Below are 72,089 nucleotides of genomic sequence, written 5' to 3'. Positions count from 1 at the left end.
TTGCGCCAAGGAGACAGTCCTGCTCCACTCTCACCACCATCAGAACATATCTTCGAAGCTATCAGCCCAAAGAAAAAATAGCAACACACTACTCCCGGGAGGGCTCGAACATCCAACCTTTCAGTTAACAGCCGATAGAATAGCCAATTGCGCCACGGAGACAGTCGTGCTCCACTCTCACCACCATCAGGACATATCTTCAAAGCTATCAGCCCAAAGAAAAAAAAGCGCCGCGCCACCACTGCGTGGGCTCGTACCTCCAACCTTTTGGTTAACAGCCGATCGCGCTAGCCGATTGCGCCACGGAGACAGTCGTGTTCCACTCTCACCACCGTCAGAACATTTCTTCAGAGCTATCAGCCCAAAGAAAAAAAGCGCCGCACCACCACCGGGTGGGCTCGTACCTCCAACCTTTCGGTTAACAGCCGATCGCGCTAGCCAATTGCGCCACGGAGACAGTCCTGCTCCACTCTCACCAGCATCAGAACATATCTTCATAGCTTTCAGCCCGAAATAAAAAAAGCAACACACCACTCCCGGGAGGGCTCGTACCTCCAACCTTTCGGTTAACAGCCGATCGCGCTGGCCAAACGCGCCACGGAGACAGTCGTGCTCCACTCTCACCACCGTCAGAACATTTCTTCAGAGCTATCAGCCCAAAGAAAAAAAGCGCCGCACCACCACCGGGTGGGCTCGTACCTCCAACCTTTCGGTTAACAGCCGATCGCGCTGGCCAAATGCGCCACGGAGACAGTCGTGCTCCACTCTCACCACCGTCAGAACATTTCTTCAGAGCTATCAGTCCAAATAAAAAAAAGTGCCGGACCACCACCGTGTGAGCTCGTACCTCCAACCTTTCGATTAACAGCTGATCGCGCTAGCAAATTGCGCCATGGAGACAGTCGTGCTCCACTCTCACCACCAAAAGAACATATCTTCTAAGCTATCAGCACAAAAAAAAGCAACAAACGACTCCCGGGAGGGCCGGAACCTCCAACTTTTCAGTTAACAGCCGATCGCATAGCCACTTGCGCCATGAAGACAGCCGTGCTCCACTCTCACCACAGTCTGAACATTTTTTCAGAGCTATCAGCCCAAAGAAAAAAAATCGCCGCACCACCACCGGGTGGGCTCGAACCTCCAAACTTTCGGTTAACAGCCGATCGCGCTAGCCAATTGCACCACGGAGACCGACGTGCTCCACTCTCAACACCATCAGAACATATCTTCAAAGCTACCAGCCCAAAGAAAAAAAAGCACCTCACCACCACCGGGTGGGCTCGTACCTCCAACCTTTCGGTTAACAGCCGATCGCGCTAGTCAATTGCGCCACGGAGACAGTCGTGCTCCACTCTCACCACCGTTATTACATATCTTCAAAGCTATCAGCCCAAAATAAAAAAAGCAACACACAACTCCCGGAAGAGCTCGAACGTCAAACCTTTCAGTTAACAGCCTATCGAATAGCCAATTGCGCCATGGAGACAGTCGTGCTCCACTCTCACCACCATCAGAACATACCTTCAAAACTATCAGCCCAAAGAAAAAAAAGCGCCGCACCACCATCAGGTGGGCTCGTACCTTCAACCTTTCGGTTAACAGCCGATTGCGCTAGCCAATTGCGCCACGGAGACAGTCGTGCTCCACTCTCACCACCATCAGAACATATCTTCAAAGCTATCAGCCCAAAATAAAAAAAGCAACACACCACTCCCGGGAGGGCTCGTACCTCCAACCTTTCGGTTAACAGCCGATCGCGTTAGCCGATTGCGCCACGGAGACAGTCCTGCTCCACTCTCACCACCATCAGAACATATCTTCAAAGCTATCAGCCCAAAGAAAAAAAAGCGCCGCACCACCACCGGGTGGGCTCGTACCTCCAACCTTTCGGTTAACAGCCGATCGCGCTAGCCAATTGCGCCACGGAGACAGTCGTGCTCCACTCTCACCACCATCAGGACATATCTTCAAAGCTATCAGCCCAAAGAAAAAAAAGCGCCGCACCACCACCAGGTGGGCCCGAACCTCCAACCTTTCGGTTAACAGCCGATAGCGCTAGCCAATTGCGCCACGGAGACAGTCGTGCTCCACTCTTACCACCATCAGAACACATCTTCAAAGCTATCAGCCCAAAGAAAAGAAAGCGCCGCACCAGCACCGGGTGGGCCCGAACCTCAAACCTTTCGGTTAACAGCCGATTGCGCTAGCCAATTGCGCCACGGAGACAGTCCTGCTCCACTCTCACCAGCATCAGAACATATCTTCATAGCTTTCAGCCCGAAATAAAAAAGCAACACACCACTCCCGGGAGGGCTCATACCTCCAACCTTTCGGTTAACAGCCGATCGCGCTGGCCAAATGCGCCACGGAGACAGTCGTGCTCCACTCTCACCACCGTCAGAACATTTCTTCAGAGCTATCAGCCCAAAGAAAAAAAGCGCCGCACCACCACCGGGTGGGCTCGTACCTCCAACCTTTCGGTTAACAGCCGATCGCGCTGGCCAAATGCGCCACGGAGACAGTCGTGCTCCACTCTCACCACCGTCAGAACATTTCTTCAGAGCTATCAGTCCAAATAAAAAAAAGTGCCGGACCACCACCGTGTGAGCTCGTACCTCCAACCTTTCGATTAACAGCTGATCGCGCTAGCAAATTGCGCCATGGAGACAGTCGTGCTCCACTCTCACCACCATAAGAACATATCTTCTAAGCTATCAGCACAAAAAAAAGCAACAAACGACTCCCAGGAGGGCTGGAACCTCCAACTTTTCAGTTAACAGCCGATCGCATAGCCACTTGCGCCATGAAGACAGCCGTGCTCCACTCTCACCACAGTCTGAACATTTTTTCAGAGCTATCAGCCCAAAGAAAAAAAAATCGCCGCACCACCACCGGGTGGGCTCGAACCTCCAAACTTTCGGTTAACAGCCGACCGCGCTAGCCAATTGCACCACGGAGACCGACGTGCTCAACTCTCACCACCATCAGAACATTTCTTCAAAGCTATCAGCCCAAAGAAAAAAAAGCGCCGCACCACTCCCGGAAGGGCTCGTACCTCCAACCTTTCGGTTAACAGCCGATCGCGCTAGCCACTTGCGCCATGAATACAGCCGTGCTCCACTCTCACCACCATCAGAACATATCTTCAAAGCTATCAGCCCAAAGAAAAACAAGCGCCGCACCACCACCGGGTGGGCTCGTACCTCCAACCTTTCGGTTAACAGCTGATCGCGCTAACCCATTGCGCCACGGAGACAGTCCTGCTCCACTCTCAACACCATCAGAACATATCTTCAAAGCTATCAGCCGAAAGAAAAAAAAGCGCCGCACCACCACCGGGTGGGCTCGTACCTCCAACCTTTTGGTTAACACCCGATCGCGCTAGCCAATTGCGCCATGGAGACAGTCGTGCTCCACTCTCACCACCATCAGAACGTATCTTCAAAGCTAACAGCCCAAAATATAAAAAGCAACACACCACTCCCGGGAGGGCTCGTACCTCCAGCCTTTCGGTTAACAGCCGATCGCGTTAGCCGATTGCGCCTCGGAGACAGTCCTGCTCCACTCTCACCACCATCAGAACATACCTTCAAAGCTATCAGCCCAAAGAAAAAAAAGCGCCGCACCACCACCGGGTGGGCTCGTACCTCCAACCTTTCGGTTAACAGCCGATCGCGCTAGCCAATTGCGCCACGGAGACAGCCGTGCTCCACTCTCACCACTGTCTGAACATTTTTTCAGAGCTATCAGCCCAAAGAAAAAAAATCGCCGCACCACCACCGGGTGGGCTCGAACCTCCAAACTCTCGGTTAACAGACGATCGAATAACCAATTGCGCCATGGAGACAGTCGTGCTCCACTCTCACCACCATCAGAACACATCTTCAAAGCTATCAGCCCAAAGAAAAAAAGCGCCGCACCACCACCGGGTGGGCTCGTACCTCCAACCTTTCGGTTAACAGCCGATCGCGCTAGCCAATTGCGCCACGGAGACAGTCGTGCTCCACTCGCACCACCATCAGAACATATCTTCAAAGCTATCAGCCCAAAATAAAAAAAGCAACACACCACTCCCGGAAGGGCTCGTACCTCCAACCTTTCGGTTAACAGCCGATCGCGTTAGCCAATTGCGCCACGGAGACAGTCGTGCTCCACTCTCACCACCATCAGAACATATCTTCAAAGCTATCAGCCCAAAGAAAAACAAGTGCCGCACCACCACCGGCTGGGCTCGTACCTCCAACCTTTCGGTTAACAGCCGATCGCGCTAGCCCATTGCGCCACGGAGACAGTCCTGCTCCACTCTCAACACCATCAGAACATATCTTCAAAGCTACCAGCCCAAAGAAAAAAAAGCACCACACCACCACCGGGTGGGCTCGTACCTCCAACCTTTCGGTTAACAGCCGATGGCGCTAGCCAATTGCGCCCCGGAGACAGTCGTGCTCCACTCTCACCACCGTTATTACATATCTTCAAAGCTATCAGCCCAAAATAAAAAAAGCAACACACCACTCCCGGAAGACCTCGAACGTCAAACCTTTCAGTTAACAGCCTATCGAATAGCCAATTGCGCCATGGAGACAGTCGTGCTCCACTCTCACCACCATCAGAACATATCTTCAAAGCTATCAGCCAAAAGAAAAAAAAGCGCCGCACCACCATCAGGTGGGCTCGTACCTTCAACCTTTCGGTTAACAGCCGATTGCGCTAGCCAATTGCGCCACGGAGACAGTCGTGCTCCACTCTCACCACCATCAGAACATATCTTCAAAGCTATCAGCCCAAAATAAAAAAAGCAACACACCACTCCCGGGAGGGCTCGTACCTCCAACCCTTCGGTTAACAGCCGATCGCGTTAGCCGATTGCGCCAGGGAGACATTCCTGCTCCACTCTCACCACCATCAGAACATATCTTCAAAGCTATCAGCCCAAAGAAAAAAAAGCGCCGCACCACCACCGGGTGGGCTCGTACCTCCAACCTTTCGGTTAACAGCCGATCGCGCTAGCCCATTGCGCCACGGAGACAGTCCTGCTACACTCTCAACACCATCAGAACATATCTTCAAAGCTATCAGCCCAAAGAAAAAAAGCGCCGCACCACCACCGGATGGGCTCCTACCTCCAACCTTTCGGTTAACAGCCGATCGCGCTAGCCAATTGCGCCACGGAGACAGTCGTGCTCCACTCTCACCACCATCAGAACATATCTTCAAAGCTATCAGCCCAAAGAAAAAAAAGCGCCGCACCACCACCAGGTGGGCCCGAACCTCCAACCTTTCGGTTAACAGCCGATAGCGCTAGCCAATTGCGCCACGGAGACAGTCCTGCTCCACACTCACCACCATCAGAAAATATTTTGAAAGCTATCAGCCCAAAGAAAAAAAAGCAACACACCACTCCCGGGAAGGCTCGAACCTCCAACCTTTCAGTTAAGAGCCGATCGCATAGCCAATTGCGCCACGAAGACAGTCGTGCTCCACTCTCACCACCGTCAGAAGATTTCTTCATAGCTATCAGCCCAAAGGAAAAAAAGCGCCGCACCACCACCAGGTGGGCCCGAACCTCCAACCTTTCGGTTAACAGCCGATAGCGCTAGCCAATTGCGCCACGGAGACAGTCGCGCTCCACTCTTACCACCATCAGAACACATCTTCAAAGCTATCAGCCCAAAGAAAAGAAAGCGCCGCACCAGCACCGGGTGGGCCCGAACCTCAAACCTTTCGGTTAACAGCCGATTGCGATAGCCAATTGCGCCAAGGAGACAGTCCTGCTCCACTCTCACCACCATCAGAACATATCTTCAAAGCTATCAGCCCCCAAAAAAAGCAACACACCACTCCCGGGAGGGCTCGAACCTCCAACCTTTCAGTTAAGAGCCGATCGCATAGCCAATTGCGCCACGAAGACAGTCGTGCTCCACTCTCACCACCGTCAGAAGATTTCTTCATAGCTATCAGCCCAAAGGAAAAAAAGCGCCGCACCACCACCGGTTAGGATCGAACCTCCAACCTTTCGGTTAACAGCCGATCGCGCTAGCCAATTGCGCCACGGAGACAGTCGTGCTCCACTCTCACCACCATCAGAACATATCTTCAAAGCTATCAGCCCAAAATAAAAAAACAACACACCACTCCCGGGAGGGCTCGTACCTCCAACCTTTCGGTTAACAGCTGATCGCGTTAGCCGATTGCGCCACGGAAACAGTACTGCTCCACTCTCACCACCATCAGAACATATCTTCAAAGCTCTATGCCCAAAGAAAAAAAAAGCGCCGCACCACCACCAGGTGGGCCCGAACCTCCAACCTTTCGGTTAACAGCCGATAGCGCTAGCCAATTGCGCCACGGAGACAGTCGTGCTCCACTCTTACCACCATCAGAACACATCTTCAAAGATATCAGCCCAAAGAAAAAAAAGCGATACACCACTCCCGCGGGACTCGAACCTCCAACTTTTCAGTTGACAGCCGATCGCATAGCCAATTGCGCCATGGAGACAGTCGTGCTCCACTCTCACCACCGTCAGAACATTTCTTCAGAGCTATCAGCCAAAAGGAAAAAAATCGCCGCACCACCACCGGGTGGGCTCCAACTTCCAACCTCTCGGTTAACAGCCGATCGCGCTAGCCGATTGCGCCACGGAGACAGTCGTGCTCCACTCTCACCATCATCAGAACATATCTTCAAAGCTATCAGCCCAAAGAAAAAAAAGCGCTGCACCTCCACCGGGTAGGCTCGTACCTCCAACCTTTCGGTTAACAGCCGATCGCGCTAGCCAATTGCGCCACGGAGACAGTCCTGCTCCACTCTCACCACCATCATTACATATCTTCAAAGCTATCAGCCCAAAATAAAAAAAGCAACACACCACTCCCGGTAGGGCTCGAACCTCAAAGCTTTCAGTGAACAGCCGATCGAATAACCAATTGCGCCATGGAGACAGTCGTGCTCCACTCTCACCACCATCAGAACATATCTTCAAAGCTATCAGCCCAAAGAAAAAAAAGCGCCGCACCACCACCGGGTGGGCTTGTACCTCCAACCTTTCGGTTAACAGCCGATCGCGCTAGCCAATTGCGCCACGGAGACAGTCGTGCTCCACTCTCACCACCATCAGAACATATCTTCAAAGCTATCAGCCCAAAGAAAAAAAAGCGCCGCATCTCCACCGGGTGGGCTCGTACCTCCAACCTTTCGGTTAACAGCCGATCGCGGCAGCCAATTGCGCCACGGAGACAGTCCTGCTCCACTCTCACCACCATCAGAACATATCTTCGAAGCTATCAGCCCAAAGAAAAAAAAGCAACACACTACTCCCGGGAGGGCTCGAACATCCAACCTTTCAGTTAACAGCCGATCGAATAGCCAATTGCGCCACGGAGACAGTCGTGCTCCACTCTCACCACCATCAGAACATATCTTCAAAGCTATCAGCCCAAAGAAAAAAAAGCGCCGCACCACCACTGCGTGAGCTCGTACCTCCAACCTTTCGGTTAACAGCCGATCGCGCTAGCCGATTGCGCCACGGAGACAGTCGTGCTCCACTCTCGCCACCATCAGAACATATCTTCAAAGCTATCAGCCCGAAATAAAAAAAGCAACACACCACTCCCGGGAGGGCTCGTATCTCCAACCTTTCGGTTAACAGCCGATCGCGTTAGCCGATTGCGCCACGGAGACAGTCCTGCTCCACTCTCACCACCATCAGAACATATCTTCAAAGCTATCAGCCCAAAGAAAAAAAAGCGCCGCACCACCACCGGGTGGGCTCGTACCTCCAACCTTTCGGTTAACAGCCGATCGCGGCAGCCAATTGCGCCAAGGAGACAGTCCTGCTCCACTCTCACCACCATCAGAACATATCTTCGAAGCTATCAGCCCAAAGAAAAAATAGCAACACACTACTCCCGGGAGGGCTCGAACATCCAACCTTTCAGTTAACAGCCGATAGAATAGCCAATTGCGCCACGGAGACAGTCGTGCTCCACTCTCACCACCATCAGGACATATCTTCAAAGCTATCAGCCCAAAGAAAAAAAAGCGCCGCGCCACCACTGCGTGGGCTCGTACCTCCAACCTTTTGGTTAACAGCCGATCGCGCTAGCCGATTGCGCCACGGAGACAGTCGTGTTCCACTCTCACCACCGTCAGAACATTTCTTCAGAGCTATCAGCCCAAAGAAAAAAAGCGCCGCACCACCACCGGGTGGGCTCGTACCTCCAACCTTTCGGTTAACAGCCGATCGCGCTAGCCAATTGCGCCACGGAGACAGTCCTGCTCCACTCTCACCAGCATCAGAACATATCTTCATAGCTTTCAGCCCGAAATAAAAAAAGCAACACACCACTCCCGGGAGGGCTCGTACCTCCAACCTTTCGGTTAACAGCCGATCGCGCTGGCCAAACGCGCCACGGAGACAGTCGTGCTCCACTCTCACCACCGTCAGAACATTTCTTCAGAGCTATCAGCCCAAAGAAAAAAAGCGCCGCACCACCACCGGGTGGGCTCGTACCTCCAACCTTTCGGTTAACAGCCGATCGCGCTGGCCAAATGCGCCACGGAGACAGTCGTGCTCCACTCTCACCACCGTCAGAACATTTCTTCAGAGCTATCAGTCCAAATAAAAAAAAGTGCCGGACCACCACCGTGTGAGCTCGTACCTCCAACCTTTCGATTAACAGCTGATCGCGCTAGCAAATTGCGCCATGGAGACAGTCGTGCTTCACTCTCACCACCAAAAGAACATATCTTCTAAGCTATCAGCACAAAAAAAAGCAACAAACGACTCCCGGGAGGGCCGGAACCTCCAACTTTTCAGTTAACAGCCGATCGCATAGCCACTTGCGCCATGAAGACAGCCGTGCTCCACTCTCACCACAGTCTGAACATTTTTTCAGAGCTATCAGCCCAAAGAAAAAAAATCGCCGCACCACCACCGGGTGGGCTCGAACCTCCAAACTTTCGGTTAACAGCCGATCGCGCTAGCCAATTGCACCACGGAGACCGACGTGCTCCACTCTCAACACCATCAGAACATATCTTCAAAGCTACCAGCCCAAAGAAAAAAAAGCACCGCACCACCACCGGGTGGGCTCGTACCTCCAACCTTTCGGTTAACAGCCGATCGCGCTAGCCAATTGCGCCACGGAGACAGTCGTGCTCCACTCTCACCACCGTTATTACATATCTTCAAAGCTATCAGCCCAAAATAAAAAAAGCAACACACAACTCCCGGAAGAGCTCGAACGTCAAACCTTTCAGTTAACAGCCTATCGAATAGCCAATTGCGCCATGGAGACAGTCGTGCTCCACTCTCACCACCATCAGAACATACCTTCAAAACTATCAGCCCAAAGAAAAAAAAGCGCCGCACCACCATCAGGTGGGCTCGTACCTTCAACCTTTCGGTTAACAGCCGATTGCGCTAGCCAATTGCGCCACGGAGACAGTCGTGCTCCACTCTCACCACCATCAGAACATATCTTCAAAGCTATCAGCCCAAAATAAAAAAAGCAACACACCACTCCCGGGAGGGCTCGTACCTCCAACCTTTCGGTTAACAGCCGATCGCGTTAGCCGATTGCGCCACAGAGACAGTCCTGCTCCACTCTCACCACCATCAGAACATATCTTCAAAGCTATCAGCCCAAAGAAAAAAAAGCGCCGCACCACCACCGGGTGGGCTCGTACCTCCAACCTTTCGGTTAACAGCCGATCGCGCTAGCCAATTGCGCCACGGAGACAGTCGTGCTCCACTCTCACCACCATCAGGACATATCTTCAAAGCTATCAGCCCAAAGAAAAAAAAGCGCCGCACCACCACCAGGTGGGCCCGAACCTCCAACCTTTCGGTTAACAGCCGATAGCGCTAGCCAATTGCGCCACGGAGACAGTCGTGCTCCACTCTTACCACCATCAGAACACATCTTCAAAGCTATCAGCCCAAAGAAAAGAAAGCGCCGCACCAGCACCGGGTGGGCCCGAACCTCAAACCTTTCGGTTAACAGCCGATTGCGCTAGCCAATTGCGCCACGGAGACAGTCCTGCTCCACTCTCACCAGCATCAGAACATATCTTCATAGCTTTCAGCCCGAAATAAAAAAGCAACACACCACTCCCGGGAGGGCTCATACCTCCAACCTTTCGGTTAACAGCCGATCGCGCTGGCCAAATGCACCACGGAGACAGTCGTGCTCCACTCTCACCACCGTCAGAACATTTCTTCAGAGCTATCAGCCCAAAGAAAAAAAGCGCCGCACCACCACCGGGTGGGCTCGTACCTCCAACCTTTCGGTTAACAGCCGATCGCGCTGGCCAAATGCGCCACGGAGACAGTCGTGCTCCACTCTCACCACCGTCAGAACATTTCTTCAGAGCTATCAGTCCAAATAAAAAAAAGTGCCGGACCACCACCGTGTGAGCTCGTACCTCCAACCTTTCGGTTAACAGCCGATTGCGCTAGCCAATTGCGCCACGGAGACAGTCCTGCTCCACTCTCACCAGCATCAGAACATATCTTCATAGCTTTCAGCCCGAAATAAAAAAGCAACACACCACTCCCAGGAGGGCTGGAACCTCCAACTTTTCAGTTAACAGCCGATCGCATAGCCACTTGCGCCATGAAGACAGCCGTGCTCCACTCTCACCACAGTCTGAACATTTTTTCAGAGCTATCAGCCCAAAGAAAAAAAAATCGCCGCACCACCACCGGGTGGGCTCGAACCTCCAAACTTTCGGTTAACAGCCGACCGCGCTAGCCAATTGCACCACGGAGACCGACGTGCTCAACTCTCACCACCATCAGAACATTTCTTCAAAGCTATCAGCCCAAAGAAAAAAAAGCGCCGCACCACTCCCGGAAGGGCTCGTACCTCCAACCTTTCGGTTAACAGCCGATCGCGCTAGCCACTTGCGCCATGAATACAGCCGTGCTCCACTCTCACCACCATCAGAACATATCTTCAAAGCTATCAGCCCAAAGAAAAACAAGCGCCGCACCACCACCGGGTGGGCTCGTACCTCCAACCTTTCGGTTAACAGCTGATCGCGCTAACCCATTGCGCCACGGAGACAGTCCTGCTCCACTCTCAACACCATCAGAACATATCTTCAAAGCTATCAGCCGAAAGAAAAAAAAGCGCCGCACCACCACCGGGTGGGCTCGTACCTCCAACCTTTTGGTTAACACCCGATCGCGCTAGCCAATTGCGCCATGGAGACAGTCGTGCTCCACTCTCACCACCATCAGAACGTATCTTCAAAGCTAACAGCCCAAAATATAAAAAGCAACACACCACTCCCGGGAGGGCTCGTACCTCCAGCCTTTCGGTTAACAGCCGATCGCGTTAGCCGATTGCGCCTCGGAGACAGTCCTGCTCCACTCTCACCACCATCAGAACATACCTTCAAAGCTATCAGCCCAAAGAAAAAAAAGCGCCGCACCACCACCGGGTGGGCTCGTACCTCCAACCTTTCGGTTAACAGCCGATCGCGCTAGCCAATTGCGCCACGGAGACAGCCGTGCTCCACTCTCACCACTGTCTGAACATTTTTTCAGAGCTATCAGCCCAAAGAAAAAAAATCGCCGCACCACCACCGGGTGGGCTCGAACCTCCAAACTCTCGGTTAACAGACGATCGAATAACCAATTGCGCCATGGAGACAGTCGTGCTCCACTCTCACCACCATCAGAACACATCTTCAAAGCTATCAGCCCAAAGAAAAAAAGCGCCGCACCACCACCGGGTGGGCTCGTACCTCCAACCTTTCGGTTAACAGCCGATCGCGCTAGCCAATTGCGCCACGGAGACAGTCGTGCTCCACTCGCACCACCATCAGAACATATCTTCAAAGCTATCAGCCCAAAATAAAAAAAGCAACACACCACTCCCGGAAGGGCTCGTACCTCCAACCTTTCGGTTAACAGCCGATCGCGTTAGCCAATTGCACCACGGAGACAGTCGTGCTCCACTCTCACCACCATCAGAACATATCTTCAAAGCTATCAGCCCAAAGAAAAACAAGCGCCGCACCACCACCGGGTGGGCTCGTACCTCCAACCTTTCGGTTAACAGCCGATCGCGCTAGCCCATTGCGCCACGGAGACAGTCCTGCTCCACTCTCAACACCATCAGAACATATCTTCAAAGCTACCAGCCCAAAGAAAAAAAAGCACCACACCACCACCGGGTGGGCTCGTACCTCCAACCTTTCGGTTAACAGCCGATGGCGCTAGCCAATTGCGCCCCGGAGACAGTCGTGCTCCACTCTCACCACCGTTATTACATATCTTCAAAGCTATCAGCCCAAAATAAAAAAAGCAACACACCACTCCCGGAAGAGCTCGAACGTCAAACCTTTCAGTTAACAGCCTATCGAATAGCCAATTGCGCCATGGAGACAGTCGTGCTCCACTCTCACCACCATCAGAACATATCTTCAAAGCTATCAGCCAAAAGAAAAAAAAGCGCCGCACCACCATCAGGTGGGCTCGTACCTTCAACCTTTCGGTTAACAGCCGATTGCGCTAGCCAATTGCGCCACGGAGACAGTCGTGCTCCACTCTCACCACCATCAGAACATATCTTCAAAGCTATCAGCCCAAAATAAAAAAAGCAACACACCACTCCCGGGAGGGCTCGTACCTCCAACCCTTCGGTTAACAGCCGATCGCGTTAGCCGATTGCGCCACGGAGACAGTCCTGCTCCACTCTCACCACCATCAGAACATATCTTCAAAGCTATCAGCCCAAAGAAAAAAAAGCGCCGCACCACCACCGGGTGGGCTCGTACCTCCAACCTTTCGGTTAACAGCCGATCGCGCTAGCCAATTGCGCCACGGAGACAGTCGTGCTCCACTCTCACCACCATCAGGACATATCTTCAAAGCTATCAGCCCAAAGAAAAAAAAGCGCCGCACCACCACCAGGTGGGCCCGAACCTCCAACCTTTCGGTTAACAGCCGATAGCGCTAGCCAATTGCGCCACGGAGACAGTCGTGCTCCACTCTTACCACCATCAGAGTACATCTTCAAAGCTATCAGCCCAAAGAAAAGAAAGCGCCGCACCAGCACCGGGTGGGCCCGAACCTCAAACCTTTCGGTTAACAGCCGATTGCGCTAGCCAATTGCGCCAAGGAGACAGTCCTGCTGCACTCTCACCACCAATGAGAACATATCTTCAAAGCTATCAGCCCCCAAAAAAAGCAACACACCACTCCCGGGAGGGCTCGAACCTCCAACCTTTCAGTTAAGAGCCGATCGCATAGCCAATTGCGCCACGAAGACAGTCGTGCTCCACTCTCACCACCGTCAGAAGATTTCTTCATAGCTATCAGTCCAAAGGAAAAAAAGCGCCGCACCACCACCGGTTGGGCTCGAACCTCCAACCTTTCGGTTAACAGCCGATCGCGCTAGCCAATTGCGCCACGGAGACAGTCGTGCTCCACTCTCACCACCATCAGAACATATCTTCAAAGCTATCAGCCCAAAGAAAAAAAGCGCCGCACCTCCACCGGGTGGGCTCGTACCTCCAACCTTTCGGGTAACAGCCGATCGCGGCAGCCAATTGCGCAACGGAGACAGTCCTGCTCCACTCTCACCACCATCAGAACGTATCTTCGAAGCTATCAGCCCAAAGAAAAAAAAGCAACACACTACTCCCGGGAGGGCTCGAACATCCAACCTTTCAGTTAACAGCCGATCGAATAGCCAATCGCGCCACGGAGATAGTCGTGCTCCACTCTCACCACCATCAGAACATATCTTCAAAGCTATCAGCCCAAAGAAAAAAAAAGCGCCGCACCACCACTGCGTGGGCTCGTACCTCCAACCTTTCGGTTAACAGCCGATCGCGCTAGCCGATTGCGCCACGGAGACAGTCGTGCTCCACTCTCGCCACCATCAGAACATATCTTCAAAGCTATCAGCCCAAAGAAAAACAAGCGCCGCACCACCACCGGTCGGGCTCGTACCTCCAACCTTTCGGTTAACAGCCGATCGCGCTAGCCCATTGCGCCACGGAGACAGTCCTGCTCCACTCTCAACACCATCAGAACATATCTTCAAAGCTATCAGCCCAAAGAAAAAAAAGCGCCGCACCACCACCGGGTGGGCTCGTACCTCCAACCTTTCGGTTAACAGCCGATCGCGCTAGCCAGTTGCGCCACGGAGACAGTCGTGCTCCACTCTCACCACCGTTATTACATATCTTCAAAGCTATCAGCCCAAAGAAAAAAAAGCGACGCACCACCACCGGGTGGGCTCGGTCCAACCTTTCGGTTAACAGCCGATCGCGCTAGCGAATTGCGCCACGGAGACAGTCGTGCTCCACTCTCACCACCATCAGAACATATCTTCAAAGCTATCAGCCCAAAATAAAAAAAGCAACACACCACTCCCGGGAGGGCTCGTACCTCCAACCTTTCGGTTAACAGCCGATCGCGTTAGCCAATTGCGCCACGGAGACAATCGTGCTCCAGTCTCACCACCATCAGAACATATCTTCAAAGCTATCAGCCCAAAGAAAAACAAGCGCCCACCACCACCGGGTGGGCTCGTACCTCCAACCTTTCGGTTAACAGCCGATCGCGCTAGCCCATTGCGCCACGGAGACAGTCCTGCTCCACTCTCAACACCATCAGAACATATCTTCAAAGCTATCAGCCCAAAGAAAAAAAAGCGCCGCACCACCACCGGGTGGGCTCGTACCTCCAATCTTTCGGTTAACAGCCGATCGCGCTAGCGAATTGCGCCACGGAGACAGTCGTGCTCCACTCTCACCACTGTTATTACATATCTTCAAAGCTATCAGCCCAAAATAAAAAAAGCAACACACCACTCCCGGAAGAGCTCGAACCTCAAACCTTTCAGTTAACAGCCTATCGAATAGCCAATTGCGCCATGGAGACAGTCGTGCTCCACTCTCACCAACATCAGAACATATCTTCAAAGCTATCAGCCCAAAGAAAAAAAAGCGCCGCACCACCACCAGGAGGGCTCGTACCTCCAACCTTTTGGTTAACAGCCGATTGCGCTAGCCAGTTGCACCACGGAGACAGTCGTGCTCCACTCTCACCACCATCAAAACATATCTTCAAAGCTATCAACCCAAAATAAAAAAAGCGCCGCACCACCACCAGGTGGGCCCGAACCTCCAACCTTTCGGTTAACAGCCGATAGCGCTAGCCAATTGCGCCACGGAGACAGTCGTGCTCCACTCTTACCACCATCAGAACACATCTTCAAAGCTATCAGCCTAAAGAAACGAAAGCGCCGCACCAGCACCGGGTGGGCCCGAACCTCAAACCTTTCGGTTAACAGCCGATCGCGCTAGCCTATTGCGCCAAGGAGACAGTCCTGCTCCACTCTCACCACCATCAGAACATATCTTCGAATCTATCAGCCCAAAGAAAAAAAAGCAACACACCACTCCCGGTAGGGCTCGAACATCCAACCTTACAGTTAACAGCCGATCGAATAGCCAATTGCGCCATGGAGACAGTCGTGCTCCACTCTCACCACCATCAGAACATATCTTCAAAGCTATCAGCTCAAAGAAAAAAAAGCGCCGCACCACCACCGGGTGGGCTCGTACCTCCAACCTTTCGGTTAACAGCCGATCGCGCTAGCCAATTGCGCCACGGAGACAGTCGTGCTCCACTCTCACCACCATCAGAACATATCTTGAAAGCTATCAGCCCAAAATAAAAAAAGCAACACACCACTCCCGGGAGGGCTCGTACCTCCAACCTTTCGGTTAACAGCCGATCGCGTTAGCCAATGGCGCCACGGAGACAATCGTGCTCCACTCTCACCACCATCAGAACATATCTTCAAAGCTATCAGCCCAAAGAAAAACAAGCGCCGCACCACCACCGGGTGGGCTCGTACCTCCAACCTTTCGGTTAACAGCCGATCGCGCTAGCCCATTGCGCCACGGAGACAGTCCTGCTACACTCTCAACACCATCGGAACATATCTTCAAAGCTATCAGCCCAAAGAAAAAAAGCGCCGCACCACCACCGGATGGGCTCGTACCTCCAACCTTTCGGTTAACAGCCGATCGAATAGCCAATTGCGCCATGGAGACAGTCGTGCTCCACTCTCACCACCATCAGAACATATCTTCAAAGCTATCAGCTCAAAGAAAAAAAAGCGCCGCACCACCACCGGGTGGGCTCGTACCTCCAACCTTTCGGTTAACAGCCGATCGCGCTAGCCAATTGCGCCACGGAGACAGTCCTGCTCCACTCTCACCACCATCAGAACATATCTTCAAAGCTATCAGCCCCCAAAAAAAGCAACACACCACTCCCGCGAGGGCTCGAACCTCTAACGTTTCAGTTAACAGCCGATCGCATAGCCAATTGCACCATGGAGACAGTCATGCTCCACTCTCACCACCGTCAGAACATTTCTTCAGAGCTATCAGCCCTAAGGAAAAAAATCGCCGCACTACCACCGGGTGGGCTCGAACCTCCAACCTCTCGGTTAACAGTTGATCGCGCTAGCCAATTGCGCCACGGAGACAGTCGTGCTCCACTCTCACCACCATCACAACATATCTTCAAAGCTATCAGTCCAAAGAAAAAAAAGCGCCGCACCTCCACCGGGTGGGCTCGTACCTCCAACCTTTCGGTTAACAGCCGATCGCGCTAGCCAATTGCTTCACGAAGACAGTCCTGCTCCACACTCACCACCATCAGAACATATTTTGAAAGCTATCAGCCCGAAGAAAAAAAAGCAACACACCAATCCTGGGAGGGCTCGAACCTCCAACCTTTCAGTTAAGAGCCGATCGCATAGCCAATTGCGCCACGAAGACAGTCGTGCTCCTCTCTCACCACCGTCAGAAGATTTCTTCATAGCTATCAGCCCAAAGGAAAAAAAAGCGCCGCACCACCACCGGTTGGGCTCGAACCTCGAACCTTTCGGTTAACAGCTGATCGCGCTAGCCAATTGCGCCACGGAGACAGTCGTGCTCCACTCTCACCACCATCAGAACATATCTTCAAAGCTATCAGCCCAAAATAAAAAAAGCAACACACCACTCCCGGGAGGGCTCGAACATCCAACCTTTCAGTTAACAGCCGATCGAATAGCCAATTGCGCCATGGAGACAGTCGTGCTCCACTCTCACCACCATCAGAACATATCTTCAAAGCTATCAGCTCAAAGAAAAAAAAGCGCCGCACCACCACCGGGTGGGCTCGTACCTCCAACCTTTCGGTTAACAGCCGATCGCGCTAGCCAATTGCGCCACGGAGACAGTCGTGCTCCACTCTCACCACCATCAGAACATATCTTGAAAGCTATCAGCCCAAAGAAAAACAAGCGCCGCACCACCACCGGGTGGGCTCGTACCTCCAACCTTTCGGTTAACAGCCGATCGCGCTAGCCCATTGCGCCACGGAGACAGTCCTGCTACACTCTCAACACCATCAGAACATATCTTCAAAGCTATCAGCCCAAAGAAAAAAAGCGCCGCACCACCACCGGATGGGCTCGTACCTCCAACCTTTCGGTTAACAGCCGATCGCGCTAGCCAATTGCGCCACGGAGACAGTCGTGCTCCACTCTCACCACCATCAGAACATATCTTCAAAGCTATCAGCCCAAAGAAAAAAAAGCGCCGCACCACCACCAGGTGGGCCCGAACCTCCAACCTTTCGGTTAACAGCCGATCGCGCTAGCCAATTGCGCCAAGGAGACAGTCCTGCTCCACTCTCACCACCATCAGAACATATCTTCAAAGCTATCAGCCCCCAAAAAAAGCAACACACCACTCCCGCGAGGGCTCGAACCTCTAACGTTTCAGTTAACAGCCGATCGCATAGCCAATTGCACCATGGAGACAGTCATGCTCCACTCTCACCACCGTCAGAACATTTCTTCAGAGCTATCAGCCCTAAGGAAAAAAATCGCCGCACTACCACCGGGTGGGCTCGTACCTCCAACCTCTCGGTTAACAGTTGATCGCGCTAGCCAATTGCGCCACGGAGACAGTCGTGCTCCACTCTCACCACCATCACAACATATCTTCAAAGCTATCAGTCCAAAGAAAAAAAAGCGCCGCACCTCCACCGGGTGGGCTCGTACCTCCAACCTTTCGGTTAACAGCCGATCGCGCTAGCCAATTGCTTCACGAAGACAGTCCTGCTCCACACTCACCACCATCAGAACATATTTTGAAAGCTATCAGCCCGAAGAAAAAAAAGCAACACACCAATCCCGGGAGGGCTCGAACCTCCAACCTTTCAGTTAAGAGCCGATCGCATAGCCAATTGCGCCACGAAGACAGTCGTGCTCCTCTCTCACCACCGTCAGAAGATTTCTTCATAGCTATCAGCCCAAAGGAAAAAAAAGCGCCGCACCACCACCGGTTGGGCTCGAACCTCGAACCTTTCGGTTAACAGCTGATCGCGCTAGCCAATTGCGCCACGGAGACAGTCGTGCTCCACTCTCACCACCATCAGAACATATCTTCAAAGCTATCAGCCCAAAATAAAAAAAGCAACACACCACTCCCGGGAGGGCTCGTACCTCCAACCTTTCGGTGAACAGCCGATCGCGTTAGCCAATTGCGCCACGGAGACAGTCGTGCTCCACTCTCACCACCATCAGAACATATCTTCAAAGCTATGAGCCCAAAGAAAAACAAGCGCCGCACCACCACCGGGTGGGCTCGTACCTCCAACCTTTCGGTTAACAGCCGATCGCGCTAGCCCATTGCGCCACGGAGACAGTCCTGCTCCACTCTCAACACCATCAGAACATATCTTCAAAGCTATCAGCCCAAAGAAAAAAAAGCGCCGCACCACCACCAGGTGGGCTCGTACCTCCAACCTTTCGGTTAACAGCCGATCGCGCTAGCCAATTGCGCCACGGAGACAGTCGTGCTCCACTCTCACCACCGTTATTACATATCTTCAAAGCTATCAGCCCAAAATAAAAAAAGCAACACACCACTCCCGGAAGAGCTCGAACCTCAAACCTTTCAGTTAACAGTCTATCGAATAGCCAATTGCGCCATGGAGACAGTCGTGCTCCACTCTCACCACCATCAGAACATATCTTCAAAGCTATCAGCCCAAAGAAAAAAAAGCGCCGCACCACCACCAGGTGGGCTCGTACCTCCAACCTTTCGGTTAACAGCCGATTGCGCTAGCCAATTGCGCCACGGAGACAGTCGTGCTCCACTCTCACCACCATCAGAACATATCTTCAAAGCTATCAGCCCAAAGAAAAAAAAGCGCCGCACCACCACCGGGTGGGCTCGTACCTCCAACCTTTCGGTTAACAGCCGATCGCGCTAGCCAATTGCGCCACGGAGACAGTCGTGCTCCACTCTCACCACCATCAGAACATATCTTCAAAGCTATCAGCCCAAAGAAAAAAAAGCGCCGCACCACCACCAGGTGGGCCCGAACCTCCAACCTTTCGGTTAACAGCCGATAGCGCTAGCCAATTGCGCCACGGAGACAGTCGTGCTCCACTTTTACCACCATCAGAACACATCTTCAAAGCTATCAGCCCAAAGGAAAGAAAGCGCCGCACCAGCACCGGGTGGGCCCGAACCTCAAACCTTTCGGTTAACAGCCGATCGCGCTAGCCAATTGCGCCAAGGAGACAGTCCTGCTCCACTCTCACCACCATCAGAACATATTTTCAAAGCTATCAGCCCCCAAAAAAGCAACACACCACTCTCGCGAGGGCTCGAACCTCTAACGTTTCAGTTAACAGCCGATCGCATAGCCAATCGCACCATGGAGACAGTCAAGCTCCACTCTCACCACCGTCAGAACATTTCTTCAGAGCTATCAGCCATAAGGAAAAAAATCGCCGCACTACCACCGGGTGGGCTCGAACCTCCAACCTCTCGGTTAACAGCCGATCGCGCTAGCCAATTGCGCCACAGAGACAGTCGTGCTCCACTCTCACCACCATCAGAACATATCTTCAAAGCTATCAGTCCAAAGAAAAAAAAGCGCCGCACCTCCACCGGGTGGGCTCGTACCTCCAACCTTTCGGTTAACAGCCGATCGCGCCAGCCAATTGCTTCACGGAGACAGTCCTGCTCCACACTCACCACCATCAGAACATATTTTGAAAGCTATCAGCCCAAAGAAAAAAAAGCAACACACCACTCCCGGGAAGGCTCGAACCTCCAACCTTTCAGTTAAGAGCCGATCGCATAGCCAATTGCGCCACGAAGACAGTCGTGCTCCACTCTCACCACCGTCAGAAGATTTCTTCATAGCTATCAGCCCAAAGGAAAAAAAGCGCCACACCACCACCGGTTGGGCTCGAACCTCCAACATTTCGGTTAACAGCCGATCGCGCTAGCCAATTGCGCCACGGAGACAGTCGTGCTCCACTCTCAACCACCATCAGAACATATCTTCAAAGCTATCAGCCCAAAGAAAAAAAAGCGCCGCACCTCCACCGGGTGGGCTCGTACCTCCAACCTTTCGGTTAACAGCCGATCGCGGCAGCCAATTGCGCCACGGAGACAGTCCTGCTCCACTCTCACCACCATCAGAACATATCTTCGAAGCTATCAGCCCAAAGAAAAAAAAGCAACACACCACTCCCGGTAGGGCTCGAACATCCAACCTTTCAGTTAACAGCCGATCGAATAGCCAATTGCGCCATGGAGACAGTCGTGCTCCACTCTCACCACCATCAGAACATATCTTCAAAGCTATCAGCCCAAAGAAAAACAAGCGCCGCACCACCACCGGGTGGGCTCGTACCTCCAACCTTTCGGTTAACAGCCGATCGCGCTAGCCCATTGCGCCACGGAGACAGTCCTGCTCCACTCTCAACACCATCAGAACATATCTTCAAAGCTATCAGCCCAAAGAAAAAAAAGCGCCGCACCACCACCAGGTGGGCTCGTACCTCCAACCTTTCGGTTAACAGCTGATCGCGCTAGCCAATTGCGCCACGGAGACAGTCGTGCTCCACTCTCACCACCGTTATTACATATCTTCAAAGCTATCAGCCAAAAATAAAAAAAGCAACACACCACTCCCGGAAGAGCTCGAACCTCAAACCTTTCAGTTAGCAGTCTATCGAATAGCCAATTGCGCCATGGAGACAGTCGTGCTCCACTCTCACCACCATCAGAACATATCTTCAAAGCTATCAGCCCAAAGAAAAAAAAGCGCCGCACCACCACCAGGTGGGCTCGTACCTCCAACCTTTCGGTTAACAGCCGATTGCGCTAGCCAATTGCGCCACGGAGACAGTCGTGCTCCACTCTCACCACCATCAGAACATATCTTCAAAGCTATCAGCCCAAAGAAAAAAAAGCGCCGCACCACCACCGGGTGGGCTCGTACCTCCAACCTTTCGGTTAACAGCCGATCGCGCTAGCCAATTGCGCCACGGAGACAGTCGTGCTCCACTCTCACCACCATCAGAACATATCTTCAAAGCTATCAGCCCAAAGAAAAAAAAGCGCCGCACCACCACCAGGTGGCCCGAACCTCCAACCTTTCGGTTAACAGCCGATAGCGCTAGCCAATTGCGCCACGGAGACAGTCGTGCTCCACTCTTACCACCATCAGAACACATCTTCAAAGCTATCAGCCCCCCAAAAAAGCAACACACCACTCTCGCGAGGGCTCGAACCTCTAACGTTTCAGTTAACAGCCGATCGCATAGCCAATTGCACCATGGAGACAGTCATGCTCCACTCTCACCACCGTCAGAACATTTCTTCAGAGCTATCAGCCCTAAGGAAAAAAATCGCCGCACTACCACCGGGTGGGCTCGAACCTCCAACCTCTCGGTTAACAGCCGATCGCGCTAGCCAATTGCGCCACGGAGACAGTCGTGCTCCACTCTCACCACCATCAGAACATATCTTCAAAGCTATCAGTCCAAAGAAAAAAAAAGCAACACACCACTCCCGGGAAGGCTCGAACCTCCAACCTTTCAGTTAAGAGCCGATCGCATAGCCAATTGCGCCACGACGACAGTCGTGCTCCACTCTCACCACCGTCAGAAGATTTCTTCATAGCTATCAGCCCAAAGGAAAAAAAGCGCCGCACCACCACCGGTTGGGCTCGAACCTCCAACCTTTCGGTTAACAGCCGATCGCGCTAGCCAATTGCGCCACGGAGACAGTCGTGCTCCACTCTCACCAGCATCAGAACATATCTTCATAGCTTTCAGCCCGAAATAAAAAAAGCAACACACCACTCCCGGGAGGGCTCGTACCTCCAACCTTTCGGTTAACAGCCGATCGCGCTGGCCAAATGCGCCACGGAGACAGTCGTGCTCCACTCTCACCACCGTCAGAACATTTCTTCAGAGCTATCAGCCCAAAGAAAAAAAGCGCCGCACCACCACCGGGTGGGCTCGTACCTCCAACCTTTCGGTTAACAGCCGATCGCGCTAGCCAATTGCGCCACGGAGACAGTCCTGCTCCACTCTCACCACCATCAGAACATATCTTCAAAGCTATCAGCCCAAAGAAAAAAAAGCGCCGCACCACCACCAGGTGGGCCCGAACCTCCAACCTTTCGGTTAACAGCCGATAGCGCTAGCCAATTGCGCCACGGAGACAGTCGTGCTCCACTCTTACCACCATCAGAACACATCTTCAAAGCTATCAGCCCAAAGAAAAGAAAGCGCCGCACCAGCACCGGGTGGGCCCGAACCTCAAACCTTTCGGTTAACAGCCGATCGCGCTAGCCAATTGCGCCAAGGAGACAGTCCTGCTCCACTCTCACCACCATCAGAACATATCTTCAAAGCTATCAGCCCCCAAAAAATCGCCCGCAGCTTCCCTTGGGGGAACACTGAGGAGGATGCGGACCATATAATTGGTTAACGGGGTGTTAAAGTGCGACTTACTTGGGTCGATGGCTAAATTGGTTAACGTGGTTGTGAAATGGGGTGTTAAATTGCGACTTACTTGGGTCGATGGCTAAATTGGTTAACGTGGTTGTAGGAGGGGGTTTTAAATGAGTGAACACGTACACACGTATGCGAAAGGGCGGCGCTGGTCGAAGGGACGTCGATCATTGTGTTTGTGGATTCGTTGGAATTCATTTCACCGCGACCTTGGACGTCGACGCGCCGTACAAACCAACCGACGAGCGGCAACTGAGCGAGCGAGCACCGACCTTGAGTATATATACAGCACGACGGCGCATGCACTGTCAGCTGTTGAATGTTCTCGAAGCGCGACGCCCCATGCGCGTCCACTGGAGAATCAGGAGAATTGTAGATGTCGAACGCGGTGTGTAGAGGAGGAAGGGTGCACAGATGGTGGAGGAGTGAAGCGCGCGCGGTGTGTAGAGGAGGAAGGGATGCACAGATGGTGGAAGAGTGGGCGACGGCGCGACGGCGCATGCGCGCGCGTCAGCTGTCGAATGTTCGAGAAGCGGTGCGGACGGCGCACTACAAGGCGCGAGTATAAGATGCTCCGCATCTAAAAAAGCAACACACCACTCTCGCGAGGACTCGAACCTCTAACGTTTCAGTTAACAGCCGATCGCATAGCCAATTGCACCATGGAGACAGTCATGCTCCACTCTCACCACCGTCAGAACATTTCTTCAGAGCTATCAGCCCTAAGGAAAAAAATCGCCGCACTAACACCGGGTGGGCTCGAACCTCCAACCTCTCGGTTAACAGCCGATCGCGCTAGCCAATTGCGCCACGGAGACAGTCGTGCTCCACACTCACCACCATCAGAACATATTTTGAAAGCTATCAGCCCAAAGAAAAAAAAGCAACACACCACTCCCGGGAAGGCTCGAACCTCCAACCTTTCAGTGAAGAGCCGATCGCATAGCCAATTGCGCCACGAAGACTGTCGTGCTCCAATCTCACCACCGTCAGAAGATTTCTTCATAGCTATCAGCCCAAAGGAAAAAAAGCGCCGCACCACCACCGGTTGGGCTCGAACCTCCAACCTTTCGGTTAACAGCCGATCGCGCTAGCCAATTGCGCCACGGAGACAGTCGTGCTCCACTCTCACCACCATCAGAACATATCTTCAAAGCTATCAGCCCAAAGAAAAAAAGCGCCGCACCTCCACCGGGTGTGCTCGTACCTCCAACCTTTCGGTTAACAGCCGATCGCGGCAGCCAATTGCGCCACGGAGACAGTCCTGCTCCACTCTCACCACCATCAGAACATATCTTCGAAGCTATCAGCCCAAAGAAAAAAAAGCAACACACTACTCCCGGGAGGGCTCGAACATCCAACCTTTCAGTTAACAGCCGATCGAATAGCCAATTGCGCCACGGAGACAGTCGTGCTCCACTCTCACCACCATCAGAACATATCTTCAAAGCTATCAGCCCAAAGAAAAAAAAAGCGCCGCACCACCACTGCGTGGGCTCGTACCTCCAACCTTTCGTTTAACAGCCGATCGCGCTAGCCGATTGCGCCACGGAGACAGTCGTGCTCCACTCTCGCCACCATCAGAACATATCTTCAAAGCTATCAGCCCGAAATAAAAAAAGCAACACACCACTCCCGGGAGGGCTCGTACCTCCAACCTTTCGGTTAACAGCCGATCGCGTTAGCCGATTGCGCCACAGAGACAGTCCTGCTCCACTCTCACCACCATCAGAACATATCTTCAAAGCTATCAGCCCAAAGAAAAAAAAGCGCCGCACCACCACCGGGTGGGCTCGTACCTCCAACCTTTCGGTTAACAGCCGATCGCGGCAGCCAATTGCGCCAAGGAGACAGTCCTGCTCCACTCTCACCACCATCAGAACATATCTTCGAAGCTATCAGCCCAAAGAAAAAATATCAACACACTACTCCCGGGAGGGCTCGAACATCCAACCTTTCAGTTAACAGCCGATCGAATAGCCAATTGCGCCTCGGAGACAGTCGTGCTCCATTCTCACCACCATCAGGACATATCTTCAAAGCTATCAGCCCAAAGAAAAAAATGCGCCGCACCACCACTGCGTGGGCTCGTACCTCCAACCTTTTGGTTAACAGCCGATCGCGCTAGCCGATTGCGCCACGGAGACAGTCGTGCTCCACTCTCACCAGCATCAGAACATATCTTCATAGCTTTCAGCCCGAAATAAAAAAAGCAACACACCACTCCCGGAAGGGCTCGTACCTCCAACCTTTCGGTTAACAGCCGATCGCGCTGGCCAAATGCGCCACGGAGACAGTCGTGGTCCACTCTCACCACCGTCAGAACATTTCTTCAGAGCTATCAGCCCAAAGAAAAAAAGCGCCGCACCACCACCGGGTGGGCTCGTACCTCCAACCTTTCGGTTAAAAGCCGATCGCGCTAGCCAATTGCGCCACGGAGACAGTCCTGCTCCACTCTCACCACCATCAGAACATATCTTCAAAGCTATCAGCCCAAAGAAAAAAAAGCAACACACCACTCCCTGGAGGGCTCGAACCTCCAACCTTGCGGTTAACAGCCTTTCGCATAGCCAGTTGCGCCACGGAGACAGTCGTGCTCCACTCTCACCACCGTCAGAACATTCCTTCAGAGCTATCAGTCCAAATAAAAAAAAAAGTGCCGGACCACCACCGTGTGGGCTCGTACCTCCAACCTTTCGGTTAACAGCCGATCGCGCTAGCAAATTGCGCCATGGAGACAGTCGTGCTCCACTCTCACCACCATCAGAACATATCTTCTAAGCTATCAGCCCAAAAAAAAGCAACAAACCACTCCCGGGAGGGCTGGAACCTCCAACTTTTCAGTTAACAGCCGATCGCATAGCCACTTGCGCCACGGTGACAGTCGTGCTCCACTCTCACCACCATCAGGACATATCTTCAAAGCTATCAGTCCAAAGAAAAAAAAAGCGCCGCACCTCCACCGGGTGGGCTCGTACCTCCAACCTTTCGGTTAACAGCCGATCGAGCTAGCCAATTGCGTCACGGAGACCGTCCTGCTCCACACTCACCACCATCAAAACATATTTTCAAAGCTATCAGCAAAAAATAAAAAAAGCAACACACCACTCCCGGGAGGGCTCGAACCTCCAAACTTTCGGTTAACAGCTGACCGCGCTAGCCAATTGCGCCAAGGAGACAGTCCTGCTCCACTCTCACCACCATCAGAACATATATTCGAAGCTATCAGCCCAAAGAAAAAATATCAACACACTACTCCCGGGAGGGCTCGAACATCCAACCTTTCAGTTAACAGCCGATCGAATAGCCAATTGCGCCTCGGAGACAGTCGTGCTCCATTCTCACCACCATCAGGACATATCTTCAAAGCTATCAGCCCAAAGAAAAAAAAGCGCCGCACCACCACTGCGTGGGCTCGTACCTCCAACCTTTTGGTTTACAGCCGATCGCGCTAGCCGATTGCGCCACGGAGACAGTCGTGCTCCACTCTCACCAGCATCAGAACATATCTTCATAGCTTTCAGCCCGAAATAAAAAAAGCAACACACCACTCCCGGGAGGGCTCGTACCTCCAACCTTTCGGTTAACAGCCGATCGCGCTGGCCAAATGCGCCACGGAGACAGTCGTGCTCCACTCTCACCACCGTCAGAACATTTCTTCAGAGCTATCAGCCCAAAGAAAAAAAGCGCCGCACCACCACCGGGTGGGCTCGTACCTCCAACCTTTCGGTTAACAGCCGATCGCGCTAGCCAATTGCGCCACGGAGACAGTCCTGCTCCACTCTCACCACCATCAGAACATATCTTCAAAGCTATCAGCCCAAAGAAAAAAAAGCAACACACCACTCCCTGGAGGGCTCGAACCTCCAACCTTGCGGTTAACAGCCTTTCGCATAGCCAATTGCGCCACGGAGACAGTCGTGCTCCAATCTCACCACCGTCAGAACATTTCTTCAGAGCTATCAGTCCAAATAAAAAAAAAAGTGCCGGACCACCACCGTGTGGGCTCGTACCTCCAACCTTTCGGTTAACAGCCGATCGCGCTAGCAAATTGTGCCATGGAGACAGTCGTGCTCCACTCTCACCACCATCAGAACATATCTTCTAAGCTATCAGCCCAAAGAAAAAAAAGCGCCGCACCTCCACCGGGTGGGCTCGTACCTCCAACCTTTCGGTTAACAGCCGATCGAGCTAGCCAATTGCGTCACGAAGACCGTCCTGCTCCACACTCACCACCATCAAAACATATTTTCAAAGCTATCAGCAAAAAATAAAAAAGCAACACACCACTCCCGGGAGGGCTCGAACCTCCAAACTTTCGGTTAACAGCCGACCGCGCTAGCCAATTGCACCACGGAGACCGACGTGCTCAACTCTCACAACCATCAGAACATTTCTTCAAAGCTATCAGCCCAAAGAAAAAAAAGCGCCGCACCACTCCCGGAAGGGCTCGTACCTCCAACCTTTCGGTTAACAGCCGATCGCGCTAGCCAATTGCGCCACGAAGACAGTCGTGCTCCACTCTCATCACCATCATTACATATCTTCAAAGCTATCAGCCCAAAGAAAAAAAAAGCGCCGCACCACCACCAGGTGGGCTCGTACCTCCAACCTTTCGGTTAACAGCCGATCACGCTAGCCAATTGCGCCACGGAGACAGTCGTGCTCCACTCTTACCACCATCAGAACACATCTTCAAAGCTATCAGCCCAAAGAAAAGAAAGCGCCGCACCAGCACCGGGTGGGCCCGAACCTCAAACCTTTCGGTTAACAGCCGATCGCGCTAGCCAATTGCGCCAAGGAGACAGTCCTGCTCCACTCTCACCACCATCAGAACATATCTTCAAAGCTATCAGCCCCCAAAAAATCGCCCGCAGCTTCCCTTGGGGGAACACTGAGGAGGATGCGGACCATATAATTGGTTAACGGGGTGTTAAAGTGCGACTTACTTGGGTCGATGGCTAAATTGGTTAACGTGGTTGTGAAATGGGGTGTTAAATTGCGACTTACTTGGGTCGATGGCTAAATTGGTTAACGTGGTTGTAGGAGGGGGTTTTAAATGAGTGAACACGTACACACGTATGCGAAAAGGCGGCGCTGGTCGAAGGGACGTCGATCATTGTGTTTGTGGATTCGTTGGAATTCATTTCACCGCGACCTTGGACGTCGACGCGCCGTACAAACCAACCGACGAGCGGCAACTGAGCGAGCGAGCACCGACCTTGAGTATATATACAGCACGACGGCGCATGCACTGTCAGCTGTTGAATGTTCTCGAAGCGCGACGCCACATGCGCGTCCACTGGAGAATCAGGAGAATTGTAGATGTCGAACGCGGTGTGTAGAGGAGGAAGGGTGCACAGATGGTGGAGGAGTGAAGCGCGCGCGGTGTGTAGAGGAGGAAGGGATGCACAGATGGTGGAAGAGTGGGCGACGGCGCGACGGCGCATGCGCGCGCGTCAGCTGTCGAATGTTCGAGAAGCGGTGCGGACGGCGCACTACAAGGCGCGAGTATAAGATGCTCCGCATCTAAAAAAGCAACACACCACTCTCGCGAGGGCTCGAACCTCTAACGTTTCAGTTAACAGCCGATCGCATAGCCAATTGCACCATGGAGACAGTCATGCTCCACTCTCACCACCGTCAGAACATTTCTTCAGAGCTATCAGCCCTAAGGAAAAAAATCGCCGCACTACCACCGGGTGGGCTCGAACCTCCAACCTCTCGGTTAACAGCCGATCGCGCTAGCCAATTGCGCCACGGAGACAGTCGTGCTCCACACTCACCACCATCAGAACATATTTTGAAAGCTATCAGCCCAAAGAAAAAAAAGCAACACACCACTCCCGGGAAGGCTCGAACCTCCAACCTTTCAGTGAAGAGCCGATCGCATAGCCAATTGCGCCACGAAGACTGTCGTGCTCCAATCTCACCACCGTCAGAAGATTTCTTCATAGCTATCAGCCCAAAGGAAAAAAAGCGCCGCACCACCACCGGTTGGGCTCGAACCTCCAACCTTTCGGTTAACAGCCGATCGCGCTAGCCAATTGCGCCACGGAGACAGTCGTGCTCCACTCTCACCACCATCAGAACATATCTTCAAAGCTATCAGCCCAAAGAAAAAACGCCGCACCTCCACCGGGTGTGCTCGTACCTCCAACCTTTCGGTTAACAGCCGATCGCGGCAGCCAATTGCGCCACGGAGACAGTCCTGCTCCACTCTCACCACCATCAGAACATATCTTCGAAGCTATCAGCCCAAAGAAAAAAAAGCAACACACTACTCCCGGGAGGGCTCGAACATCCAACCTTTCAGTTAACAGCCGATCGAATAGCCAATTGCGCCACGGAGACAGTCGTGCTCCACTCTCACCACCATCAGAACATATCTTCAAAGCTATCAGCCCAAAGAAAAAAAAAGCGCCGCACCACCACTGCGTGGGCTCGTACCTCCAACCTTTCGTTTAACAGCCGATCGCGCTAGCCGATTGCGCCACGGAGACAGTCGTGCTCCACTCTCGCCACCATCAGAACATATCTTCAAAGCTATCAGCCCGAAATAAAAAAAGCAACACACCACTCCCGGGAGGGCTCGTACCTCCAACCTTTCGGTTAACAGCCGATCGCGTTAGCCGATTGCGCCACGGAGACAGTCCTGCTCCACTCTCACCACCATCAGAACATATCTTCAAAGCTATCAGCCCAAAGAAAAAAAGCGCCGCACCACCACCGGGTGGGCTCGTACCTCCAACCTTTCGGTTAACAGCCGATCGCGGCAGCCAATTGCGCCAAGGAGACAGTCCTGCTCCACTCTCACCACCATCAGAACATATCTTCGAAGCTATCAGCCCAAAGAAAAAATATCAACACACTACTCCCGGGAGGGCTCGAACATCCAACCTTTCAGTTAACAGCCGATCGAATAGCCAATTGCGCCTCGGAGACAGTCGTGCTCCATTCTCACCACCATCAGGACATATCTTCAAAGCTATCAGCCCAAAGAAAAAAAAGCGCCGCACCACCTCTGCGTGGGCTCGTACCTCCAACCTTTTGGTTAACAGCCGATCGCGCTAGCCGATTGCGCCACGGAGACAGTCGTGCTCCACTCTCACCAGCATCAGAACATATCTTCATAGCTTTCAGCCCGAAATAAAAAAAGCAACACACCACTCCCGGGAGGGCTCGTACCTCCAACCTTTCGGTTAACAGCCGATCGCGCTGGCCAAATGCGCCACGGAGACAGTCGTGCTCCACTCTCACCACCGTCAGAACATTTCTTCAGAGCTATCAGCCCAAAGAAAAAAAGCGCCGCACCACCACCGGGTGGGCTCGTACCTCCAACCTTTCGGTTAACAGCCGATCGCGCTAGCCAATTGCGCCACGGAGACAGTCCTGCTCCACTCTCACCACCATCAGAACATATCTTCAAAGCTATCAGCCCAAAGAAAAAAAAGCAACACACCACTCCCTGGAGGGCTCGAACCTCCAACCTTGCGGTTAACAGCCTTTCGCATAGCCAATTGCGCCACGGAGACAGTCGTGCTCCAATCTCACCACCGTCAGAACATTTCTTCAGAGCTATCAGTCCAAATAAAAAAAAAGTGCCGGACCACCACCGTGTGGGCTCGTACCTCTAACCTTTCGGTTAACAGCCGATCGCGCTAGCAAATTGTGCCATGGAGACAGTCGTGCTCCACTCTCACCACCATCAGAACATATCTTCTAAGCTATCAGCCCAAAGAAAAAAAAGCGCCGCACCTCCACCGGGTGGGCTCGTACCTCCAACCTTTCGGTTAACAGCCGATCGAGCTAGCCAATTGCGTCACGGAGACCGTCCTGCTCCACACTTACCACCATCAAAACATATTTTCAAAGCTATCAGCAAAAAATAAAAAAGCAACACACCACTCCCGGGAGGGCTCGAACCTCCAAACTTTCGGTTAACAGCCGACCGCGCTAGCCAATTGCACCACGGAGACCGACGTGCTCAACTCTCACAACCATCAGAACATTTCTTCAAAGCTATCAGCCCAAAGAAAAAAAGCGCCGCACCACTCCCGGAAGGGCTCGTACCTCCAACCTTTCGGTTAACAGCCGATCGCGCTAGCCAATTGCGCCACGAAGACAGTCGTGCTCCACTCTCATCACCATCATTACATATCTTCAAAGCTATCAGCCCAAAATAAAAAAAAGCAACACACCACTCCCGGAAGGGCTCGAACCTCAAACCTTTCAGTTAACAGCCGATCGAATAGCCAATTGCGCCTTGGAGACAGTCGTGCTCCACTCTCACCACCTACAGAACATATCTTCAAAGCTATCAGCCCCCTGAAAATGTATGCGCAGGCGAACAAGGACAAAGAAAGGAATACAAACTGGCGCAATCTAACAACTGATTTATTAATCGAAAAACATTGACTCTTTTTAACCCTCGGAACAGCGCTCCCTGGTGACCTAAAAAAACACACAATGCACTGCGCACTTACGACAACGATAACAAAAACATAAAAACGATAACAGTTTCATTGATTGACAGACAGGAGCGCGATTTCTTTTGTTAGTAAAGCTACTGAAGGGTGGCTAACACAGTTGTCTTTCTGCTTGTCTATATGATATGCCTCCATTATCTCCCTTGACGTCTTGTTTCTACTCCTATACAGCAAGGTAGTGTCGCTAAAGCAAGGAGAGCATGCGCACTCATTGCAATGCATTGCCAAATGGGTTACAGGCCGACCTTTCAGGCTTGACATATGCTCTCTTAGCCTCGTGTTAATGCACCTGCCAGTCTGCCCTATATATACACAACCGCATGATAAAGGTATGCAATACACCACACTGTGTGCACATTCAACAAACCTGAGCTTATGTCTTATGCTACATCTCTTATGTGCGTTGGTCCCTCTGTCGCATTTCTGGTTGACCAACGCGCACACTCCTCCTATTTTGTTTTTGGCCGAAAACACTACTTTCACATCATACTTTCCAGCCACCTTTTTTAATCTATGTGAAAGCCTATGTACATAAGGGACCGCTACTACCTTAGAGCTAGAACCAGTCATCCCACCTGTTTCCAAACATGGCGCCGTTTCCCGTCTGAGCTTCTTTAATAACCTAGTGCCTACGGCCAACATCACAGAGAATGGGTACCCCTCGTCCTGGAGCCTAGAGACCTGTTCATGAAACGACGCATGAACAGTATGGAAACAGGATTTAACCAATGCAGACCGAAAACAATTTGTTATAATTCCATTCTTGACCAGCTTAGAATGACATGAAGCGAAACTCATAAGCGGCTTTCCTGCCCTAGGCGAAAAGGTCCAACACACATGATCTGACAAAAAGTCCAGCTTCAAATCCAAAAACTGTAGCTTATTTTCAACCGGTACTTCTGAAGTAAATGTCAACCCCTTTCCTAGAGAATTAAAAGCATTCAATACCGAAACCCTGAAGTCCTCTTTGTGCACATCGCACCCCAACACCAAGTAGTCATCGACATACCTGAAGACCTTGTAGACTACACCTTGTAGGCAAAACGACAAATCTCTATCTATGCTGCCCATGAAAATGTCACTAAGGACCGGCGCTACCTTTGACCCAATGCATACCCCCTTCGCCTGGATGAACGTTTTATCCCCGAACCCCACGTGAGTGTTCTCTAAATAAAAGCTCAGAAGCTCAAGAAAAGACTCGACGGGCATACCACAGGTGTTGCGAAACGTCACTTCATTATTTTCTGTTATGCACTCTAGGACACAATGCATTAAAGGCACATGCGGCAACGAGTAATACAAGTCCTGAGCGTCAATGCTGATACCCCAACTGTTTTTTCTGTTATCTGATACAAAAAACCCCGTGAGACCCTCAGAATTAGCCAGCAGAAAAGGGTCATTTACTTTCAACGACTTCAACATCTTTTGCAGATACCCCGCAACTAGCTTCTGCCACGCCCCTTTTTCTGAAACAATAGGCCTAAAAGGAACCTCCTGCTTATGGGTTTTTGCTGTGAAAAACACCTTCAATTCCAATCCCTTTGAATTCCCAACATCCGACGCAAGTTTTTCTAAGTTGCATTTCCTTAATAACTCGACAGCCTTCCTCTTCACGCTTTCTACATTCACATGACATTCTTTAAAGCACTTTTGAATTGCCGCAGAGGCTTTATCTACATACATAGTCTCCGGTAGAACAACCAAAAAACCTTCTTTGTCCGCTTGAACAACTCTTAAGTTGTTCTCAACCAAATAACTAGCAACCCGAGCGACATTACGGCAAGGCGTGGTGCTTACCGAAGCTTTGGCGACAACGTCCACACATTCCACTACACATCTGTCTTTTTCCTTTTCGGGTACTTGCCGGGCAATGTCTCTTGTGAGGGATAGCTTGTCCACAAGGTCAAGTCTAGGCTCCACACAGAACTTCGGTCCCAACCTCAGGACCTTTTGTTGGCGCTCTTCCACCACCGCATCACCCAGGAGTAGAAGGCCTCCCTTCGGCGGATCTCTCTTTTTCCTGGGCAAGCCCCGACGCACGTCATTCCACATGGCCTCAGTTAAAATGTTCGCTTGTCTACACCACTCGCGGAAGACCTTGACGTTTAGACGCCCATCAGAAACAGACGAACACGCCACTCTTAGGCAATCCTTGAAGTGCCTAACCTGTCTTCGGCTCTCTGATCGCAGAATCTTGCTGATTCTTCTCGCATGTCCTTCCGATGGAGGCAACCACCCGCACACAAGCAGAACTTCCATAGGGCACTGTGCATTCTTTAGGAACCAGCTCAGCTTGCGGGCTCTGCATTCGCAGACCGCGATAAACGGCACCAGAACCGCCGGGTTAGATAAGTCAAAGTTAGGACATGAAGAAAGAAGGCCGGATGAACTAGAAATAAACTGAAGCAAAACTGCGATTCGGCCTAGTTGGAATCTATCCATCCTGAAAATGTATGCGCAGGCGAACAAGGACAAAGAAAGGAATACAAACTGGCGCAATCTAACAACTGATTTATTAATCGAAAAACATTGACTCTTTTTAACCCTCGGAACAGCGCTCCCTGGTGACCTAAAAAAACACACAATGCACTGCGCACTTACGACAACGATAACAAAAACATAAAAACGATAACAGTTTCATTGATTGACAGACAGGAGCGCGATTTCTTTTGTTAGTAAAGCTACTGAAGGGTGGCTAACACAGTTGTCTTTCTGCTTGTCTATATGATATGCCTCCATTATCTCCCTTGACGTCTTGTTTCTACTCCTATACAGCAAGGTAGTGTCGCTAAAGCAAGGAGAGCATGCGCACTCATTGCAATGCATTGCCAAATGGGTTACAGGCCGACCTTTCAGGCTTGACATATGCTCTCTTAGCCTCGTGTTAATGCACCTGCCAGTCTGCCCTATATATACACAACCGCATGATAAAGGTATGCAATACACCACACTGTGTGCACATTCAACAAACCTGAGCTTATGTCTTATGCTACATCTCTTATGTGCGTTGGTCCCTCTGTCGCATTTCTGGTTGACCAACGCGCACACTCCTCCTATTTTGTTTTTGGCCGAAAACACTACTTTCACATCATACTTTCCAGCCACCTTTTTTAATCTATGTGAAAGCCTATGTACATAAGGGACCGCTACTACCTTAGAGCTAGAACCAGTCATCCCACCTGTTTCCAAACATGGCGCCGTTTCCCGTCTGAGCTTCTTTAATAACCTAGTGCCTACGGCCAACATCACAGAGAATGGGTACCCCTCGTCCTGGAGCCTAGAGACCTGTTCATGAAACGACGCATGAACAGTATGGAAACAGGATTTAACCAATGCAGACCGAAAACAATTTGTTATAATTCCATTCTTGACCAGCTTAGAATGACATGAAGCGAAACTCATAAGCGGCTTTCCTGCCCTAGGCGAAAAGGTCCAACACACATGATCTGACAAAAAGTCCAGCTTCAAATCCAAAAACTGTAGCTTATTTTCAACCGGTACTTCTGAAGTAAATGTCAACCCCTTTCCTAGAGAATTAAAAGCATTCAATACCGAAACCCTGAAGTCCTCTTTGTGCACATCGCACCCCAACACCAAGTAGTCATCGACATACCTGAAGACCTTGTAGACTACACCTTGTAGGCAAAACGACAAATCTCTATCTATGCTGCCCATGAAAATGTCACTAAGGACCGGCGCTACCTTTGACCCAATGCATACCCCCTTCGCCTGGATGAACGTTTTATCCCCGAACCCCACGTGAGTGTTCTCTAAATAAAAGCTCAGAAGCTCAAGAAAAGACTCGACGGGCATACCACAGGTGTTGCGAAACGTCACTTCATTATTTTCTGTTATGCACTCTAGGACACAATGCATTAAAGGCACATGCGGCAACGAGTAATACAAGTCCTGAGCGTCAATGCTGATACCCCAACTGTTTTTTCTGTTATCTGATACAAAAAACCCCGTGAGACCCTCAGAATTAGCCAGCAGAAAAGGGTCATTTACTTTCAACGACTTCAACATCTTTTGCAGATACCCCGCAACTAGCTTCTGCCACGCCCCTTTTTCTGAAACAATAGGCCTAAAAGGAACCTCCTGCTTATGGGTTTTTGCTGTGAAAAACACCTTCAATTCCAATCCCTTTGAATTCCCAACATCCGACGCAAGTTTTTCTAAGTTGCATTTCCTTAATAACTCGACAGCCTTCCTCTTCACGCTTTCTACATTCACATGACATTCTTTAAAGCACTTTTGAATTGCCGCAGAGGCTTTATCTACATACATAGTCTCCGGTAGAACAACCAAAAAACCTTCTTTGTCCGCTTGAACAACTCTTAAGTTGTTCTCAACCAAATAACTAGCAACCCGAGCGACATTACGGCAAGGCGTGGTGCTTACCGAAGCTTTGGCGACAACGTCCACACATTCCACTACACATCTGTCTTTTTCCTTTTCGGGTACTTGCCGGGCAATGTCTCTTGTGAGGGATAGCTTGTCCACAAGGTCAAGTCTAGGCTCCACACAGAACTTCGGTCCCAACCTCAGGACCTTTTGTTGGCGCTCTTCCACCACCGCATCACCCAGGAGTAGAAGGCCTCCCTTCGGCGGATCTCTCTTTTTCCTGGGCAAGCCCCGACGCACGTCATTCCACATGGCCTCAGTTAAAATGTTCGCTTGTCTACACCACTCGCGGAAGACCTTGACGTTTAGACGCCCATCAGAAACAGACGAACACGCCACTCTTAGGCAATCCTTGAAGTGCCTAACCTGTCTTCGGCTCTCTGATCGCAGAATCTTGCTGATTCTTCTCGCATGTCCTTCCGATGGAGGCAACCACCCGCACACAAGCAGAACTTCCATAGGGCACTGTGCATTCTTTAGGAACCAGCTCAGCTTGCGGGCTCTGCATTCGCAGACCGCGATAAACGGCACCAGAACCGCCGGGTTAGATAAGTCAAAGTTAGGACATGAAGAAAGAAGGCCGGATGAACTAGAAATAAACTGAAGCAAAACTGCGATTCGGCCTAGTTGGAATCTATCCATCCTGAAAATGTATGCGCAGGCGAACAAGGACAAAGAAAGGAATACAAACTGGCGCAATCTAACAACTGATTTATTAATCGAAAAACATTGACTCTTTTTAACCCTCGGAACAGCGCTCCCTGGTGACCTAAAAAAACACACAATGCACTGCGCACTTACGACAACGATAACAAAAACATAAAAACGATAACAGTTTCATTGATTGACAGACAGGAGCGCGATTTCTTTTGTTAGTAAAGCTACTGAAGGGTGGCTAACACAGTTGTCTTTCTGCTTGTCTATATGATATGCCTCCATTATCTCCCTTGACGTCTTGTTTCTACTCCTATACAGCAAGGTAGTGTCGCTAAAGCAAGGAGAGCATGCGCACTCATTGCAATGCATTGCCAAATGGGTTACAGGCCGACCTTTCAGGCTTGACATATGCTCTCTTAGCCTCGTGTTAATGCACCTGCCAGTCTGCCCTATATATACACAACCGCATGATAAAGGTATGCAATACACCACACTGTGTGCACATTCAACAAACCTGAGCTTATGTCTTATGCTACATCTCTTATGTGCGTTGGTCCCTCTGTCGCATTTCTGGTTGACCAACGCGCACACTCCTCCTATTTTGTTTTTGGCCGAAAACACTACTTTCACATCATACTTTCCAGCCACCTTTTTTAATCTATGTGAAAGCCTATGTACATAAGGGACCGCTACTACCTTAGAGCTAGAACCAGTCATCCCACCTGTTTCCAAACATGGCGCCGTTTCCCGTCTGAGCTTCTTTAATAACCTAGTGCCTACGGCCAACATCACAGAGAATGGGTACCCCTCGTCCTGGAGCCTAGAGACCTGTTCATGAAACGACGCATGAACAGTATGGAAACAGGATTTAACCAATGCAGACCGAAAACAATTTGTTATAATTCCATTCTTGACCAGCTTAGAATGACATGAAGCGAAACTCATAAGCGGCTTTCCTGCCCTAGGCGAAAAGGTCCAACACACATGATCTGACAAAAAGTCCAGCTTCAAATCCAAAAACTGTAGCTTATTTTCAACCGGTACTTCTGAAGTAAATGTCAACCCCTTTCCTAGAGAATTAAAAGCATTCAATACCGAAACCCTGAAGTCCTCTTTGTGCACATCGCACCCCAACACCAAGTAGTCATCGACATACCTGAAGACCTTGTAGACTACACCTTGTAGGCAAAACGACAAATCTCTATCTATGCTGCCCATGAAAATGTCACTAAGGACCGGCGCTACCTTTGACCCAATGCATACCCCCTTCGCCTGGATGAACGTTTTATCCCCGAACCCCACGTGAGTGTTCTCTAAATAAAAGCTCAGAAGCTCAAGAAAAGACTCGACGGGCATACCACAGGTGTTGCGAAACGTCACTTCATTATTTTCTGTTATGCACTCTAGGACACAATGCATTAAAGGCACATGCGGCAACGAGTAATACAAGTCCTGAGCGTCAATGCTGATACCCCAACTGTTTTTTCTGTTATCTGATACAAAAAACCCCGTGAGACCCTCAGAATTAGCCAGCAGAAAAGGGTCATTTACTTTCAACGACTTCAACATCTTTTGCAGATACCCCGCAACTAGCTTCTGCCACGCCCCTTTTTCTGAAACAATAGGCCTAAAAGGAACCTCCTGCTTATGGGTTTTTGCTGTGAAAAACACCTTCAATTCCAATCCCTTTGAATTCCCAACATCCGACGCAAGTTTTTCTAAGTTGCATTTCCTTAATAACTCGACAGCCTTCCTCTTCACGCTTTCTACATTCACATGACATTCTTTAAAGCACTTTTGAATTGCCGCAGAGGCTTTATCTACATACATAGTCTCCGGTAGAACAACCAAAAAACCTTCTTTGTCCGCTTGAACAACTCTTAAGTTGTTCTCAACCAAATAACTAGCAACCCGAGCGACATTACGGCAAGGCGTGGTGCTTACCGAAGCTTTGGCGACAACGTCCACACATTCCACTACACATCTGTCTTTTTCCTTTTCGGGTACTTGCCGGGCAATGTCTCTTGTGAGGGATAGCTTGTCCACAAGGTCAAGTCTAGGCTCCACACAGAACTTCGGTCCCAACCTCAGGACCTTTTGTTGGCGCTCTTCCACCACCGCATCACCCAGGAGTAGAAGGCCTCCCTTCGGCGGATCTCTCTTTTTCCTGGGCAAGCCCCGACGCACGTCATTCCACATGGCCTCAGTTAAAATGTTCGCTTGTCTACACCACTCGCGGAAGACCTTGACGTTTAGACGCCCATCAGAAACAGACGAACACGCCACTCTTAGGCAATCCTTGAAGTGCCTAACCTGTCTTCGGCTCTCTGATCGCAGAATCTTGCTGATTCTTCTCGCATGTCCTTCCGATGGAGGCAACCACCCGCACACAAGCAGAACTTCCATAGGGCACTGTGCATTCTTTAGGAACCAGCTCAGCTTGCGGGCTCTGCATTCGCAGACCGCGATAAACGGCACCAGAACCGCCGGGTTAGATAAGTCAAAGTTAGGACATGAAGAAAGAAGGCCGGATGAACTAGAAATAAACTGAAGCAAAACTGCGATTCGGCCTAGTTGGAATCTATCCATCCTGAAAATGTATGCGCAGGCGAACAAGGACAAAGAAAGGAATACAAACTGGCGCAATCTAACAACTGATTTATTAATCGAAAAACATTGACTCTTTTTAACCCTCGGAACAGCGCTCCCTGGTGACCTAAAAAAACACACAATGCACTGCGCACTTACGACAACGATAACAAAAACATAAAAACGATAACAGTTTCATTGATTGACAGACAGGAGCGCGATTTCTTTTGTTAGTAAAGCTACTGAAGGGTGGCTAACACAGTTGTCTTTCTGCTTGTCTATATGATATGCCTCCATTATCTCCCTTGACGTCTTGTTTCTACTCCTATACAGCAAGGTAGTGTCGCTAAAGCAAGGAGAGCATGCGCACTCATTGCAATGCATTGCCAAATGGGTTACAGGCCGACCTTTCAGGCTTGACATATGCTCTCTTAGCCTCGTGTTAATGCACCTGCCAGTCTGCCCTATATATACACAACCGCATGATAAAGGTATGCAATACACCACACTGTGTGCACATTCAACAAACCTGAGCTTATGTCTTATGCTACATCTCTTATGTGCGTTGGTCCCTCTGTTGCATACCTTTATCATGCGGTTGTGTATATATAGGGCAGACTGGCAGGTGCATTAACACGAGGCTAAGAGAGCATATGTCAAGCCTGAAAGGTCGGCCTGTAACCCATTTGGCAATGCATTGCAATGAGTGCGCATGCTCTCCTTGCTTTAGCGACACTACCTTGCTGTATAGGAGTAGAAACAAGACGTCAAGGGAGATAATGGAGGCATATCATATAGACAAGCAGAAAGACAACTGTGTTAGCCACCCTTCAGTAGCTTTACTAACAAAAGAAATCGCGCTCCTGTCTGTCAATCAATGAAACTGTTATCGTTTTTATGTTTTTGTTATCGTTGTCGTAAGTGCGCAGTGCATTGTGTGTTTTTTTAGGTCACCAGGGAGCGCTGTTCCGAGGGTTAAAAAGAGTCAATGTTTTTCGATTAATAAATCAGTTGTTAGATTGCGCCAGTTTGTATTCCTTTCTTTGTCCTTGTTCGCCTGCGCATACATTTTCAGGATGGATAGATTCCAACTAGGCCGAATCGCAGTTTTGCTTCAGTTTATTTCTAGTTCATCCGGCCTTCTTTCTTCATGTCCTAACTTTGACTTATCTAACCCGGCGGTTCTGGTGCCGTTTATCGCGGTCTGCGAATGCAGAGCCCGCAAGCTGAGCTGGTTCCTAAAGAATGCACAGTGCCCTATGGAAGTTCTGCTTGTGTGCGGGTGGTTGCCTCCATCGGAAGGACATGCGAGAAGAATCAGCAAGATTCTGCGATCAGAGAGCCGAAGACAGGTTAGGCACTTCAAGGATTGCCTAAGAGTGGCGTGTTCGTCTGTTTCTGATGGGCGTCTAAACGTCAAGGTCTTCCGCGAGTGGTGTAGACAAGCGAACATTTTAACTGAGGCCATGTGGAATGACGTGCGTCGGGGCTTGCCCAGGAAAAAGAGAGATCCGCCGAAGGGAGGCCTTCTACTCCTGGGTGATGTGGTGGTGGAAGAGCGCCAACAAAAGGTCCTGAGGTTGGGACCGAAGTTCTGTGTGGAGCCTAGACTTGACCTTGTGGACAAGCTATCCCTCACAAGAGACATTGCCCGGCAAGTACCCGAAAAGGAAAAAGACAGATGTGTAGTGGAATGTGTGGACGTTGTCGCCAAAGCTTCGGTAAGCACCACGCCTTGCCGTAATGTCGCTCGGGTTGCTAGTTATTTGGTTGAGAACAACTTAAGAGTTGTTCAAGCGGACAAAGAAGGTTTTTTGGTTGTTCTACCGGAGACTATGTATGTAGATAAAGCCTCTGCGGCAATTCAAAAGTGCTTTAAAGAATGTCATGTGAATGTAGAAAGCGTGAAGAGGAAGGCTGTCGAGTTATTAAGGAAATGCAACTTAGAAAAACTTGCGTCGGATGTTGGGAATTCAAAGGGATTGGAATTGAAGGTGTTTTTCACAGCAAAAACCCATAAGCAGGAGGTTCCTTTTAGGCCTATTGTTTCAGAAAAAGGGGCGTGGCAGAAGCTAGTTGCGGGGTATCTGCAAAAGATGTTGAAGTCGTTGAAAGTAAATGACCCTTTTCTGCTGGCTAATTCTGAGGGTCTCACGGGGTTTTTTGTATCAGATAACAGAAAAAACAGTTGGGGTATCAGCATTGACGCTCAGGACTTGTATTACTCGTTGCCGCATGTGCCTTTAATGCATTGTGTCCTAGAGTGCATAACAGAAAATAATGAAGTGACGTTTCGCAACACCTGTGGTATGCCCGTCGAGTCTTTTCTTGAGCTTCTGAGCTTTTATTTAGAGAACACTCACGTGGGGTTCGGGGATAAAACGTTCATCCAGGCGAAGGGGGTATGCATTGGGTCAAAGGTAGCGCCGGTCCTTAGTGACATTTTCATGGGCAGCATAGATAGAGATTTGTCGTTTTGCCTACAAGGTGTAGTCTACAAGGTCTTCAGGTATGTCGATGACTACTTGGTGTTGGGGTGCGATGTGCACAAAGAGGACTTCAGGGTTTCGGTATTGAATGCTTTTAATTCTCTAGGAAAGGGGTTGACATTTACTTCAGAAGTACCGGTTGGAAATAAGCTACAGTTTTTGGATTTGAAGCTGGACTTTTTGTCAGATCATGTGTGTTGGACCTTTTCGCCTAGGGCAGGAAAGCCGCTTATGAGTTTCGCTTCATGTCATTCTAAGCTGGTCAAGAATGGAATTATAACAAATTGTTTTCGGTCTGCATTGGTTAAATCCTGTTTCCATACTGTTCATGCGTCGTTTCATGAACAGGTCTCTAGGCTCCAGGACGAGGGGTACCCATTCTCTGTGATGTTGGCCGTAGGCACTAGGTTATTAAAGAAGCTCAGACGGGAAACGGCGCCATGTTTGGAAACAGGTGGGATGACTGGTTCTAGCTCTAAGGTAGTAGCGGTCCCTTATGTACATAGGCTTTCACATAGATTAAAAAAGGTGGCTGGAAAGTATGATGTGAAAGTAGTGTTTTCGGCCAAAAACAAAATAGGAGGAGTGTGCGCGTTGGTCAACCAGAAATGCGACAGAGGGACCAACGCACATAAGAGATGTAGCATAAGACATAAGCTCAGGTTTGTTGAATGTGCACACAGTGTGGTGTATTGCATACCTTTATCATGCGGTTGTGTATATATAGGGCAGACTGGCAGGTGCATTAACACGAGGCTAAGAGAGCATATGTCAAGCCTGAAAGGTCGGCCTGTAACCCATTTGGCAATGCATTGCAATGAGTGCGCATGCTCTCCTTGCTTTAGCGACACTACCTTGCTGTATAGGAGTAGAAACAAGACGTCAAGGGAGATAATGGAGGCATATCATATAGACAAGCAGAAAGACAACTGTGTTAGCCACCCTTCAGTAGCTTTACTAACAAAAGAAATCGCGCTCCTGTCTGTCAATCAATGAAACTGTTATCGTTTTTATGTTTTTGTTATCGTTGTCGTAAGTGCGCAGTGCATTGTGTGTTTTTTTAGGTCACCAGGGAGCGCTGTTCCGAGGGTTAAAAAGAGTCAATGTTTTTCGATTAATAAATCAGTTGTTAGATTGCGCCAGTTTGTATTCCTTTCTTTGTCCTTGTTCGCCTGCGCATACATTTTCAGGATGGATAGATTCCAACTAGGCCGAATCGCAGTTTTGCTTCAGTTTATTTCTAGTTCATCCGGCCTTCTTTCTTCATGTCCTAACTTTGACTTATCTAACCCGGCGGTTCTGGTGCCGTTTATCGCGGTCTGCGAATGCAGAGCCCGCAAGCTGAGCTGGTTCCTAAAGAATGCACAGTGCCCTATGGAAGTTCTGCTTGTGTGCGGGTGGTTGCCTCCATCGGAAGGACATGCGAGAAGAATCAGCAAGATTCTGCGATCAGAGAGCCGAAGACAGGTTAGGCACTTCAAGGATTGCCTAAGAGTGGCGTGTTCGTCTGTTTCTGATGGGCGTCTAAACGTCAAGGTCTTCCGCGAGTGGTGTAGACAAGCGAACATTTTAACTGAGGCCATGTGGAATGACGTGCGTCGGGGCTTGCCCAGGAAAAAGAGAGATCCGCCGAAGGGAGGCCTTCTACTCCTGGGTGATGCGGTGGTGGAAGAGCGCCAACAAAAGGTCCTGAGGTTGGGACCGAAGTTCTGTGTGGAGCCTAGACTTGACCTTGTGGACAAGCTATCCCTCACAAGAGACATTGCCCGGCAAGTACCCGAAAAGGAAAAAGACAGATGTGTAGTGGAATGTGTGGACGTTGTCGCCAAAGCTTCGGTAAGCACCACGCCTTGCCGTAATGTCGCTCGGGTTGCTAGTTATTTGGTTGAGAACAACTTAAGAGTTGTTCAAGCGGACAAAGAAGGTTTTTTGGTTGTTCTACCGGAGACTATGTATGTAGATAAAGCCTCTGCGGCAATTCAAAAGTGCTTTAAAGAATGTCATGTGAATGTAGAAAGCGTGAAGAGGAAGGCTGTCGAGTTATTAAGGAAATGCAACTTAGAAAAACTTGCGTCGGATGTTGGGAATTCAAAGGGATTGGAATTGAAGGTGTTTTTCACAGCAAAAACCCATAAGCAGGAGGTTCCTTTTAGGCCTATTGTTTCAGAAAAAGGGGCGTGGCAGAAGCTAGTTGCGGGGTATCTGCAAAAGATGTTGAAGTCGTTGAAAGTAAATGACCCTTTTCTGCTGGCTAATTCTGAGGGTCTCACGGGGTTTTTTGTATCAGATAACAGAAAAAACAGTTGGGGTATCAGCATTGACGCTCAGGACTTGTATTACTCGTTGCCGCATGTGCCTTTAATGCATTGTGTCCTAGAGTGCATAACAGAAAATAATGAAGTGACGTTTCGCAACACCTGTGGTATGCCCGTCGAGTCTTTTCTTGAGCTTCTGAGCTTTTATTTAGAGAACACTCACGTGGGGTTCGGGGATAAAACGTTCATCCAGGCGAAGGGGGTATGCATTGGGTCAAAGGTAGCGCCGGTCCTTAGTGACATTTTCATGGGCAGCATAGATAGAGATTTGTCGGTTTGCCTACAAGGTGTAGTCTACAAGGTCTTCAGGTATGTCGATGACTACTTGGTGTTGGGGTGCGATGTGCACAAAGAGGACTTCAGGGTTTCGGTATTGAATGCTTTTAATTCTCTAGGAAAGGGGTTGACATTTACTTCAGAAGTACCGGTTGAAAATAAGCTACAGTTTTTGGATTTGAAGCTGGACTTTTTGTCAGATCATGTGTGTTGGACCTTTTCGCCTAGGGCAGGAAAGCCGCTTATGAGTTTCGCTTCATGTCATTCTAAGCTGGTCAAGAATGGAATTATAACAAATTGTTTTCGGTCTGCATTGGTTAAATCCTGTTTCCATACTGTTCATGCGTCGTTTCATGAACAGGTCTCTAGGCTCCAGGACGAGGGGTACCCATTCTCTGTGATGTTGGCCGTAGGCACTAGGTTATTAAAGAAGCTCAGACGGGAAACGGCGCCATGTTTGGAAACAGGTGGGATGACTGGTTCTAGCTCTAAGGTAGTAGCGGTCCCTTATGTACATAGGCTTTCACATAGATTAAAAAAGGTGGCTGGAAAGTATGATGTGAAAGTAGTGTTTTCGGCCAAAAACAAAATAGGAGGAGTGTGCGCGTTGGTCAACCAGAAATGCGACAGAGGGACCAACGCACATAAGAGATGTAGCATAAGACATAAGCTCAGGTTTGTTGAATGTGCACACAGTGTGGTGTATTGCATACCTTTATCATGCGGTTGTGTATATATAGGGCAGACTGGCAGGTGCATTAACACGAGGCTAAGAGAGCATATGTCAAGCCTGAAAGGTCGGCCTGTAACCCATTTGGCAATGCATTGCAATGAGTGCGCATGCTCTCCTTGCTTTAGCGACACTACCTTGCTGTATAGGAGTAGAAACAAGACGTCAAGGGAGATAATGGAGGCATATCATATAGACAAGCAGAAAGACAACTGTGTTAGCCACCCTTCAGTAGCTTTACTAACAAAAGAAATCGCGCTCCTGTCTGTCAATCAATGAAACTGTTATCGTTTTTATGTTTTTGTTATCGTTGTCGTAAGTGCGCAGTGCATTGTGTGTTTTTTTAGGTCACCAGGGAGCGCTGTTCCGAGGGTTAAAAAGAGTCAATGTTTTTCGATTAATAAATCAGTTGTTAGATTGCGCCAGTTTGTATTCCCTTCTTTGTCCTTGTTCGCCTGCGCATACATTTTCAGGATGGATAGATTCCAACTAGGCCGAATCGCAGTTTTGCTATCAGCCCAAAGAAAAAAAAAGCGCCGCACCACCACCAGGTGGGCTCGTACCTCCAACCTTTCGGTTAACAGCCGATCGCGCTAGCCAATTGCGCCACGGAGACAGTCGTGCTCCACTCTCACCACCATCAGAACGTATCTTCAAAGCTATCAGCCCAAAATATAAAAAGCAACACACCACTCCCGGGAGGGCTCGTACCTCCAGCCTTTCGGTTAACAGCCGATCGCGTTAGCCGATTGCGCCTCGGAGACAGTCCTGCTCCACTCTCACCACCATCAGAACATATCTTCAAAGCTATCAGCCCAAAGAAAAAAAAGCGCCGCACCACCACCGGGTGGGCTCGTACCTAAACCTTTCGGTTAACAGCCGATCGCGCTAGCCAATTGCGCCTCGGAGACAGTCGTGCTCCACTCTCACCACCATCAGAACATATCTTCAAAGCTATCAGCCCAAAGAAAAAATAGCGCCGCACCACCACCAGGTGGGCCCGAACCTCCAACCTTTCGGTTACCAGCCGATAGCGCTAGCCAATTGCGCCACGGAGACAGTCGTGCTCCACTCTTACCACCATCAGAACACATCTTCAAAGCTATCAGCCCAAAGAAAAAAAAGCAATACACCACTCCCGCGGGACTCGTACCTCAAACCTTTCGGTTAACAGCCGATCGCGCTAGCAAATTGCGCCATGGAGACAGTCGTGCTCCACTCTCACCACCATCAGAACATATCTTCTAAGCTATCAGCCCAAAAAAAAGCAACAAACCACTCCCGGGAGGGCTGGAACCTCCAACTTTTCAGTTAACAGCCGATCGCATAGCCACTTGCGCCATGAAGACAGCCGTCCTCCACTCTCACCACTGTCTGAACATTTTTTCAGAGCTATCAGCCCAAAGAAAAAACATCGCCGCACCACCACCGGGTGGGTTCGAACCTTCAAACTCTCGGTTAACAGTCGATCGCGCTAGCCAATTGCTCCACGGAGACAGTCGTGCTTCACTCTCACCACCATCAGGACATATCTTCAAAGCTATCAGTCCAAAGAAAAAAAAGCGCCGCACCACTCCCGGAAGGGCTCGTACCTCCAACCTTTCGGTTAACAGCCGATCGCGCTAGCCACTTGCGCCATGAAGACAGCCATGCTCCACTCTCACTACCATCAGAACGTATCTTCAAAGCTATCAGCCCAAAATATAAAAAGCAACACACCACTCCCGGGAGGGCTCGTACCTCCAGCCTTTCGGTTAACAGCCGATCGCGTTAGCCGATTGCGCCTCGGAGGCAGTCCTGCTCCACTCTCACCACCATCAGAACATATCTTCAAAGCGATCAGCCCAAAGAATAACAAGCGCACCACCACCACCGGGTGGGCTCGTACCTCCAACCTTTCGGTTAACAGCTGATCGCGCTAACCCATTGCGCCACGGAGACAGTCCTGCTCCACTCTCAACACCATCAGAACATATCTTCAAAGCTATCAGCCCAAAGAAAAAAAAGCGCCGCACCACCACCGGGTGGGCTCGTACCTCCAACCTTCTGGTTAACAGCCGATCGCGCTAGCCAATTGCGCCACGGAGACAGTCGTGCTCCACTCTCACCACCATCATTACATATCTTCAAAGCTATCAGCCCAAAATAAAAAAAAAGCAACACACCACTCCCGGAAGGGCTCGAACCTCAAACCTTTCAGTTAACAGCCGATCGAATAGCCGATTGCGCCTTGGAGACAGTCGTGCTCCTCTCTCACCACCATCAGAACATATCTTCAAAGCTATCAGCCCAAGGAAAAAAAAGCGCCGCACCACCACCAGGTGGGCTCGTACCTCCAAACTTTCGGTTAACAGCCGATCGCGCTAGCCAATTGCGCCACGGAGACAGTCGTGCTCCACTCTCACCACCATCAGAACGTATCTTCAAAGCTATCAGCCCAAAATTTAAAAAGCAACACACCACTCCCGGGAGGGCTCGTACCTCCAGCCTTTCGGTTAACAGCCGATCGCGTTAGCCGATTGCGCCTCGGAGACAGTCCTGCTCCACTCTCACCACCATCAGAACATATCTTCAAAGCTATCAGCCCAAAGAAAAAAAAGCGCCACACCACCACCGGGTGGGCTCGTACCTCCAACCTTTCGGTTAACAGCCGATCGCGCTAGCCAATTGCGCCACGGAGACAGTCGTGCTCCACTCTCACCACCATCAGAACATATCTTCAAAGCTATCAGCCCAAAGAAAAAAAAGCGCCGCACCACCACCAGGTGGGCCCGAACCTCCAACCTTTCGGTTACCAGCCGCTAGCGCTAGCCAATTGCGCCATGGAGACAGTCGTGCTCCACTCTTACCACCATCAGAACACATCTTCAAAGCTATCAGCCCAAAGAAAAAAAAGCAATACACCACTCCCGCGGGACTCGAACCTCCAACCTTTCAGTTGACAGCCGATCGCATAGTCAATTGCGCCATGGAGACAGTCGTGCTCCACTCTCACCACCGTCAGAACATTTCTTCAGAGCTATCAGCCAAAAGGAAAAAAATCGCCGCACCACCACCAGGTGGGCTCCAACTTCCAACCTCTCGGTTAACAGCCGATCGCGCTAGCCAATTGCGCCACGGAGACAGTCGTGCTCCACTCTCACCACCATCAGAACATATCTTCAAAGCTATCAGCCCAAAGAAAAAAAAAGCGCCGCACCACCACCAGGTGGGCCCGAACCTCCAACCTTTCGGTTAACAGCCGATATCGCTAGCCAATTGTGCCACGGAGACAGTCGTGCTCCACTCTTACCACCATCAGAACACATCTTCAAAGCTATCAGCCCAAAGAAAAAAAAGCAATACACAACTCCCACGGGACTCGAACCTCCAACCTTTCAGTTGACAGCCGATCGCATAGTCAATTGCGCCATGGAGACAGTCGTGCTCCACTCTCACCACCGTCAGAACATTTCTTCAGAGCTATCAGCCAAAAGGAAAAAAATCGCCGCACCACCACCGGGTGGGCTCCAACTTCCAACCTTTCGGTTAACAGCCGATCGCGCTAGCCAATTGCGCCATGGAGACAGTCGCGCTCCACTCTCACCACCATCAGAACATATCTTCAAAGCTATCAGCCCAAAGAAAAAAAGCGCCGCACCTCCACCGGGAGGGCTCGAACCTCCAACCTTTCGGATAACAGCCGATCGCGCTAGCCAACTGCGCCACGGAGACAGTCGCGCTCCATTCTCACCACCATCAGAACATATCTTCAAAGCTATCAGCCCAAAGAAAAAAAGCGCCGCACCTCCACCGGGAGGGCTCGAACCTCCAACATTTCGGATAACAGCCGATCGCGCTAGCCAATTGCGCCACGGAGACAGTCGTGCTCCACTCACACCACCGTCAGAACATTTCTTCAGAGCTATCAGCCCAAAGAAAAAAAAGCGCCGCACCACCAGCGGGTGGGCTCGTACCTCTAACCTTTCGGTTAACAGCTGATCGCGCTAGCCAATTGCGCCACGGAGACAGTCGTGCTCCACTCTCACCACCATCAGAACATATCTTCAAAGCTATCAGCCCAAAATAAAAAAAGCAACACACCGCTCCCGGTAGGGCTCGAACCTCAAACCTTTCAGTGAACAGCCGATGGAATAGCCAATTGCGCCATGGAGACAGTCGTGCTCCACTCTCACCACCATCAGAACATATCTTCAAAGCTATCAGCCCAAAGAAAAAAAAAGCGCCGCACCACCACCGGGTGGGCTCGTACCTCCAACCTTTCGGTTAACAGCCGATCGCGCTAGCCAATTGCGCCACGGAGACAGTCGTGCTCCACTCTCACCACCATCAGAACATATCTTCGAAGCTATCAGCCCAAATAAAAAATAGCAACACACTACTCCCGGGAGGGCTCGAACATCCAACCTTTAAGTTAACAGCCGATCGAACAGCCAATTGCGCCACGGAGACAGTCGTGCTCCATTCTCACCACCATCAGGACATATCTTCAAAGCTATCAGCCCAAAGAAAAAAAGCGCCGTACCACCACTGCGTGGGCTCGTACCTCCAACCTTTTGGTTAACAGCCGATCGCGCTAGCCGATTGCGCCACGGAGACAGTCGTGCTCCACTCTCACCAGCATCAGAACATATCTTCATAGCTTTCAGCCCGAAATAAAAAAAGCAACACACCACTCCCGGAAGGGCTCGAACCTCAAACCTTTCAGTGAACAGCCGATGGAATAGCCAATTGCGCCATGGAGACAGTCGTGCTCCACTCTCACCACCATCAGAACATATCTTCAAAGCTATCAGCCCAAAGAAAAAAAAAGCGCCGCACCACCACCGGGTGGGCTCGTACCTCCAGTCTTTCGGTTAACAGCCGATCGCGCTAGCCAATTGCGCCACGGAGACAGTCCTGCTCCACTCTCACCACCATCAGAACATAACTTCAAAGCTATCAGCCCAAAGAAAAAAAAGCAACACACCACTCCCTGGAGGGCTCGAACCTCCAACCTTGCGGTTAACAGCCTTTCGCATAGCCAATTGCGCCACGGAGACAGTCGTGCTCCACTCTCATCACCGTCAGAACATTCCTTCAGAGCTATCAGTCTAAATAAAAAAAAAGTGCCGGACCACCACCGTGTGGGCTCGTACCTCAAACCTTTCGGTTAACAGCCGATCGCGCTAGCAAATTGCGCCATGGAGACAGTCGTGCTCCACTCTCACCACCATCAGAACATATCTTCTAAGCTATCAGCCCAAAAAAAAGCAACAAACCACTCCCGGGAGGGCTGGAACCTCCAACTTTTCAGTTAACAGCCGATCGCATAGCCACTTGCGCCATGAAGACAGCCGTCCTCCACTCTCACCACTGTCTGAACATTTTTTCAGAGCTATCAGCCCAAAGAAAAAACATCGCCGCACCACCACCGGGTGGGTTCGAACCTTCAAACTCTCGGTTAACAGTCGATCGCGCTAGCCAATTGCTCCACGGAGACAGTCGTGCTTCACTCTCACCACCATCAGGACATATCTTCAAAGCTATCAGTCCAAAGAAAAAAAAGCGCCGCACCTCCACCGGGTGGGCTCGTACCTCCAACCTTTCGGTTAACAGCCGATCGAGCTAGCCAATTGCGTCACGGAGACAGTCCTGCTCCACACTCACAACCATCAAAACATATTTTCAAAGCTATCAGCAAAAACTAAAAAAAGCAACACACCACTCCCGGGAGGGCTCGAACCTCCAAACTTTCGGTTAACAGCCGACCGCGCTAGCCAATTGCACCACTGAGACCGACGTGCTCAACTCTCACCACCATCAGAACATTTCTTCAAAGCTATCAGCCCAAAGAAAAAAAAGCGCCGCACCACTCCCGGAAGGGCTCGTACCTCCAACCTTTCGGTTAACAGCCGATCGCGCTAGCCACTTGCGCCATGAAGACAGCCGTGCTCCACTCTCACTACCATCAGAACGTATCTTCAAAGCTATCAGCCCAAAATAAAAAAAGCAACACACCGCTCCCGGAAGGGCTCGAACCTCAAACCTTTCAGTGAACAGCCGATGGAATAGCCAATTGCGCCATGGAGACAGTCGTGCTCCACTCTCACCACCATCAGAACATATCTTCAAAGCTATCAGCCCAAAGAAAAAAAAAGCGCCGCACCACCACAGGGTGGGCTCGTACCTCCAACCTTTCGGTTAACAGCCGATCGCGCTAGCCAATTGCGCCACGGAGACAGTCGTGCTCCACTCTCACCACCATCAGAACATATCTTCGAAGCTATCAGCCCAAATAAAAAATAGCAACACACTACTCCCGGGAGGGCTCGAACATCCAACCTTTAAGTTAACAGCCGATCGAATAGCCAATTGCGCCACCGAGACAGTCGTGCTCCATTCTCACCACCATCAGGACATATTTTCAAAGCTATCAGCCCGAAGAAAAAAAAGCGCCGTACCACCACTGCGTGGGCTCGTACCTCCAACCTTTTGGTTAACAGCCGATCGCGCTAGCCGATTGCGCCACGGAGACAGTCGTGCTCCACTCTCACCAGCATCAGAACATATCTTCATAGCTTTCAGCCCGAAATAAAAAAAGCAACACACCACTCCCGGGAGGGCTCGTACCTTCAACCTTTCGGTTAACAGCCGATCGCGCTGGCCAAATGTGCCACGGAGACAGTCGTGCTCCACTCTCACCACCGTCAGAACATTTCTTCAGAGCTATCAGCCCAAAGAAAAAAAGCGCCGCACCACCACCGGGTGGGCTCGTACCACCAGTCTTTCGGTTAACAGCCGATCGCGCTAGCCAATTGCGCCACGGAGACAGTCCTGCTCCACTCTCACCACCATCAGAACATATCTTCAAAGCTATCAGCCCAAAGAAAAAAAAGCAACACACCACTCCCTGGAGGGCTCGAACCTCCAACCTTGCGGTTAACAGCCTTTCGCATAGCCAATTGCGCCACGGAGACAGTCGTGCTCCACTCTCACCACCGTCAGAACATTCCTTCAGAGCTATCAGTCCAAATAAAAAAAAGTGCCGGACCACCACCGTGTGGGCTCGTACCTCAAACCTTTCGGTTAACAGCCGATCGCGCTAGCAAATTGCGCCATGGAGACAGTCGTGCTCCACTCTCACCAACATCAGAACATATCTTCTAAGCTATCAGCCCAAAAAAAAGCAACAAACCACTCCCGGGAGGGCTGGAACCTCCAACTTTTCAGTTAACAGCCGATCGCATAGCCACTTGCGCCATGAAGACAGCCGTCCTCCACTCTCACCACTGTCTGAACATTTTTTCAGAGCTATCAGCCCAAAGAAAAAACATCGCCGCACCACCACCGGGTGGGTTCGAACCTTCAAACTCTCGGTTAACAGTCGATCGCGCTAGCCAATTGCTCCACGGAGACAGTCGTGCTTCACTCTCACCACCATCAGGACATATCTTCAAAGCTATCAGTCCAAAGAAAAAAAAGCGCCGCACCTCCACCGGGTGGGCTCGTACCTCCAACCTTTCGGTTAACAGCCGATCGAGCTAGCCAATTGCGTCACGGAGACAGTCCTGCTCCACACTCACAACCATCAAAACATATTTTCAAAGCTATCAGCAAAAAATAAAAAAAGCAACACACCACTCCCGGGAGGGCTCGAACCTCCAAACTTTCGGTTAACAGCCGACCGCGCTAGCCAACTGCACCACGGAGACCGACGTGCTCAACTCTCACCACCATCAGAACATTTCTTCAAAGCTATCAGCCCAAAGAAAAAAAAGCGCCGCACCACTCCCGGAAGGGCTCGTACCTCCAACCTTTCGGTTAACAGCCGATCGCGCTAGCCACTTGCGCCATGAAGACGGCCGTGCTCCACTCTCACTACCATCAGAACGTATCTTCAAAGCTATCAGCCCAAAATATAAAAAGCAACACACCACTCCCGGGAGGGCTCGTACCTCCAGCCTTTCGGTTAACAGCCGATCGCGTTAGCCGATTGCGCCTCGGAGACAGTCCTGCTCCACTCTCACCACCATCAGAACATATCTTCACAGCTATCAGCCCAAAGAATAACAAGCGCCGCACCACCACCGGGTGGGCTCGTACCTCCAACCTTTCGGTTAACAGCTGATCGCGCTAACCCATTGCGCCACGGAGACAGTCCTGCTCCACTCTCAACACCATCAGAACATATCTTCAAAGCTATCAGCCCAAAGAAAAAAAAGCGCCGCACCACCACCGGGTGGGCTCGTACCTCCAACCTTTTGGTTAACAGCCGATCGCGCTAGCCAATTGCGCCACGGAGACAGTCGTGCTCCACTCTCACCACCATCATTACATATCTTCAAAGCTATCAGCCCAAAATAAAAAAAAGCAACACACCACTCCCGGAAGGGCTCGAACCTCAAACCTTTCAGTTAACAGCCGATCGAATAGCCAATTGCGCCTTGGAGACAGTCGTGCTCCACTCTCACCACCATCAGAACATATCTTCAAAGCTATCAGCCCAAAGAAAAAAAAGCGCCGCACCACCACCAGGTGGGCTCGTACCTCCAAACTTTCGGTTAACAGCCGATCGCGCTAGCCAATTGCGCCACGGAGACAGTCGTGCTCCACTCTCACCACCATCAGAACGTATCTTCAAAGCTATCAGCCCAAAATATAAAAAGCAACACACCACTCCCGGGAGGGCTCGTACCTCCAGCCTTTCGGTTAACAGCCGATCAAGTTAGCCGATTGCGCCTCGGAGACAGTCCTGCTCCACTCTCACCACCATCAGAACATATCTTCAAAGCTATCAGCCCAAAGAAAAAAAAGCGCCGCACCACCACCGGGTGGGCTCGAACCTCCAACCTTGCGGTTAACAGCCTTTCGCATAGCCAATTGCGCCACGGAGACAGTCGCGCTCCACTCTCACCACCGTCAGAACATTCCTTCAGAGCTATCAGTCCAAATAAAAAAAAGTGCCGACCACCACCGTGTGGGCTCGTACCTCAAACCTTTCGGTTAACAGCCGATCGCGCTAGCAAATTGCGCCATGGAGACAGTCGTGCTCCACTCTCACCACCTTCAGAACATAACTTCTAAGCTATCAGCCCAAAAAAAAGCAACAAACCACTCCCGGGAGGGCTGGAACCTCCAACTTTTCAGTTAACAGCCGATCGCATAGCCACTTGCGCCATGAAGACAGCCGTCCTCCACTCTCACCACTGTCTGAACATTTTTTCAGAGCTATCAGCCCAAAGAAAAAACATCGCCGCACCACCACCGGGTGGGTTCGAACCTTCAAACTCTCGGTTAACAGTCGATCGCGCTAGCCAATTGCTCCACGGAGACAGTCGTGCTTCACTCTCACCACCATCAGGACATATCTTCAAAGCTATCAATCCAAAGAAAAAAAAGCGCCGCACCTCCACCGGGTGGGCTCGTACCTCCAACCTTTCGGTTAACAGCCGATCGAGCTAGCCAATTGCGTCACGGAGACAGTCCTGCTCCACACTCACAACCATCAAAACATATTTTCAAAGCTATCAGCAAAAACTAAAAAAAGCAACACACCACTCCCGGGAGGGCTCGAACCTCCAAACTTTCGGTTAACAGCCGACCGCGCTAGCCAGTTGCACCACGGAGACCGACGTGCTCAACTCTCACCACCATCAGAACATTTCTTCAAAGCTATCAGCCCAAAGAAAAAAAAGCGCCGCACCACTCCCGGAAGGGCTCGTACCTCCAACCTTTCGGTTAACAGCCGATCGCGCTAGCCACTTGCGCCATGAAGACAGCCGTGCTCCACTCTCACTACCATCAGAACGTATCTTCAAAGCTATCAGCCCAAAATAAAAAAAGCAACACACCGCTCCCGGAAGGGCTCGAACCTCAAACCTTTCAGTGAACAGCCGATGGAATAGCCAATTGCGCCATGGAGACAGTCGTGCTCCACTCTCACCACCATCAGAACATATCTTCAAAGCTATCAGCCCAAAGAAAAAAAAAGCGCCGCACCACCACCGGGTGGGCTCGTACCTCCAACCTTTCGGTTAACAGCCGATCGCGCTAGCCAATTGCGCCACGGAGACAGTCGTGCTCCACTCTCACCACCATCAGAACATATCTTCGAAGCTATCAGCTCAAATAAAAAATAGCAACACACTACTCCCGGGAGGGCTCGAACATCCAACCTTTAAGTTAACAGCCGATCGAATAGCCAATTGCGCCACGGAGACAGTCGTGCTCCATTCTCACCACCATCAGGACATATCTTCAAAGCTATCAGCCCAAAGAAAAAAAAGCGCCGTACCACCACTGCGTGGGCTCGTACCTCTAACCTTTTGGTTAACAGCCGATCGCGCTAGCCGATTGCGCCACGGAGACAGTCGTGCTCCACTCTCACCAGCATCAGAACATATCTTCATAGCTTTCAGCCCGAAATAAAAAAAGCAACACACCACTCCCGGGAGGGCTCGTACCTCCAACCTTTCGGTTAACAGCCGATCGCGCTGGCCAAATGTGCCACGGAGACAGTCGTGCTCCACTCTCACCACCGTCAGAACATTTCTTCAGAGCTATCAGCCCAAAGAAAAAAAAGCGCCGCACCACTCCCGGAAGGGCTCGTACCTCCAACCTTTCGGTTAACAGCCGATCGCGCTAGCCACTTGCGCCATGAAGACAGCCGTGCTCCACTCTCACTACCATCAGAACGTATCTTCAAAGCTATCAGCCCAAAATAAAAAAAGCAACACACCGCTCCCGGAAGGGCTCGAACCTCAAACCTTTCAGTGAACAGCCGATGGAATAGCCAATTGCGCCATGGAGACAGTCGTGCTCCACTCTCACCACCATCAGAACATATCTTCAAAGCTATCAGCCCAAAGAAAAAAAAAGCGCCGCACCACCACCGGGTGGGCTCGTACCTCCAACCTTTCGGTTAACAGCCGATCGCGCTAGCCAATTGCGCCACGGAGACAGTCGTGCTCCACTCTCACCACCATCAGAACATATCTTCGAAGCTATCAGCCCAAATAAAAAATAGCAACACACTACTCCCGGGAGGGCTCGAACATCCAACCTTTAAGTTAACAGCCGATCGAATAGCCAATTGCGCCACCGAGACAGTCGTGCTCCATTCTCACCACCATCAGGACATATCTTCAAAGCTATCAGCCCAAAGAAAAAAAAGCGCCGTACCACCACTGCGTGGGCTCGTACCTCCAACCTTTTGGTTAACAGCCGATCGCGCTAGCCGATTGCGCCACGGAGACAGTCGTGCTCCACTCTCACCAGCATCAGAACATATCTTCATAGCTTTCAGCCCGAAATAAAAAAAGCAACACACCACTCCCGGGAGGGCTCGTACCTTCAACCTTCCGGTTAACAGCCGATCGCGCTGGCCAAATGTGCCACGGAGACAGTCGTGCTCCACTCTCACCACCGTCAGAACATTTCTTCAGAGCTATCAGCCCAAAGAAAAAAAGCGCCGCACCACCACCGGGTGGGCTCGTACCTCCAGTCTTTCGGTTAACAGCCGATCGCGCTAGCCAATTGCGCCACGGAGACAGTCCTGCTCCACTCTCACCACCATCAGAACATATCTTCAAAGCTATCAGCCCAAAGAAAAAAAAGCAACACACCACTCCCTGGAGGGCTCGAACCTCCAACCTTGCGGTTAACAGCCTTTCGCATAGCCAATTGCGCCACGGAGACAGTCGTGCTCCACTCTCACCACCGTCAGAACATTCCTTCAGAGCTATCAGTCCAAATAAAAAAAAGTGCCGGACCACCACCGTGTGGGCTCGTACCTCAAACCTTTCGGTTAACAGCCGATCGCGCTAGCAAATTGCGCCATGGAGACAGTCGTGCTCCACTCTCACCAACATCAGAACATATCTTCTAAGCTATCAGCCCAAAAAAAGCAACAAACCACTCCCGGGAGGGCTGGAACCTCCAACTTTTCAGTTAACAGCCGATCGCATAGCCACTTGCGCCATGAAGACAGCCGTCCTCCACTCTCACCACTGTCTGAACATTTTTTCAGAGCTATCAGCCCAAAGAAAAAACATCGCCGCACCACCACCGGGTGGGTTCGAACCTTCAAACTCTCGGTTAACAGTCGATCGCGCTAGCCAATTGCTCCACGGAGACAGTCGTGCTTCACTCTCACCACCATCAGGACATATCTTCAAAGCTATCAGTCCAAAGAAAAAAAAGCGCCGCACCTCCACCGGGTGGGCTCGTACCTCCAACCTTTCGGTTAACAGCCGATCGAGCTAGCCAATTGCGTCACGGAGACAGTCCTGCTCCACACTCACAACCATCAAAACATATTTTCAAAGCTATCAGCAAAAAATAAAAAAAGCAACACACCACTCCCGGGAGGGCTCGAACCTCCAAACTTTCGGTTAACAGCCGACCGCGCTAGCCAACTGCACCACGGAGACCGACGTGCTCAACTCTCACCACCATCAGAACATTTCTTCAAAGCTATCAGCCCAAAGAAAAAAAAGCGCCGCACCACTCCCGGAAGGGCTCGTACCTCCAACCTTTCGGTTAACAGCCGATCGCGCTAGCCACTTGCGCCATGAAGACAGCCGTGCTCCACTCTCACTACCATCAGAACGTATCTTCAAAGCTATCAGCCCAAAATATAAAAAGCAACACACCACTCCCGGGAGGGCTCGTACCTCCAGCCTTTCGGTTAACAGCCGATCGCGTTAGCCGATTGCGCCTCGGAGACAGTCCTGCTCCACTCTCACCACCATCAGAACATATCTTCACAGCTATCAGCCCAAAGAATAACAAGCGCCGCACCACCACCGGGTGGGCTCGTACCTCCAACCTTTCGGTTAACAGCTGATCGCGCTAACCCATTGCGCCACGGAGACAGTCCTGCTCCACTCTCAACACCATCAGAACATATCTTCAAAGCTATCAGCCCAAAGAAAAAAAAGCGCCGCACCACTACCGGGTGGGCTCGTACCTCCAACCTTTTGGTTAACAGCCGATCGCGCTAGCCAATTGCGCCACGGAGACAGTCGTGCTCCACTCTCACCACCATCATTACATATCTTCAAAGCTATCAGCCCAAAATAAAAAAAAGCAACACACCACTCCCGGAAGGGCTCGAACCTCAAACCTTTCAGTTAACAGCCGATCGAATAGCCAATTGCGCCTTGGAGACTGTCGTGCTCCACTCTCACCACCATCAGAACATATCTTCAAAGCTATCAGCCCAAAGAAAAAAAAGCGCCGCACCACCACCAGGTGGGCTCGTACCTCCAAACTTTCGGTTAACAGCCGATCGCGCTAGCCAATTGCGCCACGGAGACAGTCGTGCTCCACTCTCACCACCATCAGAACGTATCTTCAAAGCTATCAGCCCAAAATATAAAAAGCAACACACCACTCCCGGGAGGGCTCGTACCTCCAGCCTTTCGGTTAACAGCCGATCAAGTTAGCCGATTGCGCCTCGGAGACAGTCCTGCTCCACTCTCACCACCATCAGAACATATCTTCAAAGCTATCAGCCCAAAGAAAAAAAAGCGCCGCACCACCACCGGGTGGGCTCGAACCTCCAACCTTGCGGTTAACAGCCTTTCGCATAGCCAATTGCGCCACGGAGACAGTCGTGCTCCACTCTCACCACCGTCAGAACATTCCTTCAGAGCTATCAGTCCAAATAAAAAAAAGTGCCGACCACCACCGTGTGGGCTCGTACCTCAAACCTTTCGGTTAACAGCCGATCGCGCTAGCAAATTGCGCCATGGAGACAGTCGTGCTCCACTCTCACCACCTTCAGAACATAACTTCTAAGCTATCAGCCCAAAAAAAGCAACAAACCACTCCCGGGAGGGCTGGAACCTCCAACTTTTCAGTTAACAGCCGATCGCATAGCCACTTGCGCCATGAAGACAGCCGTCCTCCACTCTCACCACTGTCTGAACATTTTTTCAGAGCTATCAGCCCAAAGAAAAAACATCGCCGCACCACCACCGGGTGGGTTCGAACCTTCAAACTCTCGGTTAACAGTCGATCGCGCTAGCCAATTGCTCCACGGAGACAGTCGTGCTTCACTCTCACCACCATCAGGACATATCTTCAAAGCTATCAATCCAAAGAAAAAAAAGCGCCGCACCTCCACCGGGTGGGCTCGTACCTCCAACCTTTCGGTTAACAGCCGATCGAGCTAGCCAATTGCGTCACGGAGACAGTCCTGCTCCACACTCACAACTATCAAAACATATTTTCAAAGCTATCAGCAAAAACTAAAAAAAGCAACACACCACTCCCGGGAGGGCTCGAACCTCCAAACTTTCGGTTAACAGCCGACCGCGCTAGCCAATTGCACCACGGAGACCGACGTGCTCAACTCTCACCACCATCAGAACATTTCTTCAAAGCTATCAGCCCAAAGAAAAAAAAGCGCCGCACCACTCCCGGAAGGGCTCGTACCTCCAACCTTTCGGTTAACAGCCGATCGCGCTAGCCACTTGCGCCATGAAGACAGCCGTCCTCCACTCTCACCACTGTCTGAACATTTTTTCAGAGCTATCAGCCCAAAGAAAAAACATCGCCGCACCACCACCGGGTGGGTTCGAACCTTCAAACTCTCGGTTAACAGTCGATCGCGCTAGCCAATTGCTCCACGGAGACAGTCGTGCTTCACTCTCACCACCATCAGGACATATCTTCAAAGCTATCAATTCAAAGAAAAAAAAGCGCCGCACCTCCACCGGGTGGGCTCGTACCTCCAACCTTTCGGTTAACAGCCGATCGAGCTAGCCAATTGCGTCACGGAGACAGTCCTGCTCCACACTCACAACCATCAAAACATATTTTCAAAGCTATCAGCAAAAACTAAAAAAAGCAACACACCACTCCCGGGAGGGCTCGAACCTCCAAACTTTCGGTTAACAGCCGACCGCGCTAGCCAATTGCACCACGGAGACCGACGTGCTCAACTCTCACCACCATCAGAACATTTCTTCAAAGCTATCAGCCCAAAGAAAAAAAAGCGCCGCACCACTCCCGGAAGGGCTCGTACCTCCAACCTTTCGGTTAACAGCCGATCGCGCTAGCCACTTGCGCCATGAAGACAGCCGTGCTCCACTCTCACTACCATCAGAACGTATCTTCAAAGCTATCAGCCCAAAATAAAAAAAGCAACACACCGCTCCCGGAAGGGCTCGAACCTCAAACCTTTCAGTGAACAGCCGATGGAATAGCCAATTGCGCCATGGAGACAGTCGTGCTCCACTCTCACCACCATCAGAACATATCTTCAAAGCTATCAGCCCAAAGAAAAAAAAAGCGCCGCACCACCACCGGGTGGGCTCGTACCTCCAACCTTTCGGTTAACAGCCGATCGCGCTAGCCAATTGCGCCACGGAGACAGTCGTGCTCCACTCTCACCACCATCAGAACATATCTTCGAAGCTATCAGCTCAAATAAAAAATAGCAACACACTACTCCCGGGAGGGCTCGAACATCCAACCTTTAAGTTAACAGCCGATCGAATAGCCAATTGCGCCACGGAGACAGTCGTGCTCCATTCTCACCACCATCAGGACATATCTTCAAAGCTATCAGCCCAAAGAAAAAAAAGCGCCGTACCACCACTGCGTGGGCTCGTACCTCCAACCTTTTGGTTAACAGCCGATCGCGCTAGCCGATTGCGCCACGGAGACAGTCGTGCTCCACTCTCACCAGCATGAGAACATATCTTCATAGCTTTCAGCCCGAAATAAAAAAAGCAACACACCACTCCCGGGAGGGCTCGTACCTCCAACCTTTCGGTTAACAGCCGATCGCGCTGGCCAAATGTGCCACGGAGACAGTCGTGCTCCACTCTCACCACCGTCAGAACATTTCTTCAGAGCTATCAGCCCAAAGAAAAAAAGCGCCGCACCACCACCGGGTGGGCTCGTACCTCCAGTTTTTCGGTTAACAGCCGATCGCGCTAGCCAATTGCGCCACGGAGACAGTCCTGCTCCACTCTCACCACCATCAGAACATATCTTCAAAGCTATCAGCCCAAAGAAAAAAAAGCAACACACCACTCCCTGGAGGGCTCGAACCTCCAACCTTGCGGTTAACAGCCTTTCGCATAGCCAATTGCGCCACGGAGACAGTCGTGCTCCACTCTCACCACCGTCAGAACATTCCTTCAGAGCTATCAGTCCAAATAAAAAAAAAGTGCCGGACCACCACCGTGTGGGCACGTACCTCAAACCTTTCGGTTAACAGCCGATCGCGCTAGCAAATTGCGCCATGGAGACAGTCGTGCTCCACTCTCACCACCATCAGAACATATCTTCTAAGCTATCAGCCCAAAAAAAAGCAACAAACCACTCCCGGGAGGGCTGGAACCTCCAACTTTTCAGTTAACAACCGATCGCATAGCCACTTGCGCCATGAAGACAGCCGTCCTCCACTCTCACCACTGTCTGAACATTTTTTCAGAGCTATCAGCCCAAAGAAAAAACATCGCCGCACCACCACCGGGTGGGTTCGAACCTTCAAACTCTCGGTTAACAGTCGATCGCGCTAGCCAATTGCTCCACGGAGACAGTCGTGCTTCACTCTCACCACCATCAGGACATATCTTCAAAGCTATCAGTCCAAAGAAAAAAAAGCGCCGCACCTCCACCAGGTGGGCTCGTACCTCCAACCTCTCGGTTAACAGCCGATCGAGCTAGCCAATTGCGTCACGGAGACAGTCCTGCTCCACACTCACAACCATCAAAACATATTTTCAAAGCTATCAGCAAAAACTAAAAAAAGCAACACACCACTCCCGGGAGGGCTCGAACCTCCAAACTTTCGGTTAACAGCCGACCGCGCTAGCCAATTGTACCACGGAGACCGACGTGCTCAACTCTCACCACCATCAGAACATTTCTTCAAAGCTATCAGCCCAAAGAAAAAAAAGCGCCGCACCACTCCCGGAAGGGCTCGTACCTCCAACCTTTCGGTTAACAGCCGATCGCGCTAGCCACTTGCGCCATGAAGACAGCCGTGCTCCACTCTCACTACCATCAGAACGTATCTTCAAAGCTATCAGCCCAAAATAAAAAAAGCAACACACCGCTCCCGGAAGGGCTCGAACCTCAAACCTTTCAGTGAACAGCCGATGGAATAGCCAATTGCGCCATGGAGACAGTCGTGCTCCACTCTCACCACCATCAGAACATATCTTCAAAGCTATCAGCCCAAAGAAAAAAAAAGCGCCGCACCACCACCGGGTGGGCTCGTACCTCCAACCTTTCGGTTAACAGCCGATCGCGCTAGCCGATTGCGCCACGGAGACAGTCGTGCTCCACTCTCACCACCATCAGAACATATCTTCGAAGCTATCAGCCCAAATAAAAAATAGCAACACACTACTCCCGGGAGGGCTCGAACATCCAACCTTTAAGTTAACAGCCGATCGAATAGCCAATTGCGCCACGGAGACAGTCGTGCTCCATTCTCACCACCATCAGGACATATCTTCAAAGCTATCAGCCCAAAGAAAAAAAAGCGCCGTACCACCACTGCGTGGGCTCGTACCTCCAACCTTTTGGTTAACAGCCGATCGCGCTAGCCGATTGCGCCACGGAGACAGTCGTGCTCCACTCTCACCAGCATCAGAACATATCTTCATAGCTTTCAGCCCGAAATAAAAAAAGCAACACACCACTCCCGGGAGGGCTCGTACCTCCAACCTTTCGGTTAACAGCCGATCGCGCTGGCCAAATGTGCCACGGAGACAGTCGTGCTCCACTCTCACCACCGTCAGAACATTTCTTCAGAGCTATCAGCCCAAAGAAAAAAAGCGCCGCACCACCACCGGGTGGGCTCGTACCTCCAGTCTTTCGGTTAACAGCCGATCGCGCTAGCCAATTGCGCCACGGAGACAGTCCTGCTCCACTCTCACCACCATCAGAACATATCTTCAAAGCTATCAGCCCAAAGAAAAAAAAAGCAACACACCACTCCCTGGAGGGCTCGAACCTCCAACCTTGCGGTTAACAGCCTTTCGCATAGCCGATTGCGCCTCGGAGACAGTCCTGCTCCACTCTCACCACCATCAGAACATATCTTCAAAGCTATCAGCCCAAAGAAAAAAAAGCGCCGCACCACCACCGGGTGGGCTCGAACCTCCAACCTTGCGGTTAACAGCCTTTCGCATAGCCAATTGCGCCACGGAGACAGTCGTGCTCCACTCTCACCACCGTCAGAACATTCCTTCAGAGCTATCAGTCCAAATAAAAAAAAAGTGCCGACCACCACCGTGTGGGCTCGTACCTCAAACCTTTCGGTTAACAGCCGATCGCGCTAGCAAATTGCGCCATGGAGACAGTCGTGCTCCACTCTCACCACCTTCAGAACATAACTTCTAAGCTATCAGCCCAAAAAAAAGCAACAAACCACTCCCGGGAAGGCTGGAACCTCCAACTTTTCAGTTAACAGCCGATCGCATAGCCACTTGCGCCATGAAGACAGCCGTCCTCCACTCTCACCACTGTCTGAACATTTTTTCAGAGCTATCAGCCCAAAGAAAAAACATCGCCGCACCACCACCGGGTGGGTTCGAACCTTCAAACTCTCGGTTAACAGTCGATTGCGCTAGCCAATTGCTCCACGGAGACAGTCGTGCTTCACTCTCACCACCATCAGGACATATCTTCAAAGCTATCAGTCCAAAGAAAAAAAAGCGCCGCACCTCCACCGGGTGGGCTCGTACCTCCAACCTTTCGGTTAACAGCCGATCGAGCTAGCCAATTGCGTCACGGAGACAGTCCTGCTCCACACTCACAACCATCAAAACATATTTTCAAAGCTATCAGCAAAAACTAAAAAAAGCAACACACCACTCCCGGGAGGGCTCGAACCTCCAAACTTTCGGTTAACAGCCGACCGCGCTAGCCAATTGCACCACGGAGACCGACGTGCTCAACTCTCACCACCATCAGAACATTTCTTCAAAGCTATCAGCCCAAAGAAAAAAAAGCGCCGCACCACTCCCGGAAGGGCTCGTACCTCCAACCTTTCGGTTAACAGCCGATCGCGCTAGCCACTTGCGCCATGAAGACAGCCGTGCTCCACTCTCACTACCATCAGAACGTATCTTCAAAGCTATCAGCCCAAAATAAAAAAAGCAACACACCGCTCCCGGAAGGGCTCGAACCTCAAACCTTTCAGTGAACAGCCGATGGAATAGCCAATTGCGCCATGGAGACAGTCGTGCTCCACTCTCACCACCATCAGAACATATCTTCAAAGCTATCAGCCCAAAGAAAAAAAAAGCGCCGCACCACCACCGGGTGGGCTCGTACCTCCAACCTTTCGGTTAACAGCCGATCGCGCTAGCCAATTGCGCCACGGAGACAGTCGTGCTCCACTCTCACCACCATCAGAACATATCTTCGAAGCTATCAGCCCAAATAAAAAATAGCAACGCACTACTCCCGGGAGGGCTCGAACATCCAACCTTTAAGTTAACAGCCGATCGAATAGCCAATTGCGCCACGGAGACAGTCGTGCTCCATTCTCACCACCATCAGGACATATCTTCAAAGCTATCAGCCCACAGAAAAAAAAGCGCCGTACCACCACTGCGTGGGCTCGTACCTCCAACCTTTTGGTTAACAGCCGATCGCGCTAGCCGATTGCGCCACGGAGACAGTCGTGCTCCACTCTCACCAGCATCAGAACATATCTTCATAGCTTTCAGCCCGAAATAAAAAAAGCAACACACCACTCCCGGGAGGGCTCGTACCTCCAACCTTTCGGTTAACAGCCGATCGCGCTGGCCAAATGTGCCACGGAGACAGTCGTGCTCCACTCTCACCACCGTCAGAACATTTTTTCAGAGCTATCAGCCCAAAGAAAAAAAGCGCCGCACCACCACCGGGTGGGCTCGTACCTCCAGTCTTTCGGTTAACAGCCGATCGCGCTAGCCAATTGCGCCACGGAGACAGTCCTGCTCCACTCTCACCACCATCAGAACATATCTTCAAAGCTATCAGCCCAAAGAAAAAAAAAGCAACACACCACTCCCTGGAGGGCTCGAACCTCCAACCTTGCGGTTAACAGCCTTTCGCATAGCCAATTGCGCCACGGAGACAGTCGTGCTCCACTCTCACCACCGTCAGAACATTCCTTCAGAGCTATCAGTCCAAATAAAAAAAAAGTGCCGGACCACCACCGTGTGGGCTCGTACCTCAAACCTTTCGGTTAACAGCCGATCGCGCTAGCAAATTGCGCCATGGAGACAGTCGTGCTCCACTCTCACCACCATCAGAACATATCTTCTAAGCTATCAGCCCAAAAAAAGCAACAAACCACTCCCGGGAGGGCTGGAACCTCCAACTTTTCAGTTAACAGCCGATCGCATAGCCACTTGCGCCATGAAGACAGCCGTCCTCCACTCTCACCACTGTCTGAACATTTTTTCAGAGCTATCAGCCCAAAGAAAAAACATCGCCGCACCACCACCGGGTGGGTTCGAACCTTCAAACTCTCGGTTAACAGTCGATCGCGCTAGCCAATTGCTCCACGGAGACAGTCGTGCTTCACTCTCACCACCATCAGGACATATCTTCAAAGCTATCAGTCCAAAGAAAAAAAAGCGCCGCACCTCCACCGGGTGCGCTCGTACCTCGAACCTTTCGGTTAACAGCCGATCGAGCTAGCCAATTGCGTCACGGAGACAGTCCTGCTCCACACTCACAACCATCAAAACATATTTTCAAAGCTATCAGCAAAAAATAAAAAAAGCAACACACCACTCCCGGGAGGGCTCGAACCTCCAAACTTTTGGTTAACAGCCGACCGCGCTAGCCAATTGCACCACGGAGACCGACGTGCTCAACTCTCACCACCATCAGAACATTTCTTCAAAGCTATCAGCCCAAAGAAAAAAAAGCGCCGCACCACTCCCGGAAGGGCTCGTACCTCCAACCTTTCGGTTAACAGCCGATCGCGCTAGCCACTTGCGCCATGAAGACAGCCGTGCTCCACTCTCACTACCATCAGAACGTATCTTCAAAGCTATCAGCCCAAAATATAAAAAGCAACACACCACTCCCGGGAGGGCTCGTACCTCCAGCCTTTCGGTTAACAGCCGATCGCGTTAGCCGATTGCGCCTCGGAGACAGTCCTGCTCCACTCTCACCACCATCAGAACATATCTTCAAAGCTATCAGCCCAAAGAATAACAAGCGCCGCACCACCACCGGGTGGGCTCGTACCTCCAACCTTTCGGTTAACAGCTGATCGCGCTAACCCATTGCGCCACGGAGACAGTCCTGCTCCACTCTCAACACCATCAGAACATATCTTCAAAGCTATCAGCCCAAAGAAAAAAAAGCGCCGCACCACCACCGGGTGGGCTCGTACCTCCAACCTTTTGGTTAACCGCCCATCGCGCTAGCCAATTGCGCCACGGAGACAGTCGTGCTCCACTCTCACCACCATCATTACATATCTTCAAAGCTATCAGCCCAAAATAAAAAAAAAACAACACACCACTCCCAGAAGGGCTCGAACCTCAAACCTTTCAGTTAACAGCCGATCGAATAGCCAATTGCGCCTTGGAGACAGTCGTGCTCCACTCTCACCACCATCAGAACATATCTTCAAAGCTATCAGCCCAAAGAAAAAAAAGCGCCGCACCACCACAAGGTGGGCTCGTACCTCCAAACTTTCGGTTAACAGCCGATCGCGCTAGCCAATTGCGCCACGGAGACAGTCGTGCTCCACTCTCACCACCATCAGAACGTATCTTCAAAGCTATCAGCCCAAAATATAAAAAGCAACACACCACTCCCGGGAGGGCTCGTACCTCCAGCCTTTCGGTTAGCAGCCGATCGCGTTAGCCGATTGCGCCTCGGAGACAGTCCTGCTCCACTCTCACCACCATCAGAACATACCTTCAAAGCTATCAGCCCAAAGAAAAAAAAGCGCCGCACCACCACCGGGTGGGCTCGTACCTCCAACCTTTCGGTTAACAGCCGATCGCGCTAGCCAATTGCGCCACGGAGACAGTCGTGCTCCACTCTCACCACCATCAGAACATATCTTCAAAGCTATCAGCCCAAAGAAAAAAAAGCGCCGCACCACCACCAGGTGGGCCCGAACCTCCAACCTTTCGGTTACCAGCCGCTAGCGCTAGCCAATTGCGCCACGGAGACAGTCGTGCTCCACTCTTACCACCATCAGAACACATCTTCAAAGCTATCAGCCCAAAGAAAAAAAGCAATACACCACTCCCGCGGGACTCGAACCTCCAACCTTTCAGTTGACAGCCGATCGCATAGTCAATTGCGCCATGGAGACAGTCGTGCTCCACTCTCACCACCGTCAGAACATTTCTTCAGAGCTATCAGCCAAAAGGAAAAAAATCGCCGCACCACCACCAGGTGGGCTCCAACTTCCAACCTCTCGGTTAACAGCCGATCGCGCTAGCCAATTGCGCCACGGAGACAGTCGTGCTCCACTCTCACCACCATCAGAACATATCTTCAAAGCTATCATCCCACAGAATAAAAAGCGCCGCACCACCACCAGGTGGGCCCGAACCTCCAACCTTTCGGTTAACAGCCGATAGCGCTAGCCAATTGTGCCACGGAGACAGTCGTGCTCCACTCTTACCACCATCAGAACACATCTTCAAAGCTATCAGCCCAAAGAAAAAAAAGCAATACACAACTCCCGCGGGACTCGAACCTCCAACCTTTCAGTTGACAGCCGATCGCATAGTCAATTGCGCCATGGAGACAGTCGTGCTCCACTCTCACCACCGTCAGAACATTTCTTCAGAGCTATCAGCCAAAAGGAAAAAAATCGCCGCACCACCACCGGGTGGGCTCCAACTTCCAACCTTTCGGTTAACAGCCGATCGCGCTAGCCAATTGCGCCATGGAGACAGTCGCGCTCCACTCTCACCACCATCAGAACATATCTTCAAAGCTATCAGCCCAAAGAAAAAAAGCGCCGCACCTCCACCGGGAGGGCTCGAACCTCCAACCTTTCAGATAACAGCCGATCGCGCTAGCCAATTGCGCCACGGAGACAGTCGTGCTCCACTCACACCACCGTCAGAACATTTCTTCAGAGCTATCAGCCCAAAGAAAAAAAAGCGCCGCACCACCAGCGGGTGGGCTCGTACCTCTAACCTTTCGGTTAACAGCTGATCGCGCTAGCCAATTGCGCCACGGAGACAGTCGTGCTCCACTCTCACCACCATCAGAACATATCTTCAAAGCTATCAGCCCAAAGAAAAACAAGCGCCGCACCACCACCGGGTGGGCTCGTACCTCCAACCTTTCGGTTAACAGCCGATCGCGCTAGCCAATTGCGCCACGGAGACAGTCGTGCTCCACTCTCACTACCATCAGAACGTATCTTCAAAGCTATCAGCCCAAAATAAAAAAAGCAACACACCGCTCCCGGAAGGGCTCGAACCTCAAACCTTTCAGTGAACAGCCGATGGAATAGCCAATTGCGCCATGGAGACAGTCGTGCTCCACTCTCACCACCATCAGAACATATCTTCAAAGCTATCAGCCCAAAGAAAAAAAAAGCGCCGCACCACCACCGGGTGGGCTCGTACCTCCAACCTTTCGGTTAACAGCCGATCGCGCTAGCCAATTGCGCCACGGAGACAGTCGTGCTCCACTCTCACCACCATCAGAACATATCTTCGAAGCTATCAGCCCAAATAAAAAATAGCAACACACTACTCCCGGGAGGGCTCGAACATCCAACCTTTAAGTTAACAGCCGATCGAATAGCCAATTGCGCCACGGAGACAGTCGTGCTCCATTCTCACCACCGTCAGGACATATCTTCAAAGCTATCAGCCCAAAGAAAAAAAAGCGCCGTACCACCACTGCGTGGGCTCGTACCTCCAACCTTTTGGTTAACAGCCGATCGCGCTAGCCGATTGCGCCACGGAGACAGTCGTGCTCCACTCTCACCAGCATCAGAACATATCTTCATAGCTTTCAGCCCGAAATAAAAAAAGCAACACACCACTCCCGGGAGGGCTCGTACCTCCAACCTTTCGGTTAACAGCCGATCGCGCTGGCCAAATGTGCCACGGAGACAGTCGTGCTCCACTCTCACCACCGTCAGAACATTCCTTCAGAGCTATCAGTCCAAATAAAAAAAAAGTGCCGGACCACCACCGTGTGGGCTCGTACCTCAAACCTTTCGGTTAACAGCCGATGGCGCTAGCAAATTGCGCCATGGAGACAGTCGTGCTCCACTCTCACCACCATCAGAACATATCTTCTAAGCTATCAGCCCAAAAAAAGCAACAAACCACTCCCGGGAGGGCTGGAACCTCCAACTTTTCAGTTAACAGCCGATCGCATAGCCACTTGCGCCATGAAGACAGCCGTCCTCCACTCTCACCACTGTCTGAACATTTTTTCAGAGCTATCAGCCCAAAGAAAAAACATCGCCGCACCACCACCGGGTGGGTTCGAACCTTCAAACTCTCGGTTAACAGTCGATCGCGCTAGCCAATTGCTCCACGGAGACAGTCGTGCTTCACTCTCACCACCATCAGGACATATCTTCAAAGCTATCAGTCCAAAGAAAAAAAAGCGCCGCACCTCCACCGGGTGGGCTCGTACCTCCAACCTTTCGGTTAACAGCCGATCGAGCTAGCCAATTGCGTCACGGAGACAGTCCTGCTCCACACTCACAACCATCAAAACATATTTTCAAAGCTATCAGCAAAAAATAAAAAAAGCAACACACCACTCCCGGGAGGGCTCGAACCTCCAAACTTTCGGTTAACAGCCGACCGCGCTAGCCAATTGCACCACGGAGACCGACGTGCTCAACTCTCACCACCATCAGAACATTTCTTCAAAGCTATCAGCCCAAAGAAAAAAAAGCGCCGCACCACTCCCGGAAGGGCTCGTACCTCCAACCTTTCGGTTAACAGCCGATCGCGCTAGCCACTTGCGCCATGAAGACAGCCGTGCTCCACTCTCACTACCATCAGAACGTATCTTCAAAGCTATCAGCCCAAAATATAAAAAGCAACACACCACTCCCGGGAGGGCTCGTACCTCCAGCCTTTCGGTTAACAGCCGATCGCGTTAGCCGATAGCGCCTCGGAGACAGTCCTGCTCCACTCTCACCACCATCAGAACATATCTTCAAAGCTATCAGCCCAAAGAATAACAAGCGCCGCACCACCACCGGGTGGGCTCGTACCTCCAACCTTTCGGTTAACAGCTGATCGCGCTAACCCATTGCGCCACGGAGACAGTCCTGCTCCACTCTCAACACCATCAGAACATATCTTCAAAGCTATCAGCCCAAAGAAAAAAAAGCGCCGCACCACCACCGGGTGGGCTCGTACCTCCAACCTTTTGGTTAACAGCCCATCGCGCTAGCCAATTGCGCCACGGAGACAGTCGTGCTCCACTCTCACCACCATCATTACATATCTTCAAAGCTATCAGCCCAAAATAAAAAAAGCAACACACCACTCCCGGAAGGGCTCGAACCTCAAACCTTTCAGTTAACAGCCGATCGAATAGCCAATTGCGCCTTGGAGACAGTCGTGCTCCACTCTCACCACCATCAGAACATATCTTCAAAGCTATCAGCCCAAAGAAAAAAAAGCGCCGCACCACCACCAGGTGGGCTCGTACCTCCAAACTTTCGGTTAACAGCCGATCGCGCTAGCCAATTGCGCCACGGAGACAGTCGTGCTCCACTCTCACCACCATCAGAACGTATCTTAAAAGCTATCAGCCCAAAATATAAAAAGCAACACACCACTCCCGGGAGGGCTCGTACCTCCAGCCTTTCGGTTAGCAGCCGATCGCGTTAGCCGATTGCGCCTCGGAGACAGTCCTGCTCCACTCTCACCACCATCAGAACATACCTTCAAAGCTATCAGCCCAAAGAAAAAAAAGCGCCGCACCACCACCGGGTGGGCTCGTACCTCCAACCTTTCGGTTAACAGCCGATCGCGCTAGCCAATTGCGCCACGGAGACAGTCGTGCTCCACTCTCACCACCATCAGAACATATCTTCAAAGCTATCAGCCCAAAGAAAAAAAAGCGCCGCACCACCACCAGGTGGGCCCGAACCTCCAACCTTTCGGTTACCAGCCGCTAGCGCTAGCCAATTGCGCCACGGAGACAGTCGTGCTCCACTCTTACCACCATCACAACACATCTTCAAAGCTATCAGCCCAAAGAAAAAAAAGCAATACACCACTCCCGCGGGACTCGAACCTCCAACCTTTCAGTTGACAGCCGATCGCATAGTCAATTGCGCCATGGAGACAGTCGTGCTCCACTCTCACCACCGTCAGAACATTTCTTCAGAGCTATCAGCCAAAAGGAAAAAAATCGCCGCACCACCACCAGGTGGGCTCCAACTTCCAACCTCTCGGTTAACAGCCGATCGCGCTAGCCAATTGCGCCACGGAGACAGTCGTGCTCCACTCTCACCACCATCAGAACATATCTTCAAAGCTATCAGCCCAAAGAAAAAAAAGCGCTGCACCACCACCAGGTGGGCCCGAACCTCCAACCTTTCGGTTAACAGCCGATAGCGCTAGCCAATTGTGCCACGGAGACAGTCGTGCTCCACTCTTACCACCATCAGAACACATCTTCAAAGCTATCAGCCCAAAGAAAAAAAAGCAATACACAACTCCCGCGGGACTCGAACCTCCAACCTTTCAGTTGACAGCCGATCGCATAGTGAATTGCGCCATGGAGACAGTCGTGCTCCACTCTCACCACCGTCAGAATATTTCTTCAGAGCTATCAGCCAAAAGGAAAAAAATCGCCGCACCACCACCGGGTGGGCTCCAACTTCCAACCTTTCGGTTAACAGCCGATCGCGCTAGCCAATTGCGCCATGGAGACAGTCGCGCTCCACTCTCACCACCATCAGAACATATCTTCAAAGCTATCAGCCCAAAGAAAAAAAGCGCCGCACCTCCACCGGGAGGGCTCGAACCTCCAACCTTTCGGATAACAGCCGATCGCGCTAGCCAATTGCGCCGCGGAGACAGTCGTGCTCCACTCACACCACCGTCAGAACATTTCTTCAGAGCTATCAGCCCAAAGAAAAAAAAGCGCCGCACCACCAGCGGGTGGGCTCGTACCTCTAACCTTTCGGTTAACAGCTGATCGCGATAGCCAATTGCGCCACGGAGACAGTCGTGCTCCACTCTCACCACCATCAGAACATATCTTCAAAGCTATCAGCCCAAAGAAAAACAAGCGCCGCACCACCACCGGGTGGGCTCGTACCTCCAACC

At 51.1% G+C, this 72,089-nt stretch overlaps 2 long non-coding RNA genes across 2 annotated transcripts; one reads left to right on the top strand and one right to left on the bottom strand.

The window, feature by feature from the left end:
• Nucleotides 1-32,774: 32,774 nt before the first annotated feature.
• On the bottom strand, nt 32,775-39,387 carry LOC142795628 (uncharacterized). The gene is made up of 3 exons (XR_012893179.1): nt 38,366-39,387; nt 35,762-36,533; nt 32,775-33,929 (listed from the first exon to the last, which is right to left on the bottom strand). It is a non-coding gene; the product is annotated as an uncharacterized LOC142795628 (long non-coding RNA).
• Nucleotides 39,388-39,622: 235 nt separating this feature from the next.
• Nucleotides 39,623-43,718, top strand: LOC142795622 (uncharacterized). Its single transcript, XR_012893171.1, has 2 exons — nt 39,623-40,731; nt 42,564-43,718. It is a non-coding gene; the product is annotated as an uncharacterized LOC142795622 (long non-coding RNA).
• The last annotated feature ends 28,371 nt before the right edge of the window (nt 43,719-72,089 follow it).

Source organism: Rhipicephalus microplus, chromosome 2 (assembly GCF_043290135.1).
Source record: "Rhipicephalus microplus isolate Deutch F79 chromosome 2, USDA_Rmic, whole genome shotgun sequence".
Classification (NCBI taxonomy): Eukaryota; Metazoa; Arthropoda; class Arachnida; order Ixodida; family Ixodidae; genus Rhipicephalus; species Rhipicephalus microplus.
This window is presented reverse-complemented; position numbering and strand designations above follow the sequence as displayed.